We start from the raw sequence: 72,089 nt of genomic DNA, 5'->3' as shown, positions 1-72,089 counted from the left end.
TGTCTTAAATAATAAAGCTTGTCTATGGACTACAGATAAATATTAGCAACAGACAAATCAACTAACACTGGAAAAAGCAAAAATGGGGTAGCATTTTTGAGTATTCTAGAAAGCACAGAGGAACCTATGTATTTAGGTAGGCTCTATGAACAACTATATCCACAAACCAATTGTTACTGTCACAGAAGGGGGAAGGATAACTTCAAGTCATTCACTGGTCTTTTGAGTTGCAGCCATTTTGAATATAGATATAGAATATCTGTAGGGCTAGTAAACTACAGATGTACACAAACAAATGTATTGAAGGGTGCATGCCTACACTCCTAATCTTCAGATATATAAATGATATAGCATTTAGGATTTTGAACAATTTGCTGTCATCACATTTTGCAACAATGAATTATTTATAGTAAAAAGATGCCTTTTTCTCAAATCAATAAAGAAAATGAAGACAAGGGCTTATTAAATCTATAAACTTATTTATTTCTACATAAATTGATGCAAAATATAAGTGGATGTGGAGATATAAACATTTATGGAATAAGTAATGTTCTGTGTTAAATTACTTAAAAACAATTTTTCCTGCACTTTTAAAAGAAAAACATTATATTTTATTCAGTAATATCTGGACTATCTTGTTTCTATGCAGTACACTAATCATTTCAAACACTACTCTCTCTTCATTTCATTTTCTTATGGCTTTTAGTCACTTTAAAATTCTTCATTGACCAAAATGATAAGGTGTAATTTAGATATGAGCATTGGGTAGCCTGGGTGGCTCAGCGGTTTAGCACTGCCTTCAGCTCAGGGTGTGATCCTGGAGACTCGTGATCGAGTTCCAAGTCAGTTTCCCCACATGGAGCCTGCTTCTCCCTCTGTCTATGTCTGTGCCTCTGTCTCTGTGTCTCTCATGAATAAATAAATAAAATCTTAAAAAATAGATATGAACATTTATTCTACATATAAAAGTGATACATTGTGACTGAAACCTAATTATTATATTCTTTGTTTTCAAAATAGAGAAGAGAGTCCACAAATAGGTCAAAAATCCAATATGCCTTAATAAATTTTGCTGTTTACTCCAAAAGAGATACTAGAAAGAAACTTCTCAACTGTTAAGATTGAGAAATTGGTAACTGGGGAATGAAATTTCTTTTTCTTCAGTACAATGAATCATACTTTTTATAAATAAAGTTAGTATGGAATTTACATCCAGAATTTACTAAAATTAAATGACCTAAATTTAAATTGCAACATATACCATTAGGAGCTGATTACATGCAAGACTCTGTGCTGAGGGAATAGGACAGTACAAAGATGGAAAAACTAAACTCTGTTGACAAAAAGTTTATAATCAAAAGGGGAAGAAAAAGACAAATAAGTATATAATACAATCAAAGTCACATGGTGTTCTTACCTATCCTTTATTTCAAAGGCATGGATTTTTCTTATAGTTGTCTCAAGAGAAGCATTAATTTAAATATCCCTAATTTGAGGGTATTACTGGAAGAAAAAGATTTTCATAGGATGTTGGTTTTTTTTTTTTTTTCAAAGATTTGTCTCTTTGTAGTCTGTCCTAACATTCCTATATGATTTTTCTAAACTCTTAACTTTTTGACCTAGTGACAATCAATCCACTTCTGAGTGTCACTAAGCTTTGGAGAAAGTCATGATGCTGGGTATTATTACTATTACATTCTATCTTTATGAAGAAAGTTTCTCTCCTTGTGTTTGAGTATACATACCCTTCAAATTTCTTTTCATTTGAAAATGTTACAACAGTGACAGATATAGAGTTGCAGAAGTGTAACATGGGGGTAGATTCTATGACAACAGTCAAATAAAGCCAGAGGAAATTGTTCCAGATTTGAAGGCTAAAAGAACAGTATTAAAATAAATATGATCAGAGAAATAAGAAGTCATACTTCTCTTAATAAGAACTAGACAACATTTGTTTAAAATTTCCTGGCTAAACAATAAAATTTCATAAGCACATGCTACACTGCCTCTTTGTTCCTTTAATTGGAAAAATATTCTGCTGCGCTTTAAGTTGTGCTCAAATCAAATCACTCATTAAGGTCACATTTAGTAGTCTTTTTACTTATTTAGCAGATATTTCATCAATTAGGTCCTAGATGTGAGTAGGTATGATACTAGTGCTATCAACAGGCTCAAGAATAAAATAATTTGGAAAAGATCAATCAGAAACAATTAAGATAGATCCTCTGGCTATAGGGTTTGGTGCATGAAGTTGGATTTATAGCTACAGTAAGAGAAGTGCATTACTTCTCTTGCATGTGCATTACTGAGAAGCACATGACATTACACTCCATTTAAATTTTTTTTTTCTCCCCTGGACCAAGTTATCAAACACTTTATTCCAGTTCCTGCTAAGCAGGAACAAATTTTTCCAGTTCCTGTTAGGCAGCACATTTTTAATTTATTTTATTTTATTTTATTTTTTATGTATATTTTTTATTGGAGTTCGATTTGCCAACATATTGTATAATACCCAGTGCTCATCCCGTCAAGTGTCTCCCTCAGTGCCCATCACCCAGCCTTGGATTAAAGACAAAGTTCCCACTGCTATCCTTTTAAATATTAGTTGGATGACTTTTCAGTTCTAGTAATGGTGAAGAAACTTGTAAAGGACTAACCCTCATTCAGACAATGATGAAATCCGTGTTTATGCAACTTTTACCCTGAAAATACTGCCAAAAACATGAACGGTGTGACAGCTAGAAATCAATCAGAAAGCTTAATTTGAAGAGCCAAACAATGGAATTAAAGGATGCCAATTCAACTGGAAATTCAAGCATTGGAATGAATGGTACAAAGCTTAGTGCCCATTCAGTCCTGTGTTGACAGCCTGTGTCAACTATGGAAAGGTAACTTGTTCTTTTTAGGGTTAACACCATTAGAATCAAGATGGTAGGAAAACAATTTTTAGAGACTCTCCTGTAAAAAATTAACCCAAAACAAAATATTGCATTCTCTCTTCTTCTTTTTTTTAAAGATTTTATATATTTATTCATGAGAGACACAGAGAGAGAGGCAGAATCACAGGCAGAGGGAGAAGCAGGCTTCATGCAGGGACCCCGACTTGGGACTTAATCCCAGGACTCCAGGATCACGCTCTGAGCCGAAGGCAGATGCTCAACCGCTGAGCCATCCAGACATCCCAGATCACAAGTTCTTTTTTTTTTTAAGATTTTATTTATTTATTTATAGAGACACAGAGAGAGAATGAGAGGCAGAGACACAGGCAGAGGGAGAAGCAGGCTCCATGCAGAGAGCCCAACGTGAGATTCCATCCAGGGTCTCCAGGATCACGCCCTGGGCTGCAGGCGGCGCCAAACCACTGCGCCACCGGGGCTGCCCCCAGATCACAAGTTCTTGTTGATAAATTCCATCAAATATTTAAGAAGGAAGTAATAGTCCTCTTATACTAACTCTTTTAGAAGGGAAAGGAGGGGAGAATCTTTCCCAATCTCTTTTGTGGGTCTAGGATAAGTCAGTTACCAAAATCTGACTACTTGCTAATGACTGAAGAATTTATACCAGATGGGAACTCAGATCTATAGGAAAAAATAAAAATAAAAAGCATCAAGAATGGCAAATATGAAGGTAAATTTTAAAAAGATCATCTTCTTCCCACCTTGATACATTAGAAAGATAATAGTTTAAAGCAAAAACTATTGCTTTGTTTAGTTTATAACTTATACAGATATAAAACACATGATAATAATAGCACAAAAGGTGGTAGATATATGATACTTTAACTTTCAACGTCTATTTTTTATATGAACAGATATAATATTTCCTTTAAGTATAAAATAATGAGATTAAGATGCATAGTCTAATTCTTAGAGCAACTACTAAAAATAATACAAAGAGGTATAATTAAGAATCCAATAGAGGGGAGCACTTGGGTGGCTCAGTGGTTGAACATCTACCTTTGGCTCAAGTTGTGATTCTGGGGTCCTGGGATAGAGTTCTGCATCCGGCTCCCCACGGGAAGGCTGCATCTCCCTCTGCCTGTGTCTCTGCCTCTCTCTGTGTGTCTCTCATGAATCAATAAATAAAATCTTTTAAAAAAATAATCCAATAGGGGAATTAAAATGGAATAATAATTATTGAATTAACCCAAAGGAAGCTTTTAATTAGGAAGTATCAATAAGTATTCTTATATTTCATGTAATATTGATGCAGTTAGGTTGAAATCTATTATTTTCGTTATTAGATATTTTTTTTTGTTTCTGTGTTCCTTCTTTATTGTCTCTGTTTTGATTATTCCAATAACTTTTACTAGGTGAGAAAGCAAGACACAACTGTATACTGCCTTCAAGAGCCATATTTAAATATAAAGATGTTTATATGTCAAAAGTAAAAGAATGTAAAAATGTATACAGGAAAATAGTAAGCTTAAGAAAGCTGAAATTATTATAATAATATCAGACCAAATAGAATTCAAGAAAAGAGGAATTATTGGCAAAACTACAGACATTTATCTTGGTTGAATATAGTTATGTCATTCCCTCACTGAGGGAAAAAATAATTTTAAAAATAGTGATCTGAAAATACTATCAGCTAGTTTAACTCTAACATTTTATAATGTTTCATCCAACAATTGCAGAAAACTCATTCTCTTCTTGTGCATATGAAATCTAAAGCAAGACAGACCATATACTGGGCCTTAAAATAAGTCTCAATAAATTTAAAAAGATTTAAATATTACAGAGAATTTCCTGTGAGCACAATAGAACTAAATTATAAACCAGTAACAAAAAGTTATCTAGAAATAACCCCAAATGGTTCAAAATTAAATAGCCTACTTGTAAATTGCTATTGAGCCAAAGAAGTAATTATAAGGGGAATTATAAAATAAATCTACCTGCATAGTGGACACTGAAAACACCAATATAATGTCAGTGTTATCAAAAGAGAAGAAATTCAAGAATGTCAAAATAGGAAAGTCACCAAGCTGGATATTGATGTTGGATTTCCCTCCTAAAGGCCATGTTGGAGCATTTCAAAGAGTTTATTGTTACTGGCATTACAAGTATGTCAATGTGAAGAATAGAATCATTGCTGAAGTTTCTATAGTGCTGGCTACTTACATGCTTGTAAAATACTGCCTTTCTTAGAAGAAATTCAAATATGAGGAGCTATGCAGGTACAACTGAAGAGGACTCAGTGTGGAGTGTGACTCTATTCCTGATCATGACCATTTTTGACTGGCACCCCTTTTTAAAAAACTTGATGGTGTAAATCTTTACATATTTTAATTGAGAAATAATGTCCAATTAAAATGACTGGCTCATGTAAAAAGAAAAAAAATCTACCCAAGTGATAATGAAAACACAACATAGGAAAATGTGTGGGAAGCAGCTAAAGTCGTGCTTAGTAAGAAATTCCTAAGTTTTAAATAAAAAAGAAACAAGTATTCTTTCTATAAAAGCAATAGGGCCCAAAGTTGCTGATTATAATTTTTATCTTATGAACCTAAAAAAGGAGAGCAAATTAAACCCAAAGTAAAGAAAGAAAATAATAAAGATAAGAGCAAAAAGCAATGAAATAGAAAACATGAGCAATAGAAAAAAATAACAAAGAAAAAGCTGGTTATTTTTCAAGTTTAATAGAATGGATAAACTCTGATGTAGATCAATCAGTTAATCAATCAATCAATAAAAGAGCAAATACAAATAACAAGGGTCAGGAATGAAAGCAAAAGTATTGATACAAATCCTACACATATTAAAAGGATATCTAAGGGATATTATTAACAATGTTAACAAAACTGACAAATTGGATGATATGGACTAGTTCCTTAAATTGCAGCAATTTCCAAAATGGATGCAAAAAATATAGAAAATTTTAATAAGACCACACATAAAATAAATTGAATGTGTAATAAAAGTACTTTCCTACAAAGAAAATTTGCAGATCACAAGTTCTTGTTGATAAATTCTATCAAACATTTAAGAAGGAGATAACATCAATCTTATACTAACTCTTTCAGAAGGTGAAGGAAGGCAGAATCTTTCTCACTTTGTTTAATGGGGCCAGGATATTCCAGTTACCGAAATCTGACAAAAGCATTACAAGAACAGAAAATAATATCCAATGTCCTTCATGAATGTAGACCAAAAAAATTCTTTTTTTTCTTTTTTTTAGACCAAAAAAAATTCTTAACAGAATATTAGTAAATCAAATACAACAATATATTATAAAAAGATAAATCACGAATAAGTGGGGTTTATTCCAGTAAGGCAAGATTGGTTTAACACTGAAAATTAATCAGTGTAATTCACCATTTTAAGAGAATAAAATTATTTTAATAGATGCAGTTGAATTATTTAACAAATTCCACATTTCTTTATGATTCAAAAACAAGATATGCTCAAGAAAGTAGGAATAGAAAGAAATTTGCTCAATTCAATCAGGGGGATCTATAAAAACCTACAGCTAATATCATTCTCAATTGTGAGATAGTGGATGTGTTTCCCCTAAAAGTAGAAATAAGACATAATGTCTTCTACCCCCATTTCTCTTCATTATTGTACTGGATGTCCTAGCCAGTCCAGTAAATCAAGAGAAAGAAACAAAAACCATGAAAATTGGAAAGGAACAATTAAAACTCTTTTTAATTAAGGAGGACAAGATTATAGATGCAGAAAATCATAAGGAATGTACAAATTAATTACTAGGACTGAAAAGTAAATTTATCAAGGTCTCAGAATACAAGATAATTAAACAAAAATAAAAATAAAAATAACTGTGTTTCAGTGTGCAATTGTGCAGCATGCAATTGAAAACATTTTTTAAGATTTATTTATTTATTTGAGAGAGAGAGACAATGGAGGGGAAGGGACAGAAGGAGAGAGAGAATCTCAAGCAGATTCCCTCCTGATCAGGGAGCCCACTACCCAGCTTGATCTCATGACCCTGAGATCATGACCTGAGCCAAAACCAAGAGTCAGACACTTAACTGACTGAGTCATCCAGACACCCTAAAAATAAATTTTTAAGAAAAAAAAACATAAAACATAAAATACTTAGTAATAAATTGATCAAAGGATGTGCAAGACATCTACACTGAAAACTTCAAAAATACTGTTAGATAAATTGAAACATTTTGAAATAAATAGAGAGGACTTCTGGTTCTCATCTAAAATATAAAGAGTTTAGAAGTTATTACTTTTAAAACAAACAAGAAATTATCACTTCTGTCCTCATAAGAAAAATAAAGCTGAATAAATTGAGAATGAACAACTTTTCTTCAAGAAATTGAGGGATCCATCAGGTAATTGAGGTTATAGGGCAAGTTGCAACCTTGAAAATTGAAAAGAAAAGCAAACACAGAGAATCACAATTTACCAGGAGCAGAAATTGGTTGTTGAGCCAGTATTGGTAAAGACACTTAGACTATGATTGACAGATTGCTGGACACTCAGTGTGGATGAGTTTGAGTTAAAAAAAAAAATGGGTGCTCTAGTCTTAGGGATCCCTGCACATTGTTTTAAAGTTTTGTCCAGGAGCCCCACTACATTTTCAGTGTGAAGTTGAGGAAAAATTCTCTCACACTTCTGGCAGGGGTGAGGGAAAGTAACAATTCTGAAATGCACCCAGAACACCTTGTTCTTTTTAAAAATAGTCTACTCTAAAGGGAAACTGTTTCACCAGAGACTATACAAAGTGAGGTTTATGAGACCTGGAAGAAGGGAAATTTCCAACTCCAGTCACCTCTAGTCTTTCTGACTCACCTACTGTGGAAAAACAAGCTGAAAAGTACTTGTGAAAGTTACAGCCCAGGGACATAGGCATATTAAAATATTGAGACCTAATCGTAGAACTGTATTCCACTCTTTCTGTCACATCTTAGTACCACATTAATTGGACTACTGCATAATAATGGAAGATTACAGCTGAAAAAAAAAAACTATAAGTCTCAGACTCTATTGAAGGAGTTTCTAAAGAAACCCAAACACAAGAGGAGAGACAAAAACAAGGATGCTAGAAGAGATTCTAGCTTCTTACACTGACAGCAGCAGTGAACAGGAAACACAATCTAACGTCCAGCTGGATAAACATAAAACCTCATACTAAAGCCTATTTACCTCAATTCTTATTACTTAATATATCATGTGTAAACCAGCAGCAGATAATCACAAGGCATGCTGAGATGTAAAACAGTCTGAAGAGACCAAGCAGGTATCAAACCAGACTCAGATATGGCTGAGATTTTGGAATTATTAATCAGGAATTTAATATAACTATGATAATATGCTAAAAGCTTTAACAGAAAGTGAGCATGCAAGAATAGATGGATAATATAAGCACATAGAAACTCAAGGCAAGAATCAAAAGGAAATGCTAGAAATAAAAAAAAAATACCGTAACAAAGTGAAGAATGCCATTGATAGGCTCATCAGTAGACTGGAGAAAGCCAAGAAAAGAATCAGCGAACTTGAAGATATGTAAATAGAAAATTCCAGAACTGTAAAGTCAAGAGAACAAAAAAGTAAAAAAAGAAACAGACTACCCAAGAAACGTGGGATAATTATACAAGTTATAACATACATGCAGTGGGAATACCAGAAAAAGAAGCAAGCAAGCAAGCAAGAAAAAGAAGAAATATTTGAAATAATATTAGATAAGAATTTTTCAAAATTAATGACAGATAAATAGAAATATATGCCATATTCAATGATTGGAACACTCAATATTTTTAATATGTCAACTTTCCCCAACTTGATCTATAGACTCAAGAGGATCTCAGAAAAATTTCATTTTTATAAAATTAACATGTGGACTCTATGGTAATAAAAACAAAGTATAAAAGCCAAAACAATTTAAAAAATAAAATCAAAATTGATGTATCAAATCTTATTGACAGCAAGGCTACTCTAAATCTACGGTAATCAAGAAAGTGTTGCATTGGCATAAGGATAGATTATCTGATCAATGTATCTGAATGCTCCCATGTAGGTGGTCACTTGAATTTTGAAATATTTTCAAGGCAATTCCATGGGGAAATGCTTTCAACAAACTGTGCTGCAAAAGTTGAATAAACATATGAAAAAACAACCAATCTTGAGCCCTATCTCACAGCATACACACAAATTAATAAGAGAGATGAATCATAGATGTAAACATTAAAGAGAAACTACAAAGTTTCTAAAGGAAAACACTAATGCATATCTTTGCAATTTTGAGGTAGACAAGAATTTCTTAGAAAGGACACAAAATCAATAATTATAAAATAGAAATTCATAAGTTGAATTCATTAAAAAACTTGTCTTAAAAATGAAAATATCCGCCACAGACTGGGAAAAATATTCACAATCTATATAGCTGACAAACTATTTATTTGTAGAATATATAATGAATGCCTACAAATCAACAATAAAAAGAAAACAACCCAGTAAGATGCCAAAAGAGTTGAGTAAATACTTCACAAAATAAGATATTCAAAGGCTAGTAAGCACATAGAAAGGTACGTAACATCATTAGTCAACAGGGAAATACAAATTAAAACCACCTTAAGTTTAAAACCATCTGATATACCATTGCCCATCCAGCAGAATGCCTAACATTTGAAAAAAAAAAAGAAAAGAAAAAAAAAAGACTAGATTTTGGTGAAGGAGTAGAAGGAGTAGACCTCTCATATATTGCAGATGGGAGTGTAAAATATTACAACCATGATGGAGAACTGCTTGGATATTTCTTATAAATTCAAATATACAACTATTCCGTGACCTGTAATTCCACTACTACATATTTACTCAAGAGAAATGAAACCACATGTCCATAAGAAAAATATCTGTAATAATGATGATAGCAACTTAAGTCATAATAGCTTCAAACTGGAAACAACTAAAATATACATTTAAAGGAAAATGAAAAAAATATAGTAGTTTTTAGAAAATGGAATACCAGTCAACAATAAAAAAAGGAGCAACCTACATATGAATAAAATATTTTTATAAATTTATTTTTTATTGGTGTTCAATTTGCCAACATATAGAATAACACCCAGTGCTCATCCCATCAAGTGCCCCCCTCAGTGCCCATCACCCAGTCACCCCCACCCCCTGCCCACCTCCCTTTCTACCACCCCTAGTTCGTTTCCCAGAGTTAGGAGTCTCTCATGTTCTGTCTCCCTTTACATGAATAAAATATTAATGAATCTCAAATATTCAATATTTGAGAATATTAATATTCTCAAATATTAATGAATATTAATAAATCTCAAAAACGTGATGCTGGTTAAGGGAAAATGGCAGCTATGTAGGAGGATCATAGGCTTGTCTCTTCCCTGGAACACAACTAGATAACTATCAAATCATCCTAAAATTCTGAGAAATCAACCTGAAAAACCAACCAATAATGGGGTGGCTTGCCTCAGCCCCAGTATAGTGGGCCCCTCCCCAGAAGACCAGCATAAAATCATGCCAATGCCATGTCTCCTGACCAGAGAGCTCTTCAAGGCTTCAGTTCTAGAGGAACGATTACCTCATTAAAAAGTAGACCAAATACACCTAGTTAAAACTCACAACACTCTAGCCAAGAACTAAATACTGCCTACTCTAGGCAAGGACAACCTCTGCAGTTGACTGGCCTAAAGGATAGAGCAGAAAAAACACAATAGCAGGGCCCATGGAGTACATACCAGAGACACTCCATGAAGTGCCAGACATTGGACATTACATGACTTCTTCTTCCTAAGGCCATTACTTTCAGATGCAGGAGACATAACTGGCTTTTCTAACTCAAAGAAGGCAATACCTAGATGAAATGTCAAAATGGAGGAATTTATCCCAAATGAAAGAACAAGATAAGGCCATGGCCAGAGATCTAAGTGAAACAGGTATAAACAATATGTCTGACATATAATTTAAAGCAAAATAAATAAATAAATAAAGATTTCCCTGGGCTTGAGAAAAAAGTATAAAACATCAAAGAGATCCTTACTATAGAAATAAAATATTTTAAAAATAATCAACCAGAGATGAAGAATGTAATAAACAAGATTAGAAACAGGCTTGATGCAATGAACAGTAGGCTAAAAGAAGTAGAGAAGTGAATCAGTGATATGGAAGACAAAATGATGGAAATGAATGAAGTTGAATAAAAGAGAGAAAGAATTATGCAACATGAGAATACACATAGGGAACTCAGTGACTCCCTGAAATGTAATAACATTTGTAATATAGGAGTCCTAGAAGAAGACAGAAAAAGGGGCAGAAATATTTGGGGGAAATAATAGCTGAAAACTTCCCTAATTGGGGGAGGGAAACAGGCATCTAGATCCAGGAGGCATAGAGAGATCCCATGAAAATCAACAAAAGCAGGCAAACACTAAGACATATTGTAAATAAATTCGCAAAATATAATAAAAAAATCTTAAAAGCAGCAAGAAAAATGAAGTCTTTAACTTACAAGAGAAAATCCATTAGGCTAGCTGCAGCTCTTTCATTAGAAATTTAGCAATCCAGAGGAGAGTGACATGATATATTCAACGTGCTAAGTAAGTGGAAACAAACTATAGCCTAGAATACTCTATCCACCAAGGCTATCTTTCATAATAGAAGGAGAGATACAGAGTTTCCCAAACAAACAAAAACTGAAACTGTTTGTGGCCACTAAACCAGCCCTGCAAGAAATATTAAAGGGGTCTTATTGAGTGGAAAGATCAAAAGTGACAAAGAAAAGGAATGATCAGAGAAACTCTCCAGAAACAGCCACAAAACAAGTAATAAAATGGTAATGAAAACATATCTATCAATAATTACTCTGAATGTAAATGGCCTAAACACTCCAATCAAAAGGCATAGGATGTCAGAGTGACTTAAAATAAAAAAAGAAAAACCAGGCACATCAATATGCTAACCACAAAAGACTCATTTCATTTTATTTTTTGAAATTATGAAAAAAAATTTTATTTTTAATTTTCAATAATAAAAAGCTGTAACATTTTAAGTAGTTAATAAGACTCAGTTGATATCTAGTTAACCTCTTATAGCATTAATATTTTATATTTACTTTCTTGAAAATACTCAAATACATTTGCATTGTATCCTTTCGAAAATAGCCTAAAAGATAATTGCATTTAACAAGTTCTATGAAGAAACAACATTCTAATACATCCGAGGCTTTCATAATACTTGAAATACTGAGTTACAAAGAAACTCATTTTAGACCTAAAGTAACCTACAGATTGAAAGTGGGAGGATGTAGAAACATTTATTACACAAATGGATGTCAAAACAAAGTTGTAGTAGCAATACTTATATCAGACAAGCTAGACTTTAAGACAAAGTCTACAACAAAAAATGAAGAAGGGCACTATAAGGACAATCCAACAAGAAGATTTGACAATTATAACTATTTATGCATCCAATATGGTAGCATCCAAATATATAAAACAATTAATAGCAACCATAAAGGAAATTATTGATCATAATACAATAAGGTAGAGGCTATCAACACCCCACTTAAAACAATGAACAGATCATCCAAACAGAAAATCAAGAAGGAAACAATGACTGAATGACAAACTAAAACAGATGGATTTTGCAGATATATTTAGAATACTCCATCCTAAAACAGAAGACTACACATTGTTTTCTGGGGCACATGGGACATTCTTCTGGGTATATTACATACTAGGTCATAAATAAGACATCAATGAGTACAAATGATGAAGATTATATCATGCATCTTTTCTGACCATGATATGAAACTTGAAATCAACCACAAGAAAAACAGGAAAGACCACAAATACATGGAGGTTAAACAACATGCTACTAAACAATGAATGAGTCAACTGGGAAATCAAAAAAGAAATAAAGCAAACAGATGGAAACAAATGAAAATGAAAACAATAGTCCCAAACCTTTGGGATGCAGCAAAAGTGGTTATAAGAGGGAAGTATATACAAATACAAGCCTACCTCAAGAAGCAGAAAAATATGAAATAAACAACCAAAACATACATGTAAAGGAGTTAGAAGAAGAACAATAAAGGAGACCTAGAGCCAGCAGACAGAAGGAAATAATAAAGATTAGAGCAGAAATAAATGATATAGAAACTAAAAACATAATACAGTAGATTAATGAAATCAAGAGCTGGTTCTTTGAAAAAAATGAAAAAAATTATAAACATCTAGCTAGACTCATCAAAAAGAAGTGGAAAGGACCCCAAAAAATAAAATCATAGGTAAGAAAGGAGAAATAATAACCAACACCACAAAAATACAATTATAAGAGAATATTATGAAAAACTGTGCCAACAAATTGAACAAACTAGAAGAAATAGATAAATTCCTAGAAGCATATCAATAATAATACTGAAACAGAAAGAAATAGTAAACGTGAAGAGACTGATAGCCAGCACAGAAATTCAATCAGTAATCAAAAGTCTCCCAATAAACAGAAGTCCAGGGCCAGATGGCTTCACAGGTAAATTCTACCAAATACTTAAAGAAGGATTAATAACTATTCTTAAACTATTCCAAAAAAATTGAAAAGGAAGGAAGATTCCAAACTCATTCTATGAGGCTAGCATTACCCTGATATCAAAACCAGAGGAAGACTCCACTAAAAAAAAGAACTACAGGCCAATATCCTTGATGAACATGGATGCAAAAATTCTCAGTAAAATACTAGCAAACTGAATCCAAGAATACATTAAAAAATAATTCACCAAGATCAAGCAGGATTTATTCCTGGGTTGCAATTGTGGTTCAATATTTGCAAATCAATCAAGGTGATACACTACATGAATAAATGACAGTATAAGAACCATATGATCCTCTCAATGGTTCGCAAAAGGCACCGGGCAAAGTAAAACATCTATTTATGATAAAACCTCTCAAAAAATAAGTTTAATGGGAACCTGCCTTAATATAATAAAAATAATATTTGAAAAACCTATAGCTAATATCCTCAATGGGGAAAAACTGAGGTATTTTCCTCTATGGTTAGAAACAAGACAGGGATGTTCACTCACCACTGTATTTTAATATCATACCGGAAGCCCATGCCACAGAAATCAGACAACAAAAAGGAATAAAAAGCATTCAAATCAGTAAGGAAGAAGCAAAAATGTCCTCATTTGTGAGTGACATGATATTCCATAGAGAAATCCCAAAAGAACCCACCAAAAAAAAAATGCTAGAAGTAATATACAAATTCAGTAAAATTGCAGGATACAGAATCAATATACAGATATCTATCTGTTGCATTTCTATATGCTAATAATGAAGCAGCAGAAAAAGAAATTAAGGAACCAATTCTATTTACAACTGCACCAAAAATCATAAGATATTTAGGAATAAATCTAACCACAGAGGTGAAGGTCATGTACTCTGAAAACAATAAGACACTGATGAAAGAAACTGAAGATGACACAAAGCGATAGAAAGATATTTCATACTCATGGATCAGAAGAACAAGTATTGTTAAAACGTCTATACTATCCAAAGCAGTCTACACATTTCATGCAATCCCTATCAAAATATCAACAGCATTTTTCACAGAGCAAGAACAAACAATCCTAAAATTTTTATGGAGCTATAAGCCACCATGAATAGCCAAAACAACCTTGAATAAGAAAAGCAAACCTGGAGGCATCACAATTCTGGACTTCAAATTATATTACAAAGCTGTAGTCATCAAAATAGTATGGTACTAGCACATAATTACAAACAGAGATCAATGGAACAGAATAGAAAACCCAGAAATGAACCCATAATTGTATGGTCAATTAATCTGACAAAGCAGGAAAGAATAGCTAATGGGAAAAAGAGTCTCTTCAACAAATGGTGTTGGGAAAACTGGACAATGGCATGCAAAAGAATGAAATTGGACCACTTTTTGCATCATACAGAAACACAAATGCAAAATAGTTAAAGATGTAAATGTGAGACAGGTAACCATTAAAATCCTAGAGAGAATAAAGTCAGTAGCCTCTTTTTTTTTTTTTTCAATTTATATTGGAGTTCAATTTGCTAACATATAGCATAACACCCATTACTCATCCCACCAAGTGCTCCCCTCAGTGCCTGTTACCCAGTCACCCCAACTCCCTGCCCGCCTCCCTTTCCCCTACCCCTTGTTTGTTTCCCAGAGTTAGGTGTCTCTCATGTTTTGTCACCCTCAATATTTTCACTCATTTTCTTTCCCTTCCCCTTTATTTCCTTTCACTATTTTTTATATTCTCCAAATGAATGAGACCATATAATGTTTGTCCTTCTCCAACTGACTTATTTCACTCAGCATAACACCCTCCAGTTCCATCCACGTCGAGGCAAATGGTGGGTATTTGTCATGTCTAATGGCTGAGTAATACTCCATTGTATACATAGACCACATCTTCTTTATCCATTCATCTTTCGAAGGATACTGAGGCTCCTTCCACAGTTTGGCCACTGTGGACATTGCTGCTATAAACATTGCGGTGCAGATGTTCCAGCGTTTCACTGCATCTGTATCTTTGGGGTAAATCCCCAGCAGTGCAATTGATGGTTAATAAGGCAGTTCTATTTTTAACTCTTTGAGGAACCTCCACAGTTTTCCAGAGTGGCTGCACCAATTCACATTCCCACCAACAGTGCAAGAGGGTTCCCCTTTCTCCACATCCTCTCCAACATTAGTGGTTTCCTGTCTTATTAATTTTCCTCATTCTCACTGGTGTGAGGTGGTATCTCATTGTGGGTTTGATTTGTATTTCCCTGATGGCCAGTGATGCGGAGCATTTTCTCATGTCCTTCTTGGCCATGTCTATGTCTTCCTCGGTGAAATTTTTGTTCATGTCTTTTGCCCATTTCATGATTGGATTGTTTGTTTCTTTGCTGTTGAGTTTCATAAGTTCTTTATAGATCTTGGAAACTAGCCCTTTATCTGATAGGTCATTTGCAAATATCTTCTCCCATTCTGTAGGTTGTCTTAGTTTTGTTGACTGTTTCTTTTGCTGTGCAGAAGCTTTTTATCTTGATTAAGTCCCAAAATTTCATTTTTTTCTTTTGTTTCCCTTGCCTTCATGGATGTATCTTGCAAGAAGTTGCTGTGGCCAAATTCAAAAAAAGTATTGCCTATGTTCTTCTCTAGGAATGTAGCCTCTTTGACATCAGCTGTAGAAACTCCTTTGTAGACATGTCTCCTGAGGCAAGGGAAACAAAATTAATAAACTATTGAATTTACAGTAGTTTCAAAAGCTTCTAAACAGTAAAAGGAAAATAAATCAACAAGACCAAAAGGCCAACTATGGAATAGAAGAAGATATTTGCAAATGACATATCTGATAAAGGGTTAGTATCCAAAGTATATAAAGAACTTATCAAACTCAAAATCTCAAAAAACAATCCAAATAATAAATGAAAAAAAAACATGAATTGACTTTTTTTCCAAAGAAGATATACAGATGGTCAAGAAACATATGAAAAGGTGCTCAACATCACTCATTTTCAGGGAAATATAAATCAAAACCACAATGAGATATCACTTCAGACATGTCCTAATGGCTAAAATCAACAACACAACAAACAACAGGTACTTATGAGATGTGGAGAAAGGGGAACATTTTTGCACTGTTCATGGGAGTGCAAGCTGGTAAAGCCACTCTGGAAAACAGCATGGAGGTTCCTCAACAGGTTAAAAATTGAACTACCCTATGATTCAGGAGTTGTGCTTCTAGGTGTTTCCTCAAAGATTATAGCAACATCATCTACAACAGTCAAATTATGGAAACTGTCAAAGTGTCCATTGATTGATGAATGAATAAATAAGTGGTATACACACACACACACACACACACACAGGCATAAAGTGAGGCCTAAAGAAGAATGGAATTTTGCCATTCACAGCAGCCTGGATGGAGTTAGTATTATACTAAGTGAAATGATTCAGAGAAAGACAAATACCATATGACTTCACTCATATACAGAATTTATTAAACAAAACAAAGGAGCAAAGGGGAAGAGAGAGAGAGTGATAAACCAAGAAACAAGCTCTTAATTATAGAGAAAACATCAATGAATACAAGAAGGGAGGAGGGTGAGAGCAAGGGCTAAATAGGTGATGGGGATTAAGGAGTGCTCTTTTGGTGATGAGCACCAGGTTTTACATGGAAGTGTTGAATCACTGTACTGTTTACCTGAAGCCCATATTACAGTGTATGTTAAGTAGAACTTAAAATAAAAAATTATTAAAAACGGAAATGCTGCATAAAACAAAAATAAAAAGCAACAAAAGGATTATCCTAATAGAAAGCAGAAAATACAGAAGATTATGTACTATATATTGAAATTTAAATGAAATTTGGAATAGGTATTATGGATATATATTTATAGATATCAGATCAGTCATTTTCTGGGACAAGGGCTGGATGGAATATCTTTTAAAAGGGATTGAATATAAAAACACCAAAAGGAACTTTATAAAGTGATGCAAGTTTTCTATTTAAAGAATTATTTAAATTTAACTTAGTACACATATTGTTTATTGTTAGTGTTAGAAGTAGAATTTAGTGATTCATCAGTTGCATAGAACACCTAGTGCTCACTACGTCAAGTGCCTCCTTAATGCCCAGCACACAATTATCCCATCCTCTCACCCACCCTCCTCTATCAACCCTCGATTTGTTCCCTATAGTTAAGAGTCTCTGGGTTTTGTTGTTGTTGTTGTTATTTAATTTTTCTTTCCCTTCCCCTATGTTCATCTATTTGCTTTCTTAAATTGCATATATGAGTGATATTTTGATTGTGGTAACAAGTACATGGCTACATATATTTGTCAAATTTAAAATTTTCTACTTAAACTCTGGGTATTTTGCTATATATAAATTTTATCTCAATAAATAAAAGATTTAAAAAGTAGATATTAAGAAAGTTATAATTTCCCTTCTTTATAATTATTGAACAATTGCTTATAAGAAAGATAGTACTAGTAGTTTTCATAAAGAAGAATATGCATTTTGGAGGATCTGTATGTTTTGTTTCTTTTGAATTTATATTATGAAATCTAGAACTTGGATCTAAGGATTATTCTTCTTTTTAAAATATTTTATTTATTTATTCATGAGAGATAGAGAAAGACAGAGAGAGAGGCAGAAACATAGGCAGAGGGAGAAGCAGACTCCCTACAGGAAGCCTGATGCAGGACTAGTTCCCGGGACTCCAGGATCATGGAGCCACTGAGCCAAAGGCAGAGGCTCAACCACTAAGCCACCCAGGTGCCCCTCTAAAAAATATTCTTGAGAGAAGATGTTTCTGGAGGAGATATTATATAATCCATTATTCAAGTAGAGTGAAAACCAATGGTCCATAATTGTACTGTTATACCCACCAAGCCAAGGCCTGAACTTTGAATCAGGAAGTAGATTTTAACCCTTCAATCACATTTCCTGTTGGCATAATATCAATTAATTTTCTTTCTAAGCAGGGTGGATATTTCATCTCAAAATGGATGATTATTTAAAACTGATTCAAGAAAACTTGAAAAGGTAAGTCCTGGCTTCAGGAAAATGGTTGAAAAGTTTGTATAACTTGCATAATTCGGGACAGACATGATTAATCATGAACATATGTAGACATGGTTGTCTGAGGATGTTAACGATGTTATACAAAGAGTGAAGTGATGCTACACATATTGAGACTTCTCCAAGGGAGATAATATAATTCAAGCTGAAGTGGTTTTTGGTTTCTGTAGGCCAGCATAAAGAACCATACATGGATACCACAAAGATAATTTAGCAGAACCAGTGAAAGAAACTTCGAACATCCTGGTTGGAGAGAGTGATATTTATCTTTCAATGACACTAATCTATAAAGAATTTTAAGCAAATGTACATGAGCACTAAGACCCTTATTAGGGCATGCAACAAGGACAGCCATTCAGGAGCAGACAAAATGATGATGAAATGTTGTTTTTGAAATTTTATTATGTTCCAGTCTCTATTCCAAGTATTTTATACACATTAAATCACTTAATCCCTTGTAGTGGGTTCTGATTTTATCATCTGCTTTTTATAGACCAGTTGTTTGAGACTCAGAGAGCTTGAGTAACTTGAACATATCATTGAATATATGAGACACCTACCACCTACTAAATAAGCAACATTGGACAAGGCTCTCCAAAAACCATACTAATAATTTTCCCACATTCTTTAGGGAGAAGACACTAGAGACAGATACAAGAGGAGCTGCATTAGATTGTAGTTATATTGATGCTTTTTATATTAGTTTTTAATTGCTGCTAAAAAAAATTACAACAAATATTGCAGCTTAAAACAACAGCAGTTTATTATCTCACAGTTTGTATATGTCAGAAGTCCAGGTGCACTCAATTATGTTCTCTTCTTAGCTTGTCACAAGGTCAAAATCAGGGTGTCACAAAGCCTGGGATCTTATCTGCAGATTCTGGGGAATAATCTAATTCCAGAGTTCAGTTCCATAAGGTTATAGAACAGGTCCCCATTTCCCAAATGTCTATCAGTAGAAATTATTCTCAGCTCTTAGAACCTACCCACCACATTCCTTGGTTCATGTCTTCCTTCATCTTTAAAGCCAGCAACAGTGTATTGAATTCTTTTTGTGTGTTGAATCTCTCTGACTTCCTCTTTTGTCACCAGCAGGAAAAATCTCCTCTTTAGGAACTGTTATCTAATTGGGTCAGGCTCACACAGGTAATTTACAGATCCTAAGGTCAAATGACATGGAACTTTAATTATATCAGGAAATCCTCCACAACAGTGTCTAGGTTACTGTTTGATTGCTAGGGAACAGAAACATTGGCAAAGAATCTTGACATTTTGATTGCTATTTTAATGTTAGCTAACACTTCTATTGTGTCACATAATTACATTTTTTCTAATGGTAGAAACAATTATGATCTAGTTACTTAGCAAGTTATATGTTTATAATATTTGGTTGTCTGTAATCCCTGTACTATGACTTATATTTTCAAAGATTATTTACCAATTAGTTTCTTTAATTTTTTGTATATGTTTTATTGGAGTTCGATTTGCCAGCATATAGCATAACACCCAGTGCTCACCCCGTCAAGTGCCTCCCTCAGTGCCTGTCACCCAGTAATGCCATCTCCCCACCCACCTCCCCTTCCACGACCCCTTGTTCGTTTCCCAGACTTAAGAGTGTCTCATGTTTATCCACCTTCTACGATATTTCCTATTCATTTTCTCTCCTTCCCAATTTATTCCCTTTCACTATTTTTTATATTCCGCAAATGAATGAGACCATATAATGTTTGTCCTTTTCCGATTGACTTACTTCATTAAGCATAATACCCTCCAGTTCTATCCATAACGAAGCAAATGGTGGGTATTTGTCATTTCTAATGGCTGAGTAATATTCCATTATATACATATACCATATCTTCCTTAGACATTCATCTTTCTATGGACACCAAGGCTCCTTCCACAGTTTGGCTATTGTGGACATTGCTGCTATAAACATTGGGGTGCAGGTGTCCTGGCATTTCCCTGAGTCGGTATCCTTGGGGTAAATCTCCACCAGTGCAATTGATGGTTAATAGGACAGTTCCATTTTTAACTATTTGAGGAACCTTCACACAGTTTTCCAGAGTGGCTGCACCAGTTCACATTCCCACCAAAAGTGCAACAGGGTTCTCCTTTCTCCACATCCTCTCCAACATTTGTTATTTCCTGTCTAGTTAATTTTCCCCATTCTCATTGATGTGAGGTGGTATCTCATTGTGGTTTTGATTCATATTTCCCTGAAGGCAAGTGATGTGGAGCATTTTCTCATGTCCTTCTTGCCATGTCTATGTTTTCCTCTGTGGAATTTCTGTTCATGTCTTTTGTGCATTTCATGATTGGATTGTTTGTTTCTTTGCTATTGGTTTGATAAGTTCTTTATAGATCTTGGGTACTAGCCCTGTATCTGATAGGTCATTTGCAAATATCTTCTCCCCATTCTCACTGGTGTGAGGTGGTATCTCATTGTGGGTTTGATTTGTATTTCCCTGATGGCAAGTGATGCGGAGCATTTTCTCATATGCTTATGACCCATGTCTATGTCTTCATTTGTGAGATTTCTGCTCATGAATTTTGACGATTTCATGATTGGATTGTTTGTTTCTTTGCTGTTGAGTTTAATAAGTTCTTTATAGATCTTGGATGCTAGTCCTTTATCTGATACATCATTTGCAAATATCTTCTCCCATTCTGTAGATTCTCTTTTAGTTTTGTTGACTGTTACTTTTGCTGTGCAGAAGCTTTTTATCTCGATGAAATCCTAATAGTACATTTTTGCTTTTGTTTCTCTTGCCTTCATGGATGTATCTTGCAAGAAGTTACTGTGGCCGAGTTCCAAAAGGGTGTAGCCTGTGTTCTCCTCTAGGATTTTGATGGAATCTTGTCTCACATTTAGATCTTTCATCCATTTTGAGTTTATCTTTGTGTATGGTGTAAGAGAATGGTCCAGTTTCATTCGTCTGCATGTGGATGTCCAATTTTCCCAGCACCATTTATTGAAGACACTGTCTTTTTTCCAGTGGATAGTCTTTCCTGCTTTGTAAAATATTAGTTGACCATAAAGTTGAGGGTCCACATCTGGATTCTCTATTCTGTTCCATTGATCTATGTGTCTGTTTTTGTGCCTGTACTTCACTGTCTTGATGACCACAGCTTTGTAGTACAACCTGAAATCTGGCATTGTGATGCCCCTAGCTATGGTTTTCTCTTTTAATATTCCCCTGGCTATTTGGGGTCTTTTGTGATTCCACACAATTTTTAAGATGATTTGTTCCAAATCTCTGAAGAAAGTCCATGGTATGTTAACAAGGATTGCATTAAATGTGTGTATTGCCCTGGGTAGCATTGACATTTTCACAGTATTAATTCTTGCAGTCCATGAGCAAGGAATATTTTTCCATCTCTTTGTGTCTTCTTCAATTTCTTTCAGAGGTGTTCTGTAGTTTTTAGGGTATAGATCCTTTACCTCTTTGGTTAGGTTTATTCCTAGGTATCTTATGCTTTTGGGTGCTATTGTAAATGGGATTGACTCCTGAATTTCTCTTTCTTCAGTCTCATTGTTAGTGTATAGAAATGCCACTGACTTCAGGGCATTGATTTTGTATCCAGCCACACTGCCGAATTGCTGTATGAGTTCTAGCAATCTTGGGGTGGAATCTTTTGGGTTTTCTATGTATAGTATCATGTCATCTGTGAAGAGGGAAAGTTTGACTTCTTCTTTGCCAATGTGAATGCATTTTATTTCTTTTTGTTGTCTGATTGCTGAGGCTAGGACTTCTAGTACTATGTTGAACAGCAGTGGTGAGAGTGGACATCCCTGTCTTGTTCCTGATCTTAGGGGAAAGGCTCCCAGTGTTTCCCCATTGAGAATGATATTTGCTGTGGGGTTTTCGTAGATGGTTTTTAGGATGCTGAGGAACGTTCCCTCTATCCCTACACTCTGAAGATTTTTGAACAGTTATGGATGCTGTCTTTTGTCAAATGCTTTCTCTGCGTCTAATGAGAGGATCTTAAGGTTCTTGGTTTTTCTCTTGCTGATATGATGAATCACATTGATTGTTTTACGAGTGTTGAACCAGCCTTGTGTCCCGGGGATAAATCCCACTTGGTCATGGTGAATAATATTCTTAATGTATTGTTGGATCCTATTGGCTCTTATCTTGTTGAGAATTTCTGCGTCCATATTCACCAGGGATATTGGTCTATAATTCTCCTTTTTGGTGGGGTCTTTGTCTGGTTTTTGAATTAAGGTGATTCTGGCCTCATAGAACGAGTTTGGGAGTATTCCATCTCTTTCTATCTTCCTGAACAGCTTTAGTAGAATAGGTATGGTTTCTTCTTTAAAGATTTGATAACATTCCCCTGGGAAGCCATCTGGCCCTGGACTTTTGTGTCTTGGGAGGTTTTTGATGACTGCTTCAATTTCCTCCCTGGTTATTGGCCTGTTCAGGTTTTCTATTTCTTCCTGTTCCAGTTTTGGTAGTTTGTGGTTTTCCAGAAATGCATCCATTTCTTCTAGATTGCCTAATTTATTGGCATATAGCTGCTCATAATATGTTTTTAAAATCGTTTGTATTTCCTTGGTGTTGGTGGTGATCTCTCCTTTCTCATTCATGATTGTATTCATTTGAGTCTTTTCTCTCTTCTTTCTAATAAGGCTGGCTAATGGTTTATCTATCTTATTAATTCTTTCAAAGAACCAACTCTTGGTTTTGTTGATCTATTCCACTATTCTTCTGATCTCTATTTCATTAAGTTCTGCTCGAATCTGAATTAACTCTCTTCTTCTGCTGGGTGTAGATTTTATTTGCTGTTCTTTCTCCCGTTCCTTTAGGGCAAGTGTAGGTTGTGTATTTGACTTTTTTCAATTTATTTTTAGGGATGCTTGTATTGCATTGTGTTTCCCTCTCAGGACTGCTTTTGCTGTATCCCAAAGATTTTGAATGGTTGTATCTTCATTCTCATTAGTTACCATGAATCTTTTTAGTTCTTCTCTAATTTCCTTTTTGACCTTTCATCCTTTAGCAAGATGGTCTTTAACCTCCACGTGTTTGAATTTCCTCCAAATTTCTTCTTGTGATTGAGTTCTAGTTTCATAGCATTATGGTCTGAAAATATACAGGGGACAATCCCAATCTTTTGTTATTGGTTGAGACCTGATTTGTGACCCAGTATGTGGTCTGTTCTGGAGAAAGTTCCATGTGCACTTGAGAAGAATTTGTATTCATTTACATTGGATGTGAAGTTCTGTAAATATCTGTGAAATCATTTGGTCCAGTGTATCATTTAAAGCTCTTGTTTCTTTGGAAATGTTGTGCTTAGAAGAGCCGTCATTTGTAGAAAGTGCCGTTTTGAAGTCTCCAAGTAGTTGTATATTATTATCTAAGTATCTTAACTTTGGTTATTAATTGATTGATGTACTTGGCAGCTCCCACATTAGGGGCATAAATATTCATGACTGTTAAGTCCTCTTCTTGGATAGACCCTTTAAGTATGATATAGTGTCCCTCTTCATCTCTTACTACAGTCTTTGGGATAAACTTTAATTTATCTGATATGAGGATTGCTACCCTTGCTTTTTATGAGGACCATTTGAATGGTAAATGGTTCTCCAACCTTTCATTTTCAAGTTGGAGGTATCCTTAGGTATAAATGTACTCTCTTGTAGACAGCAAATAGATGGGTCTTGCTTTTTTATCCAGTCCAAAACCCTGCATCTTTTGATGGGATCGTTTAGCCCATTCACGTCCATAGTAACTATTGTAAGAAATAAATTTAGTGTCATGATAATACCTATTCAGTCCTTGTTTTTGTGGATTATTTCTTTGGGTGTCCTCTTTCTTTCACAAAGTCCCCTTAATAGTTCTTGCAGACCTGGTTTGGTGGTCACATATTCTTTCAGTTTCTGCCTATCTTGGAAGCTTTTTATCTCTCCTTCCATTCTGAATGAGAGCCTTGCTGGATAAAGTATTCTTGGCTTCAGGTTCTTCTCATTTACGACCCTGAATATATCTTGCCAGCCCTTTCTGGCCTGCCAGGTCTCTGTGGAGAGGTCTGCTGTTAATCTAATATTTCTCCCCATATATGTTAGGGATCTCTTGTCTCTTGCTGCTTTAAGGATTTTCTCTTTATCTTTGGAATTTGTAAGTTTCACTATTAAATATTGAGGTGTTGAATGGGTTTTATTGATTTTAGCGGGTGGGGTACCTCTCTGTCTCCTGGATCTGAATGCCTGTTTCCCTCCCCAAATTAGGGAAGTTCTGAGCTACGATTTGTTCAAATACACTTTCTTGTCCTATGTCCCTTTCAGCACCCTCTGGAACCCCAAATAACATAGATTATTTCTTCTGAGGCTGTCATATATTCCCCTTAACCTTTCTTTATGGTATTTTAATTGTTTTCCTGTTTTTTTCTCAGCCTCCTTCTTTGCCATCAACTTGTCTTCTATGTCACTCTTTCTTCTACCTCATTAACCTTCATCGTTAGGACCTCCAATTTGGATTGCATCTCATTTAATTGATTTGTAATTCCAGCCTGATGAGATCTAAATTCCTCAGTCATGAAGTCTCTTGAATCCTGTATCATTTTTTACAGAGCCACAGTAGTTTTATATTTGTGCTTCTGAATTGGCCTTCTGACATTGGATTGCAACCCAAATTCTGTAACTCCCTGGGAGAGATTACTGTTTCTGTTTTTTTTTTTTTTTTTTTGTGATTTCTTCTTTCTTTCTTTCTTGTTATAATTTCAAACATTTATCTAAATCTATGAAAAAATTAGTAGATAAGGGATAAGCTATTTCAGATGGTGTGTTTGAGAAAGGGGCTTTTAAAGAGGCAATCTAAGGTCTAGGAAAAGAGATTCCACTAGGACAAAAACAAGCTGGAGGCCCAGTTTTGGAGACAAAAGTAGCCTTTCAGATTCAGGTACAAGTTGCGTGGTGGAATATGAGTTTTCATCAAAGAACATTCTTTTCTTTTTTTCTTCCATATATTGAGATTTCAACTAAATACACTGCCTTTTAGATAGAGTTTAAATTTTAAAGTTGATTTTGTAGGTCTTTTTTGGGCTTATAACTGAATCCTTGTTAATGGAATGTACTCAGAAGTCATGTGGACAGTGAGTATATCACTTTCTTGGAAAGAAATTATCTTTCCTTCAACTCATCTCTTCTTCCTTTCCTGAGGATAGAATAGTTTTTGGCTTTTTTAAATTTTTTTTCATTGGAGTTCAATTTGCCAACATAACACCCAGTGGTCATCCCACCAAGTGCCCCCCTCAGTGCCCATCACCCAGTCACCCCAACCCTCCCCCCTGCCCACCTCCCCTTCCACCACCCCTTTTTCATTTCCCAGAGTTAGGTGTCTCTCATGTTTTATCACCCTCAGTGATATTTTCACTCATTTTCTCTCTTTTCCCTTTAGGTGAGTTCTTCTTTCTAGTCATTTTGCTTAGTTCAGAGTGGCTCTAAATGTGTGTACTGGAAAAAGGAAGAAAAAAAAAGAGAAAAACAAAGAAAAAACAAAGAAACAAACAAATAGAAAACAAGGCAGGGTATCCTCTGGTTCTATATACTGTAAATTCCTCAACTTCCCCTGGAGCTTTCCAGCGCTGCTTTGTCAATAACTTGCTCTTCCCCTGTCCTTCCAGCTGGTGTTCTGGGGAAAAGGCCTGCTGTGCTGATTCTCAGGTGTGTGCACCTGAGGGAGCTGCCCCACCTCCTGCCAGGTGAATGGATCAGTGGGAGCTGTTTATCCTGTGAGACTTCTGTTCCCTGGCAGCCCTGCTCCATCCTAGGCACAGGGTGACCCCAGAAGGAACAACCCTACTGGCGGTGACCAGCTCTCCAGCCCTGGAGTCAGCTCCCGCAGTAACTACCACAGCTCTCAGTCCGCACTGGCCTGGATCCTCCCAGGTGCAGTGGGTGCTGATCTGCACAGCTCGTAGGCACCTGGCAGCAGGAGCGTCCTTGCTGTCCTGGGCCCTCCACGCCCCCACTTGTTCTGAGGGGAGTGCAGGATCCTTGGCTATGTCCCCCAGCACCCTGGGATCCAGGGCCTGTGGGGCTGGAATCGTGCTCCTTGGGCTGGGCATCCCCCTCCCTCCGGAGCCACTGCCTGAGCTTCTCCCAAGAACCCACAGGGTGCGTGCTCCAGCCCTTTACTGAGCTCAGCCCGCAGTGTGTGAGGTACTCTCCTCTGGGGCGCACTTCCTCTCTCAGTGACCCCGGGGCCCTGGAGGTTCCACTGCCCCTCCTGGGATCCTGCTTGAGTTCCCTGCAAGTGAGTGCCTTTCTGTTGGGAAGATTGGTAAAGTTCTTGCTTCTCCGGGACTGGGCTTTCCTGTCCTGGAGGTTTTTGCTGCCCACCTTAGCCCGTCTCCTCATGGGGGCCCCTCTCCCACTGGATTATTTTTTTATTTTATTTATTTTTTCTGTCTTCTTCTTACCTTGTTAGAAGCGCAAACTCTTCTTTCTCTAGCTTTCCAGCTGTTCTCTCTTTAAATGTCAGGCCGAATTTGTAGGTTTTCAGGTTTATTTGAAATTTATCTAGGTAAGTTGGTGGGGACAGGTGACTTGGGGACTCTACTCTTCCACCGTCTTGCCCTGCCTGGATGATGGTTTGAATAGTTATCACACAAGTGGAAAAATGGCAAAAGAATCTTAATGGAAACCTCAATTTCCATAAATATGCTTAAAGTTTTAGTGTTCTGAAAGCAAAGCATATTATGAACTCTTGACTTGCTGAAAAGTTTTACCTGATCGCACTTAAAGAAGTGATAAAGGCAAGTTTCCCTGGAATCAAGATTTTCAAGGACATAAGTCAGATGTAAAGGATTTTTTTTTAAATTTTTATTTATTTATGATAGTCACACAAGGAGAGAGAGAGAGAGGCAGAGACATAGGCAGAGGGAGAAGCAGGCTCCATGCACCGGGAGCCTGACGTGGGATTCGATCTTGGGTCTCCAGGATCATGCCCTGGGCCAAAGGCAGGCGCCAAACCGCTGCGCCACCCAAGGATCCCAGATGTAAAGGATTTTGATTTCAGCAAAACCTATAGACAGAATAACATTTTATTGTATGGACTAAATGCTAATATATAGATATAGATTGTACTGTAAAGGTGGTTTTTATTCATAAGTTGCTGAATAAATGAACCCAAAGTCTTTATTGGTGGATAATTATTGACCTCAAGAAAGGTCTCTAGTGCTTTGCCACAAAAATCTGCATTTGTTTCTATCCCTTTCAATATATTGAGCCATTATCTGAATGAAGACATAGTGGTCTTGCTTGCAGAATGTGCTGATGCCTCAATTCTGAGGCAGATAACAGGTAAGATGAATCAAAGACTCAAAGATTTCAAGTCAAGGGTAGAAGAATACCCCTGAAATAACGAGATGAAGTTTAACAGGGATAATTATGAAATTCTCTATATTGATTTGAAAACAGAAACATTTGTAGAATTTCTACTGCACAATGCATATCAGGGAATGGCTTAGTATCATAGCATTATTAAAAAGACTGGTGGGGAGGTGTTAAGATAGTGCAGGAGTAGGGAACATAAGCTTGTTTGTTGCCTCAAATTCTGCTAGATAGTTACCAAAGCATTCTGAACACCTGAGAAATCAGAGATCTATGAAAAGAAATGCTGCAATTCTACAAGTAGAAAAACAACAACCTTTTGGAAGTAGAAGGTGCAGAGGCTTGAATCTGGGGTGATATCTTTGAGGATATGGCAGGGGAGAGGGAGACTGCTTAAGGCAGCTATGGCAAAGCATTATAAGCAGTGGAGTGTAAAATCTGAACTTTTAGAAGTCTACTACAGTGGAGTACATCCTTGGCTTAAAGGTGTTCAGGTGGCAAAATAGAGCAAAATCCCAGGTAGGACAGCCTTGTCTCAGGATCCCTGGGGTAGCAAGAAGAACAGGTGATGCCTGAGTGTGGCAGAGTTCCCAAGCACAGGAGCAGGGAAGCCAGCTGAGAACAAAGAATCTAGGTGTTGGCTTTCTGCTCTATCTTGCCATAAACTGCAAATTACTCCATAGTCATGTGATCTCTTTCCTGGGAGGAATTTAAAAGAAGGCAGAAGTGAGGGTAGACCTCCCTTAGGGAGGAACAGCATGGGCTAGTACCACAGAAGTCCATAAAATTTGTTTTGAAACTCAGTCATGTGCCTGAGATAAAGACACTCGGTCACAAACTGGGTGAACACAGAGTTCTGACAGAAACCAGAGACAAGAGTGATTGACACTTTTTCTGTGAACACTCACTGAATAGTGAGGGGCATGAACATTCAGCTCTAGTGTTATAAAGCAAGGCATTCCATCTTCACAATCCATTGATGCTGAAACCCTTCAGGGAGCAAAACAGCACCACATGGTGGAATCCAGAGCTGTTTGCACTTAACCCTGCCTCTGGGTAAAGGAGGTGCATTTCCAATACAGCAAGTACACCAGAGAATCAGCACAATAGACTCCTCCCCCAGAAGACTACTGTGAACAACTGGCTTTCACCAAGTTTACTGATCATAGAGGGCAGCAAAGTTTTAGGTCTTGGGGGAAAACACTATATAGTATTCTTTGTTTTTTTTTATTCTTTAGTCTTTCAGTATTATTTTTCAATTATTTTCCTATTTTTTCAATTCCTTTTTTATTCTTTTCAAATTTTTATATTTATATATACATTTTATATATACACATATAAGTTTTTCTTTCTTATTTTGGGACCTAGTTTCTTTTAACAAGGAGATAAAAGCATACCCAGGATCTAGTTTTTTTGTTCTGTTTTCTTTTTCGTTGGGTTGGGTTTGGTTTGGTTTGGATTTTTCTGTTTTTTTTTTCTCCTCTTTCTTTCTTCTTTTCTTTTCTGGGAAAATGGCAAGATGGAGAAATTCACCCCAAAAGAAAGAGCAGGAGGTAGTACTCACTGCCAGGGATTTAATCAATAAGGATGTAAGTTAGATGTCTGAACCAGAATGTAAAACTGCAAATATAAAGATACTAGCTGGGCTTGGAAAAAAAAGTATGGAAGACGCTAGAGAATCATTTACTATAGAAATGAAAGAATTGAATCTAGTCAGGCCATAATAAAAAATGCTACTATTGAGATACAGTTCCAATTGGAGGCTGAGGATGAATAAAGTAGAAGAGAGAATCAGTGATATAGAAGTCAAAATGATGGAAAATATAGATATATACAGAAGATAAAATGATGGAAAATAAGGTAACTGAAAAGAAGAAAGAAAACTATTAGATCATTAAGGGAGACTTAGAGAAATCCGTGATTACATAAAACAAAATAATATTTGAACAACAGGAGTCCCAGAAAATGAGGAGTGGTAGAAAGGGATAGAAGGTTTATTTGAACAAGTTAGAGCAGAGAGCTTCCATAATCTGGGGAAAGAAACAGGCATTCAGGTCCAGGAAGCATAGAGAATTCCCCTCAAAATCAATAAAAATATGTCAACACCTCAACATATTATAGTGAAGCTTGCAAATTTCAAAGTTAAAGAGACAATCCTGAAAGCATCTCAGGACAAGAAGTCCTTAACTTACAAGTGTAGACACATAAGGCTAGCAGCAAACCTGTCCACAGAAACCTGGCAGTCCAGAAAGGACTGGCAAGATGTATTCAACATGCTAAATGGAAAAAACATGCAGCCAAGAATACTTTATCCAGCATGGCTGTCATTCAGATTAAAAGAGAGATAAATAATTTCCAAGACAAACAAAACTAAAGGAATTTATGAATACTAGCCCTGCCCTGCAGCATATATTAAAGGGAATCTTTTGAGGAGAGAGAGAGCCCAAAAGTAACAAAGACTAGAAAGGAACAGAGACAATCTACAGGATCAGTGACTCTTCAGGTAATACAATGGCACTAAATTCAGTTTTCAATAATTACTCTGAAAGTAAATGGACTAAATGCTCCAATCAAAAGATATAGGGTATTAAAGTAGATTAATAACAAAACAAGACCTATCAATATGATGCTTACAAGAGACTCACACTATTAAAAGACACCTACAGATTGAAAGTGAGGGGGTAGAGAACATTTTATCATGCTAATGGGCATCAAAGGAAAGGTGGAGTAGCCATCCTTATATTTGACAAACTAGATTTTAAACCAAAGACTGTGATAAGAGATGAAGAAAGATACTGTATCATAATAAAGAGGTCTATCCAACAAGAAGACATAACAGTTGTAAATATTTATGCCCTTAACTTGGGATCAGCCAAATATATAAAACAATAACAAAATTTAAGATATCTTGATAATAATACAATAATCCTAGGGGACTTTAACACCCCACTCACAGCAATGGTCAGATCACCTAAGCAGAAGATGAAAAAGGAAACAAGAGCTTTGAATGACACACTGGACCAGAGGGACTTCACAGATATATTCAGAGCATCTCATCCTAAAGCAGCAGAATACACATTCTTCTCAAGTGCACATGGAACATTCTCAAGAATAGATCACATACTGGGTCCTAAATCAGGTCTCAACCTGTACCAAAAGATTGAGATCATACCATGCATATTTTCAGACTGCAATGCCATAAAGCAATATCAATGAGAAGAAAAAATTTGGATCACAAATACATGAAGATTAAAGATCATCCTACTAAAGAATGAATGGGTCAACCAGGAAATTGAAGAATTAAAAATTACATGGAAACAAATGAAATCACCACAGTTCAAAACTTTTGGAATGTAACAAAGGTGGTCCTAAGAGGAAAGTATATAGCAATACAGGCCTTTCTCAAGGCACAAGAAAAGTCTCAAATATACCACCTAACCTTACATCTAAGGGGCATGGAAAAAGAACAGCAAATATATCCTAAATCCAGCAGGAGAAGAAAAAAAAAATCAAGATTAGAGCAGAAATCAATGATATAGAAATAAAAAAGTAGAACAGATTAATGAAGCTAGGAGCTGGTTCTTTGAAAGAATTAATAAGATTGATAAATCCCTAGCAAGACTTATCAAAAATAGAAAGGACCCAAATAAATAAAATCATGGATGAAAGAGATCATAACCAATACCAAGGAAATACAATCAGGTATAAGAAAATATTATGAGCAATTATATGCCAACAAATAGGACTATCTGAAAGAAATGGATAAGTTCCTAGAAACAAATAAGCTACTAAAACTGAAACAGGAACAAATAGATAATTTGAACAGATCCATAAACAGCAAAGAAATTGAATCAGTAATAAAAAATCTCCCAACATACAGGAGTCCAGGGCTGCATGGCTTCTCAGGGGTATTCTACCAAAAAGAGTGTAGAACTTTTATTTCCAACTCTACAAGGATAAAAAATTTGGTATAGCTGCTAGAAAATCAATGACAATCTTGGGTTCCATTAAAAGAAGCACAGAGTATGGAAAAGGTGGTCAGACCATTTCTAAAGAACTCTGGTAACTTTTGTGTACCCCTTATTTTTACTGATAAACTGCTCCTGTCCAGAGAGGAAGGCCTGAGTAATATCATGTGACATGAGAAATGTTGGAACAAAATAAGGCTATTAATTCTAGAAAAGAGGAATTTTAAAAAGGATACAAAACCTGACTTGACTTATTTTAAGAACCGTCTTGTGGAAGAAGGATTAGACTTCCTCTGTAATTTTATTACCTAGCACAATGTAGTATATAAAAGATACTAAAAAAATGTCTTGAAATAATTCATTCTTTGAAAAATTATTTGCTGATTAATTCATATATGCCAGGTACTATTTTAGGTGCTAGAAATATAGTATTTACAAAATAGCCCATGCCTTTATGGAACTCACATTCCAGTCAAAGGAGAGAGACAATAAGTGGAACAGATGATTACATAGTACAAAGCCAACTAGTGAGGTAGTAGAGTGCAGTAGTTATAAAAGGAATCTCTGGAGCTAGATTGCTGTACTTCATACCTGCTAGTTTACTGGCTCTTTGGCCTTATATAAATTGCTGCTCTTATTGTGCCTCAGTTTTCACACTTGCAAAATAGGAATATTAATAGTTCCTTTCTCAAAGAGTGTTGTGAGGACTAAATGAATCATTCCATGTAAAATTCTATGGACAGTGCCTGGCATATAGTGAGTATCAATAAGTAGTATCCATTATTATTATAGTAATAAGACTTTTGAAGAAACATAAAAAATGGTAAGGTGACAGATGAAAGAATGTAAAAATTAACATTATTCCAGGGAGTGATGTGGGGAAGGTACCTGCAGGCAGATTGTAACTGTGAAGCGGTCTAGCTCTAAACATTTCTCTAGGCTCATTATCCACTACTGTCCTCCTTTCCTTTGTTTGTCTGGATGATCTCTGTCTTCTGAAACCAAGGTTAGATTGCACCTTAACTAGAAAACTAAATGGATCCCCTTTACTACTAGAGTTGGCTACCTCTTTCTCTATGCTAATTCTATTTTTTATTACAAAGTATTACATTCAAATGTATGAGAGGGTTTAAGACATAATAGTTAAGATCTCAGGTTTTGGAGTCAGATACAAATGAGTTTGAATTACGAATCTGTCACTTACTGGTTGTTTTACTTTGAATATCACTAAAGCTCTCTAGACTTTGGTTTCTTCATTTGTAAATTGGGAATAATACATACTCTATACGGGATTTTAAAGAATTATTATTATTATTACTTAAAGATTTTATTTATTTATTCATAAGAAACAGAGAGAAAGAGAGAGAGGCAGAGACACAGGCAGAGGAAGAAGCAGGCTTCATACAGGAAGCCCGATGTGGGACTCGATCCTGGGACTCCAGTATCATGCCCTGGGCCGAAGGCAGGCACTAAACTGCTGGGCCACCCAGGGATCCCTGGATTTTAAAGACTTAAACAGGAAAATGTTTGCCTCAGGCAGTAAAAGATTTCAGTCTCAGTTCTATCACTAAGTTGTATAAATTTGGATAAGCCATTCTCAGAGCTTCATTTTCCTAATACACAAATAAAGGCAAAAGGACCTTTTCAATAGAGTTACTATGAGAATTAGAAATAATGTATATAAAGTGCCTGGAACATAGTAGACTCTCAAAATATGCTTGTCTACTTGAATTTGATTAGCAATTAGAGCTTTAAGCAGTGAAATGTATTGCCTTCAGAAGCCATTAAGTTCCTTGTCACTGGAAGTGTTTACAGTAGGTGGCAGTATACTAGGGACATTGCAGAGGGGATTCCTGCAGTGCATAGAGGATGGATGCAGTCAGGACTTCCCAAACTTTGATCCTGGACCAGCTGCCCCATCCCCCATCAAGTCTAATTTAATAGATTTGGGATGAGAACCACTAATCTCGGTGACCACTACATTGTCTCCAACTCAAATGTTAATGGTTTTGTAAATCGGAGTTCAGTTCATAAGTCATGCACTTCATTGATTCCATCAAATGAGCCTCCCCCTACATTCTCCCTACCCAGGCTTCCACTATTCATACCCACACATATTATTAAATGGTTTTCTTAACTAAAATAACTCAAAGAAAAATTATTTTATCTTATTCATCCATCAAGTTAAACTAGAATCAAGCTATTAAGAGACATCCAAAGATTATAAGTTCTTTGTGTGTCATAGATTTAGTTGGCATTAACTCTGGAAAACAGTGTGGAGGTTCCTCAAGAATTTAAAAATAGAGCTACCCTATGACCCAGCAATTGCGCTACTCGGTATTTACCCCGAAGATACTGATGCAGTGAAATGCCGGGACACCTGCACCCCAATGTTCATAGCAGCAATGTCTACAATAACCAAACTGTGGAATGAGCCATGCTGCCCTTCAACAGATGAATGGAGAAAGAAGATGTGGTATATACATACATCTCAGTAATTATCATTAAAATACAATAAGGAAGATATTTGGGAGTCCTAGTTTTAGCTTCAGCTGTCTTCTACCAATAGTGAGAGTATGAGTGACAAATGAAAGCATCTAGAGATTCTCACACAAAGAGGTTAAATAGATTTGAGTAAGCATCACTGAGGCTTGATGGCATGGTATTCAGTGAAAAATTATAATTAAAGATAATCTGTTCAAAAATAGGTTTTAAAAGTCAAAAGTGTAAGATGTTGCAAAAATATAGAATGGAAAAATATCTATGAATTTAGAGGAAGAAGCATGGTGAGGTGAAACAACAAAATAACTAAATGGGAATCTCATACAACCTGTTTGGAAACAGGGAGGATACAGATGATACTTTCTAATCGTTTTCACAGAACTAGCACACTGGGAAGAAAAAATTAAGGGAGACTACAATTTCAAGAAATATGCCTGAAGTTTCAGTGTTCCCAAAGCAAAACATATGATAAATTTTGGCTTGTTTAATAATTGACCTCATAGGCAATTAAGGAAACAATGGAGAAAAGAGTTTCTCTGGAATTAGGATTGTCAAGAACACACATTGTTCACATACGTAGTATTTTGATTTCAGCAAAATATTTAACAAAAATGCTCTGATTATTTTATGGATAAGATGCTAAAATATGAATATGGATTGTACTATCCAAGTGATTTCTAAGAGCAAGACACTAACCAGAGTGTTATATTGATTCAAGGCAACACTTATTTCTGGAGGCAAAACAGTTACCTTTGAGTAGCTTAAATAGCCATAAGTCATATGAGTTTCAGAAATACTTAAATGGATAAGCAAATAAATAGCTTTTATTCTTAGAAAACAAAACATTAAATGACATGGTGACTATTTCAACTAAGTATGCCTATCTAAAAAATAGACTTCAACCTACTAACTCAAAGAATAGCAGCATAAAATTTAGACAATCAAAATACAGCAGCAAAGAGCAAGATATAAAGATGTCAGACATTAGAAGAATTTTAAGGATGGCACTTACCTTCACAAATTCTTATTAGTCAAACACTTTTGAAAACAAGCAATTATCCTAACTCCTCAAGGGAAGTAGGTGATCTCATCCTTTATGTGGTCACTTTCAAAATTATGAACTTCTTATTGACTGAATATAAAGATTATTCTGGCAACTGCCTACACTAGCTACCAATGGGATAGATACTAACTGTGGAGCAAGAAGAAGAGTTTTAAGAGGATTTATCAAAATAATTGCAGGAGAATACTTTCATTTAAAAAATAAATTGGCATAATTAGAATAGAATCATTAATCTTTTCAAGTGGCTCTGTATATACTCTATCTTTGTTACCTTTAACAATCTGACATTCAGTTAAAATTCAATGCTTCCCTAACAGCGTGGAAAAATTCTGATTTACTCTTCCATTTAATTCTTAGCTTAATGGGAAATGATGCAGAATTAGTTACTTTTAGCAAGAAATTATCTCTCTTAACCTTGTTCAATTTTATCCACCCTCTGCAGCTAAACAATACAGAAAAAATGAGAAGACAGGTCGACTTGTCAAATTATAACCAAGAGTGTCTTTCCTTTAAGATAAAAAAATACTAAAAATTAAAGTGTAAGGAAACAAGTGTTGGAAGTGTTATAAAAACCTAGTGGGATTTGTCAGTTGTAATAAAACTCAGTATGCTTATAATGCCTTTTGTTTGAAAACCAAATATTTCCCTTTCTAATTTTTTAAAGATTTTATGCAATCTCTAACACCCAATGTGGGGCTCAAACTTACAAATAAATGTAAGCGTCACGTGTTCTACTAACTGAACCAGTCAGGAATCCCATGGAACCCAAATATTTCTTTATCAGTGGATACTTCTTCACAAAGACCTAAAAAGAGAATATAAACAAATACTTTTCATAATCATGATTCAAAATTCTTCAAAATAGATTCTTTAAAACCCTGATAGGATATGCATTTTCATGATTGGGGCATGCATGTCCATGTTAAAAGGAAAGGAAAACAAACTCTAAGGAGCTCTAATACCAAAACATGAAACTGGAAGGAAGCATTTCTAAAAACACTTTCCCAAGTAGAAGATTTCAAAACTTCACTTTTTCCATGAATATTTTCAAAGAGAAGTCCGTACTGTTGGACAGTAACTTTCTTTTCTCAGAATAATTCCATCTTGTTTGACTTTCCTCTCTTTTTTTTTCAGATTCCCTACTATATTTCCTTCATATGTCTTTTATACGTTAAGAACCAAGCCCAACAAAAGACATGAACAGAAATCTCACAGAGGAAGACATAGACATGGCCAACAAGCACATGAGAAAATGCTCCGCATCACTTGCCATCAGGGAAATACAAATCAAACCACAATGAGATACCACCTCACACCAGTGAGAATGGGGAAAATGAACAAAGCAGGAAACAACAAATGTTCGAGAAGATGTGGAGAAAGGGGAACCCTCTTGCACTGTTGATGGGAATGTGAATTGGTGCAGCCAAACTGGAAAATTGTGTGGAGGTTCCTCAAAGAGTTAAAAATAGATCTGCCCTACGACCCAGCAATTGCACTGCTGAGGATTTACCCCAAAGATACAGATACAGTGAATCGCCAGGACACCTGCACCCCAATGTTTATAGCAGCAATGTTCACTATAGCCAAACTGTAGAAGGAGCCTCAGTGTCCTTCGAAAGATGAATGAATAAAGAAGATATGGTATATGTATACAGTGGAATATTACTCAACCATTAGAAATGACAAATACCCACCACCATTTGCTTTGACGTGGATGGAATTTTCTCATGTGCTTGATGGCCATGTCTATGTTTTCCTCTGTGAAATTTCTGTTCATGTCTTTTGCCCATTTCATGATTGGATTGTGTGTTTCTTTGCTGTTGAGTTTCATAAGTTCTTTATAGATCTTGGATACTAGCCCTTTATCTGATACGTCATTTGCAAATATCTTCTCCCAATCTGTAGGTTGTCTTTGAGTTTTGTTGACAGTTTCTTTTGTTGTGCAGAAGGTTCTTGTCTTGATGAAGTCCCAATAGTTCATTTTGCTTTTGTTTCTCTTGCCTTCATGGATGTATCTTGCAAGAAGTTGCTGTGGCCAAGTTCAAAAAGGGTGTTGCCTGTGTTCTCCTCTGGGATTTTGATGGAATCTTGTCTTACATTTAGATATTTCATCCATTTTGAGTTTATTTTTGTGTATGGTGTAAGAGAATGGTCTAGTTTCATTCTTCTGAAAGTGGATGTCCAATTTTTCCAGCAGCATTTATTGAAGAGACTGTCTTTCTTCCAGTGGATAGTCTTTCCTGCTTTGTCGAATATTAGTTGACCATTAAGTTGAGGGTCCACTTCTGGATTCTCTATTCTGTTCCATTCGTCTATGTGCCTATTTTTGTTCCAGTACCACACTGTCTTGATGACAACAGCTTTGTAGTACAATCTATAATCTGGCATTGTGATGCCCCCCAGCTATGATTTTTTTTAATATTCCCCTGGCTATTCAGGGTCTTTTCTGATTCCACACAAATCTTAAGATGATTTGTTCCAAATATCTGAAGAAAGTCCATGGTATTTTGATAGGGTTTGCACCATATGTGTAAATTGCCCTGGGTAACATTGACATTTTCACAATATTAATTCTTCCAATCCATGAGCATGGAATATTTTTCCCGGTTTTTGTGTCTTCCCCAATTTCTTTCAGAAGTGTTCTGTAGTGTTTAGGGTATAGATCCTTTCCCTCTTTGGTTAGGTTTATTCCTAGGTATCTTATGCTTTTGGGTGACATTGTAAATGGGATTGACTCCTTAATTTCTCTTTCTTCAGGCTCATTTTTAGTGTATAGAAATACCACTGACTTCTGGGCATTGATCTTGCCACACTGCCGAATTGCTGTATGAGTTCTAGCAATCTTGCGGGGGAGTCTTTTGTTTTTTTTATGGAAAGTATCATGTCATCTGCAAAGAGGAGGAGTTTGACTTCTTCTTTGCCAATTTGAATGCCTTAATTTCTTTTTGATGCCTGATTGCTGAGGCTTGGATTTCTAGTACTATGCTGAGTAGCAGTGGTACAAGTGGACATCCCTGTCTTGTTCCTGATCTTAGGGGAAAGGCTCCCAGTGTCTCCCCATTGAAAATGATATTTACTGTGGGCTTTTCATAGATGGCTTTTAAGACGCTGAAGAATGTTCCCCCTATCCCTACACTCCAAAGAGTTTTGATCAGGAATGGATGCTGTCTTTTGTCAAATGCTTTCTCTGCATCTATTGAGAGGATCATATGGTTCTTGTTTTTTCTCTTGCTGATATGATGAATCACATTGATTGTTTTACGAGTGTTGAACCAGCCTTGTGTCCCAGGGATAAATCCCACTTGGTCGTGGTGAATAATCTTCTTAATGTATTGTTGGATCCTATTTGCTGGTATCTTGTTGAGAATTTTTGCATCTGTTTTCATCAGGGATATTGCTCTATATTCCCTTTAGGGTGGAGTCTTTGTCTGCTTTTGGAATTAAGGTGATGCTGGCCTCATAGAACGAGTTTGGGAGTATTCCATCTCTTTCTATCTTCCTGAACAGCTTTAGTAGAATAGGTATGGTTTCTTCTTTAAACGTTTGATAGCATTTCCCTGGGAAGCCACCTGGCCCTGGACTTTTGTGTATGGGAGGTTTTTGATGACTGCTACAATTTCCTCCCTGGTTATCAGCCTGTTCAGATTTTCTATTTCTTCCTCTTCCAGTTTTGGTAGTTTGTGGTTTTCCAGAAATACATCCATTTCTTCTAGATTGCCTAATTTTTTGGTGTATATTGTTTTTAAAATCATTTGTATTTCCTTGGTATTGGTGGTGATCTCTCCTTTCTCATTCATGATTTCATTAATGTGAGTCTTTTCTCTCTTCTTTTTAATAAGGCTGGCTAATGGTTTATCCATCTGATTAATTCTTTCAAAGAAGCAACTCCTGGTTTTGTTGATCTGTTCCACTATTCTTCTGGTCTCTATTTCATTGAGTTCTGCTCGAATCTTAATTAACTGTGTTCTTCTGCTTTGTGTATGTTTTATTTGCTGTTCTTTCTCCAGTTCCTTTATGTACAAGGTTAGCTTTTGTATTTGAGTTCTTTCCAGTTTTTGGATGGATGCTGGTATTATGGTGCATTTCCCCCTCAGGACTGCTTTTGCTGTATCCCAAAGATTTTGAATGGTTGTATCTTCATTCTCACTAGTTTCCATGAATCTTTTTTAATTTTTCTCTAATTTCCCTGCTGACCCTTTCATCTTATAGCTGGATGGTCCTTAACCTCCACGTGTTTGAAATCCTTCCAAACTTCTTGCGATTTAGTTCCAGTTTCAAAGCATTATGGTCTGAAAATAAGCAGGGGATGATCCCAATCTTCTTTTATCAGTTGAGACCTGATTTGTGACCCAGTATGTGGTCTATTCTGGAGAAAGTTCCATGTGCACTTGAGAAGACTGTGTATTCAGTTGTGTTTGGATGTAAAGTTCAGTAAATATTTGTGAAATCTTTCTGGTCTAGTGTATCATTTAAAGTTCTTGTTTCTTTGGAGATGTTGTGCTTAGAAGATCTGTCGATTGTAGAAAGCACTGTGTTCAAGTCTTCAAGTATAAGTGTGTTATTATCTAAGTATGTCTTAACTTTGGTTATTAATTGATTGATATACTTGGCAGCTCCCACATTCGGGGCATAAATATTGATGATTGTTAGGTCCTTTTGTTGGATAGATTCTTTAAGTAGTATATAATGTCCCCCTTCATCTCTTACTACAGTTTTTGGGATAAACTTTAATTTATTTGATATATGAATGGCTACTCCTGTTTTCTTTTGAGGACCATTTGAATGGTAAGTGGTTCTCCTATCTTTTATTTTCAGGCTGTAGGTGTCCTCTTGTCTAAAATGAGTCTCTTGTAGACAGCAAATGCATGAGTCTTGCTTTTTTATACAGTCTGAAACCCTGCACCTTTTGATGGGGTCATTAAGCCCATTCACGTTCAGAGTTACTATTGAAGGATATGAATTTAGTGCCATCATGAACCTATTCAGTCCCTGTTTTGGTGGATTGTTCTCTTGAATCTCCTCTTTCTATTACAGAATCCCCCTTAGTATTTCTTGTAGAGCTGGTTTGGTGGTCACATATTCTTTTAGTTTCTGCCTATCTTGGAAGCTCTTTATCTCTCCTTCTATTCTGAATGAGAGTCTTGCTGGATAAAGTATTCTTGGCTGTATTTTCTTCTCATTTGGGACCCTAAATTTATCCTGCCAGCCTTTTCTGGCCTGCCAGGTCTCTGTGGAGAGGTCTGCCCTTAACATAATACTTCTCTCCATAAAGTTTAGGGATCGCTTGTCTCTTGTTGCTTTAATGATCTTCTCTTTATCTTTGGAATTCGTAAGTTTCACTCTTAAATGTGGTGGTGTTGAACTGTTTTTATTGATTTTAGGGGGTGGGGAATCTCTCTATCTCCAGATCTGAATGCTTGTTTCCCTTCCCAAGTTTGGGAAGTTCTCAGCTATGATTTGTTTAATATATATATATTTTTTAATTTTTTTTTTATTCAGGATAGTCACACAGAGAGAGAGAGAGAGAGAGAGGCAGAGACATAGGCAGAGGGAGAAGCAGGCTCCATGCACCGAGAGCCCGATGTGAGATTCGATCCCAGGTCTGCCAGGATCGCACCCTGAGCCAAAGGCAGGCGCTAAACCGCTGCGCCACCCAGGGATCCCCCTATGATTTGTTTAAATACACTTTCTGGTCCTCTGTCTCTTTCGGGGCCCTCTGCAACCCCAATTAAACGTAGATTTTTCCTTCTGAGGCTGTCATTTATTTCCCTTAACCTATCCTCATGATCTTTTAATTGTTTTTCTCTTTTTTCCTCAGCTTCCTTCCTTGCCATTAACTTGTTTTGTATGTCACTCACTTGTTCTTCTACTTCGTAAATCCTCATCGTTAAGACCTCTAGTTTGTATTGCATCTCATTTAATTGATTTTTAATTTCTGCATGATTAGATCTAAATTATGCAGTCATGAAGTCTCTTGAATCCTTTATGCTTTTTTTCTAGAGTCACCGGTAGCTTTATGATTGTGCTTCTGAATTGGCTTTCTGACATTGAATTGTAATCCAAATTTTGTAACTCTGTGGGAGAGAGGACTGTTTCTGATTTTTTCTTTTGTGGTGTTTTTATCCTTCTAGTCATTTTGCTCAGTGCAGAGTGGCCACAAACAAGCTGTCCTGGAAAAAGTAGAAAAATATAGAAAAATAAAAAATAAAATGCGGGGGTAAACAACAGAAAATAAAAAATAAGGGGTAGTATCCTCTGATTCTATATACTGTAAATCCCTCGACTTCCCCTGGAAGTTTTCCCCGCTGCTTGGTCAATAACTTGCTTTTTCCCTGTCCTTCCAGCTTGTCTTCTGGGGGAGGGGTCTGCTGTGCTGATTCTTAGGTGTGTGGACCTTTGGGAGCTCCCCACCCCCATGCCAGGTACAGGGCTCAGTGTTATCTGTTTATCCTGTGAAACCCTTGCTCAGTCCCAGGTACAAGGTGACACCAGGAGGAACAACAACAGTGGTGGCAGCCACCCTCCCAGCCCTGGAGTCAGTTCCCACACTAACTACTGCAGTTCCCTGTCTGCAGGGGCCTGGATGCTCCGGGGGTGGGGTCCGCTGATCTGCACAGCTCGGGGCTCCCGGTGGTGATAGGAGTGTCCTTGCTCTCCTGTGTCTTCCCGGCCTCTGCCTGTCTCGGGGGGAGCGCTGATCCTGGGCTCTGTACCTCGGCGCCCTGGGCTCCAGGGCCTGCATTGCTGGAATCTCGCTCCCAGGGCAGCGCAGCCCCCTCCACTCAGAGCCACTGCCTGAGCCACCGCCCACACTGCTCCCCGGGCCCTTCCAGAGGCGCGCTGCTGCCCTTTAGGGAGCTCGGCCCACAGAGTATGGTGCGCTCTCCCCTGGGGCACAGTTCCTTTGTTAGTGCCCCTGGGAGCCTGAGGGCATCTGTCCCTCCTGGGATCATGCCTGAGTTCCCTGCGAGTGCCTTTCCATCCAGGAAGATTGGTAAAGTTCCTGCTTCTCCAGGACTGGGCTTTCCTGTCCTGGAAGTACTTGCCACCTGGCCTTAGCCCGGCTCCTCTCGGCTTGGGGAGGGGGAGGGAGAGGGGGGCTCCCCCTTGGATGCTCTTTTATTTCTTTATTTTTTCCATCTTCCTACCTTGATAGAAGTGTGAGCTCTTCTCACTGTAGCATTCCAGCTGTTCTCTCTTTAAGTCTCAGGCTGAATTCATAGGTTTTCAGGATGATTTGAAAGTTATCTAGGTAAGTTGGTGGGGACAGGTGACTTGGGGACCCTACTCTTCTGCCATCTTGCACCTTTCTTTGCTGCTGCAACATATTTAATACTATCTCTAGTTATTTGTTAAATTCTTTACCAATAACAAGGGAAATATCACCAAACAGAATATCTAGTTTCATAGATCTATGGACATTTCATTCTCTATGTTCTCCATCAACAAAAAGTAAGATACTGGATTTCAAGGTTTTACATAAGTCTTCTACTTCCTTACAGTCTTTGATAAGGCCTTGCACTTAGTATGATTCTTTGTCAATAAAATACACATGCTTAAGAGAGCTTAGCAGATTCTAGATATATTAGGAATTTATTAACCAACATTTCCTCTAATGTACTAACTGCCATCACGTTATCCTCTTATATCCCCCAGATTCAACTGTGCTTTTGGAAATCCTTAGCATCATTTTATCATGATGCTGAACTTTTCAGAGAACATTTTGGAGTTATCTGGGTAGAGACTGAAGGTTATTGAATTGGATCTTTTCACAAATGCTTTTATATGAGGGCAGACAGTGAGTAGTTGTTTCTGATCATTAGTTATGAACTTTCATAAGCCATGTTAACTAGGCTACAAAAATGCCAGTACTCATTTGACATCAGTCTGGTTTTAGCACCCAGGCCTCCTATTAGACATTGTAGCAGGGGATTCAAGTAGATATCATTGATAATAGGTTCATGGAGCAATTTGCAAAATTTGTCCTCAGTCTATATACTTGTATATCGAACAAATTTGATTAATTATATTAAGATAGGCATTGCCTATATAACTGGAACTTTGAGCTTATTGGGTTTCTGTTCTTTCAAAATACAAGCAAAAGCTATCAAAGTTGTATCTTAGTATTATGAATCAAGGTTCTTGATATGTTCCTTAAGAGAGGAAAAGACATGTGGGACAATGTCATCTTCACATCAGGTGACCAGAAACATCATCATTTTTATTATTCTTTGCTACTGTTTGTGTGAGAAATGGAACCTCAATCATAGTGTTCCCATAGATCTTGCTGTGTGCTCTGAGCCTTTAAGTTCTGCTGCCACTTTTTGTTAGTTTGTTTCAAGTTTTTATTTAAATCCCAGTTAACATATAGTGTAATATTTGTTGTCCTGATGTCACTTAAGCTTCAATAACCAAATATATTTTATCATCACAGACTTTGGACTAGAATTTTATTCATTCTATAAGGAACTTCATGAAAGTTACTATTTTACTTCAATTGTGATCACAAAAAGAGCAGGACTTGTATCTTAATGTACTGTTAATACAAGGGCATTCTTCATCAGATTCTGTATCCTAGTCACTAATGCCTTATTATCTTGAAAATAAGTTGCTTCATAGACTACTGGGAAAAGAAATTGCCTTTCAGATTCTTTTTTTTTTTTTAATTGCACAAAAATATGGAACGCTTCACGAATTTGCGTGTCATCCTTGCGCAGGGGCCATGCTAATCTTCTCTGTATCGTTCCAATTTTAGTATATGTGCTGCCGAAGCGAGCACGCCTTTCAGATTCTTTGTCAATGTTTACTTTAATTAGCTTTAATAGTCCAGGAGTGCTTTAGTTAACCAGTAACTTTATATCACTATTAGGATTTTCTTTCCTCTTTCCCAAGATTACAACAGTCAAAATCTCAATGTTTTTATCTTCTTGCTTCTCTGTATAGATATCTTGGCAGATGTAACAATATTGACTCTTTCATATGCTCCGTGCTGTTGGGTTTTGCCACACTGACTACCAGATGAAAAATGAATCCTTACTACTGGTTCACTGTGATCTCTGCACACGCATATCAGCCATCATTGTGAGAAAGAACTAAGCTGGTAAGTTTCTGTGCCCAAAGTCTGCAAAAATAGTTCTTGGCTCCTTCATCAAACATTAGCACTGATGGCAAGCCATTATGCTGGTGTCTTGATGTTTGGATCCTTAGATGGCAAAGAGATCTTGATCTGTAGACCACCTGCAGCCCTGCTAATCTGGCTCTTTCTTGAATTTTCTGGCTTTCTGGACAGTTCCAGAAAAATCTCTGGCAAGGTTTATCACCCCTCACTCCAGAAACTTCTATACATAAACTCAACTACAGAAGCTAACCTCACATCTAAAGGAACTGGAGAAAGAACAGCAAATAAAACCTACACCAAGCAGAAGAAGAGAGTTAATTATTAACTCTTTTTTTTCCCTCTTCCTTAAAAAACAGCCACTTCAAAAGATTTTCTTTAATATCATAAAATATTTTCATGGACAAGTGAGCTAGCAAACACACATACACCAATGTGCCTTCTGACAAGATCCCCCCTGACCTCCCCCCCCCCACATCAAGGTGGACATGATATTGGAGAAATGAATACAGCAGATGATACAGAGAGAGAAAAATATCGATAAAAAGTATGGAATATAACATTGTGCTTGGTTATTTTCCTATGTCACAACAAAACAAAACTTTTCGGTGCAGTTAATTTTTCCTCTTTTCCATTTAAGTCTGGTGGAGAAAAAAATACTTTTTCTATAATAAAATATGTGGTTTTTTTTTTTACTTTTTTTAACATAACCTTTTTTTTCTTTTTTGCAGAAAATAATTTTGTAAACTGTCACTTGGTGGGCGGGAAGGCTCGATGCCACGTGGGGTCCCAGCTGGCGCCCGGCTGGAGGCTGGGCAAGGAGACCTAACCCTTGAGAGGCGGGAGAGGGGGACAGCGGGGGCACAGGGCAGGGGTGCACAGCGGGCAATGAGGGCACCAGCCGGGGACGGGTTAGAGGTTGCTCTTGCTGTACAGCGTGGTGGAGAAGGACATGAAGTCCAGAGCACCTGGCTCGGCGTCGGGGCCCGTGTAGGGGGCCATCCGTGTGATGCAGTACTCAGCCTGGTCGGGTGGCAGCTCTTGGAGCAGCTCGTCCACGGTGATGTAGTTCTCGTCCCCAGCCAGGATCTTGAACGAGGCCATGACTTGGTCGGCTGTGTCTGAGTCGGCCTTCTCCCGAGACATAAAGTTGATGAAGGCCTAGAACATCACTACCCCCAGGCAGTTGGAATCCACGATGCTCATGATGCGGGCAAATTCTGCCTCTCCCTGGGGGTCATTGCCAATATCATAACCCAAGCTGATGAGGCAGGCTTTGAACTCCTCGGGACCCAACGTGCAGGAGTGATCCCGGTCAAAGTGGTTGAAGGAGGCCCAACCACTGGGTGGGATGAAAGCATTCATTCATCTGCTCCTGGCTGATGCCCTTGGCATCTTGGGTCAGGATCTGATTCTCCACTTTGTTGATGATCCTGGCAATGTGATGAGGAGCTGCTCCAAGCCCACACGGATATGCTCCAAGGTGTAGTTGGTGAGCTTGTTGTCAAAGATAAGTGCCTCCTGGATGAGCTGGTGATCACCTCTCGAGCTGGTCGATCTTGGGCTTGTAGTTGACGATGCTCTTCTCGTACTGTCGCAGGTGGCTGAGCTTTGACCACTAACTTGAAGTTAGTTCGAGCAGAACTCAATAAAATAGAGACAAGAAGAACTGCAGAACAGATCAACAAAACCAGGAGTTGGTTTTTTGAAAGACATAATAGATAAACAATTAGCCAGTCATTAAAAAGAAAAAAGACTCAAATTAATAAAATCATGAATGAAAGAGGAGACATCACAACTAATACCAAGGCAATACAAATGATTTTAAAAACCTATTATGAGCAGCTGTACACCAATAAATTAGGAAATCTAGAAGGAATGGATGCATTTCTGGAAAGCCACAAATTACCAAAGCTGGAACAGGAAGAAATAGAAAACCTGAATAGCCAAATAACCAGCGAGGAAATTGAAGCAATCATCAAAAACCTCCCAAGACACAAAAGTCCAGGGCCAGATGGCTTCCCAGGGGAATTCTACCAAACGTTTAAAGGAGAAATAATATCAATGCAACTAAAGCTGTTCTGAAGGACAAAAAGGGTCAGAATACTTCCAATCTCATTTTATGTGGCCAGAATCATCATTCCAAAACCAAAGACCGCACCAAAAAGGAGAACTATAGACCAATATTCCTGATGAACACAGATGCAAAAATTCTCAACAAGATACTAGCCAATAGGATCCAACAATACATTAGGAAGATTATTCACCATGACCAAGGATTTATCCCCAGGATGCAAGGTTGGTTCAACACTTGTAAAGCAATCAACGTGATAGATCATATCGGCAAGAGAAAAAACAAGAACCACAGGATCCTCTCAATAGATGCAGAGAAAGCATTTGACAAAATACAGCATCCATTCCTGATCAAAACTCTTCAGAGTATAGGGATAGAGGGAACATTCCTCAGCATCTTAAAAGCCATCTACAAAAAGCCCACAGCAAATATCATTCTCCATGGGGAAAAACTGAGAGCCTTTCCCCTAAGATCAGGAACACGACAGGGATGTCCACTCTCACCACTGCTATTCAATATAGTACTAGAAGTCCGAGCCTTGGCAATCAGACAACAAAAAGAAATTAAGGCATTCAAATTGACAAAAAAGGCAAACTCTCCCTCTTTGCAGATGACATGATACTGTACATTAGAAAACCCAAAAGACTCCACCCCAAGATTGCTAGAACTCATACAGCAATTCGGCAGTGTGGCAGCATACAAAATCAATGCCCAGAAATCAGTGGCATTTCTATACACTAACAATGAGACTGAAGAAAGAGAAATTAAGGAATCAATCCCATTTACAATTGTACCCAAAAGCAGAAGATACCTAGGAATAAACCTAACCAAAGAGGTAAAGAATCTATAATCTAAAAACTACAGAATACTTCTGAAAGAAATTGAGGAAGACACAAAGAGATGGAAAAACTTTCCATGTTCATGGACTGGAAGATTTAATATTGTGAAAATGTCTATGCTACCAAGGGCAATTTACACGTTCAATGCAATCCTTATTAAATTCCCTGGTCTTTCCTCAGTGAGTTGGAACAAATCATCTTTAAGATTTGTGTGGAATTAAAAAAGACCCCAAATATCCAGGGGAATACTGAAAAATAAAACCAAAGCTTGGGGAATCAGAATGCCAATTTCAAGTTGTATTACAAAGCTGTGATCATCAAGACAGTGTGGTACTGGCACAAAAGGGGACACATAGATCAGTGAAACAGAATAGAGAACCCAGAAATGGGCCCTCAACTCTATGATCAACTAATATTCAACAAAGCAGGTAAGAATATCCACTGGAAAAAGACAGTCTCTTCAATAAATGGTGCTAGGAAAATTGGACATCCACATGCAGAAGAATGAAAACGGACCATTCTCTTACACCATACACAAAGATAAATTCAAAATGGATGAAAGATCTAAATGTGAGACAAGAATCCATCAAAATCCTAGAGGACAACAGAGGCAACACCCTTTTTGAAATTGGCCACAGCAACTTCTTGCAAGATTCATCTATGAAGGCAAGGGAAACAAAAGCCAAAATGAACTATTGGGACACAATAAAGATAAAACCCTTCTTAATAGCAAGAGACACAGTCAACAAAACTAAAAGACAACCTACAGAATGGGAGAAGACATTTGAAAATAACATATCAGATAAGGGGCTAGTATCCAAGATCTATAAAGAACTTATTAAACTCAACAGCAAAGAAACAACCAATCCAATCATGAAATGGGCAAGAGATATGAGAAGAAATGTCACCAAAGAAGGCATACACATGGCCTCAAGCACTTGAGAAAATGCTCCACATCAGTGGCGATCAGGGAAATACAAATCAAAACCACAATGAGATACCACCTCATAGCAGTGAGAATGGTGAAAATTAACACACGGAAAATAACAAATGTTGGAGAGGATGTCGAGAAAGGCGAACCCTCTTGTCCTGTTGGTGGGAATGTGAACTGGACATTCCAGAGAATGTCTATATGGAGACTATAGAGAACTGTGTGGAGGTTCCTCAAAGAGTTAATAATAGGACTGCCCTACGACCCAGCAATTGCACTGCTGGGGATTTACCCCAAAGATACAGATGCAGTGAAAAACCAAGACACCTGTACCCCAATGTTTATAGCAGCAATGTGCACAATAGCCAAACTGTGGAAGGAGCCTCAGTGTCCATCGAAAGATGAATGGATATATATATATATATATATATATATATATATATATATATTCTATATATATATATATATAGAATAATAGTCATTAGAAACGACGATACCTACCATTTGTTTTGACATGGATCGAACTGGGGAGTGTTAAGCTGAGTGAAGTAAGTCAGTCAGAGGACAATCATTATATGGTTTCACTAATATGGGGAATATAAAAAATAATGAAAGAGATTAAAGGGGAAAGGAGAGAAACTGAGTGGGAAAACTCAGTTTGACAAAACATGAAGGACTTCTAACTCTGAGAAATGAACAAGATGTAGTGGAAGGGGAGGTGGGCAGGGGAATGGTGTGATTGGCTGATGGGCACTGAGGGGGGCACTTGACGGGATGAGCACTGGGTGTTTTAGTATATGCTGGGAAATCGAACTCCAATAAAAAACATACATTAAAAAATAAATAAAATACATAAAAATATTTAAATAAAAGAATATTCTGAGACAAAATTGGAAAATACATTGGTTGTGAAAAAGGAATATGTGTAAAAGAGGAATTTATTAAGTTCAAAATAAACAAACATTTGGTTTCCTAAAAAAAAAAAAAAATGGTTTCCTATCTAAAGAATAGCTTTATTTCTGAAACTCTTGCCAGTCTCTTTTAGAAACAAAATATCACCAGCATACATTTTGGTAGTTTAAGAGACTACAGGGGCTCCAAGGGTGTTTGCCATAAATCACTAAATTAGTTTTAACCAGATTTGGACAAGTATTTTGCAAAATATATGGCTTTTCAAATAAATTTTCTTTGTTCAAGGAAACAATTTATGCCCTCTTAAATCCAAAGTGTCACCATCAGAAACATCTTAATATTCATTGAGAGCCCGTTGGGTCCCTAGCACTGACCAAGTTCTAAAGTAAGTACCTTCACATTATTGATGGATTATAATCTCACAGCTGAGACATTCACTTTTAAGTTTAAAAAAATTGTGTCTCTTTGCTATCATGAAATATAGCAGAATTTTGGTTTTATAGTAATATGTGTTAAGTAAATAGAATGAAATGACCCCTGGGCACATATCTGCTGCTGCAAACTAAGAAACTGCCTTATAGGATACCTGCTTGAATGAACCCCTAATCCTTGCAGCCAGAGAAAGATCCTTATGATCATTAAGTTGGATTGACCAACACTTCCTTGAGATAATGACAGGGGTTTCTACAGAGTACCTACAGCCACAATGTATTTAGAAGTGAATACTTTTATACAGGTATATTATTTCCAACACCTGACATTGTCTTTGAATAACAGACATACATAGTTAATTTTCAAAAGAGGAAGATGTAATCCAGTGGTTAAATAATTCCCACATCCAACTGCAGAATATTTATCTGTGTTATCTCTTTTACCGGATACTTCAGGGATAGATTATTTCTGAAGAGCTTCAGAGTCAGATGGTTATATAAGACACACCCCAATGTTTGGGGATCAATTTAACTGTGTTTTAAAAGTCCAAATGCAAAATATGACTCCTAGCAAGTCTTAATACTTCTGCCAGTAAAAGTTGCTGAACCTCTCAAGCAGCAATGTGTTATTTTGATCTCTTTCCACTGCCCCTCAGTTATTCTCTGGTCTCTTGTTACTAAAAGATAATCACTTCCGGAATAAATTAAGTCACTTAGAGATTGTTTTTAAATTTGTTATGACAAGAAGTGCACTCAAAATTATGACAATAAATTAAAACAGCCTTGATTTACAAGTCAGATGAGTTGGAGTATAGATTGAATAGATATAAAGAACACCATCATTTCTGACCTGAGATTGACTCCCTTGTTCTCAGTTGTTAATCTCCATCATGAGTCTTTCTGGATTCTGGGTAGCATAATTACCTGACCAGATCTTTTGAATACTCAGTTACTTGCTTTCAAAAACACATTATGGGGCAGCCCGGGTGGCTCAGCGGTTTAGCGCCGCCTTCAGCCCAGGGTGTGATCCTGGAGACCCGGGATCGAGTCCCACATCGGACTCCCTGCATGGAGCCTGCTTCTCCCTCTGCCTGTGTCTCTGCCTCTCTCTCTCTCTGTGTCTCTCATGAATAAATAAATAAAATCTTAAAAAACAAAAACAAAAACAAATTATGTCATCCTTCAACTCTCTTGGCATTCCTTTCTTTTATGAAAGAATTTTATTACAATGGTTTTGTGCCTTCTTTGCATGATTTGAAGAAAAAAATGATCATCTGGTAGAATACTCTTCAATAACAACCAAACCTGTTACTATAGACTGAATATTTATGTCCCCCCAAAATTTATATGTTTAAATCCAATTCCCAATGTGATGGTATTAAGATGGGGGTCTTTGGGAGGTGATTAGGTCCTGAGGTTCGAATACTCATGAATGGGATTAGTGTCCTTAATAAGAGACCCCAGATATCTCCCTTGCCCTTTCCACCTTGTGGGGACACAACAAAAAGATAGCAATCTACGAATCAGGAAGTGGGTCTTCATCATACTTCAAATCTGCTGGCAGCTTAATCTTAAACTTCCAGCCTCCAGAACCGTGTCACAGAAGTTTCTATCATGCATTATTCTGTTATAACAATGTGAGATATTCTGTTACAGCATCTTGAAGAGACGAAGACACATGTTGATTTGAAATTCTGTCTTCTGTGATGCAAATAATTCATTTCTGTGCTATTACTGCATTTTTCACATGAAAACCTTATCTATTTTTCACATGTAAAATTATCTGAAGAGTTTAGTTTACTTCACTCCAGAGCCCTACACTTGTTACTTTGTTCACAATGCAGGGAGCTGCACAGACAATGAACACTTGGGTGAGTGTTGGGAGAGTGCTTAGTAGGTGACTCACAATTGTAGTCTGAAGTATTGTTTAAATGGTAGTAGTATCTAATTACTAATGGAGTCACCTTAGTAATTAGAAGACACTCTTAGAAACCTGTGATCTTTTAGTATCTGAAACTTGAAAAAAAAAGTGATGATTTTAACTCCTCCATGATTAGGAGTTTGTTTTCCCAAACAGGACACTATTAGAATATTGGATGTAGAATAAAAATTGGTTAACAGAACATGAGAGACTCCTAACTCTGGGAACTGAACTAGGGGTGGTAGAAAGGGAGGTGGGTGGGGGGTAGGGGGTGACTGGGTGACAGGCACTGAGGGAGCACTTGATGGGATGAACACTGGGTGTTATTCTATATGTTGGCAAATTGAACACCAATAAAAATAAATTTATTTAAAAATGGGTTAAAGATGAGGGAGCTAGGAAGAATGAAAAAAGTGTGACATTCTTGAATGAAGTATGTGATAAAGCCGGATATTCCAGATTTAAGCCAGTAGAGTGTCAGATAAATCAAGCAAAATAAAACTTGGCAACATTCTTAAAAATATCTTTGCAACATTTCAGAATAGAAAGAAACATCTCTAAGTACAAGTATAGTATTCTTTCATAGTTACACAGATATGCTGATATTATCTTTATTTTTTACTTACCTAAATTTTTTATTGTGGTAAGAAACTTAAACTGAGATCTACCTTTTTAACAAATTTTTAAATGCACAGTATAGTATTGCTATCTATAGGTATAGTGTTGTATAGCACATCTCTAGGACTAATTCATCTTGCCTAACTGGAATTCTATATGGTTGATTAGCAGCTCACCATTTTCCCCTCCCTTCAGTCTTTGACAACCACTACTTGACTCTCTATTTCTATGAGTTTGGCTCCTTTATAGATATCTCATCTAAGTAGAATCATTCAGTATTTGTCCTTCTGTGATTGGCTTATTTTGTGTGGCATAGGGTCTTTTAGATTTATCATATCTGTCATATGGGATAGGATTTCCTTCTTTTTTAAGACTTAATATAACACTGTGACTTACCATATTAATTGTTACATGGGTTTTTCAAATTTATATAGTTACTAAAATATTGAACATGGAGAAAAACAATAAATCTAATTGAGAGGTGTAAGATCTGATCCAACCAGCCAGCCCAGTCAATCAGCTATTGAAAAAATATGCATTCAGCATCTGCTATATGTTAAACACCATCAAAAGTACAAGGGTATATAAATTATTGATCCCACACTCAAGAAATTCACAGTCAAATATAGACAACAAAATATGGACATTAATAGAAAATAATGAGACCACTCATTAATTTATACTAATTCGTGACCCGCATCTATCTAGAAAGGAATTGAGAGGACTTATAATATGACAAAGAGAATAGTAAACTAGAAAAAGATATAAACCAAGGGGAGAAGGACAACGTATGTATATTAATTATAAAAATAAATAAAATTGTGGTAATTGAAGTACAATGGTGGCTCTGAGCTTCCAGAAAACCAGAACAAAACAAGATAAAAGTTATGAAAAGTAGGACCTATATCAAATCCATATCAATACTCAGTAAAGACAGTTTCCAATAATGCTAGTTTCTATCAGGCAATTCATTGGATGGTGCAATGAAAAATTAATACTTTTAAGATAGATGCAGAATATTTCATAATTTTGGGGAGCCTGTGTGGCTAGTCATTTGAATGCCTGACTCTTAATTTTGGCTAAGGTTATAATCTCATGGTTGTGGAATCAAGCTGTGTGTGGGGCTCCATGTTTAGTGTAGAGTCTCCTTGAGATTCTCTCTCTCTCTCTCTGTCTCTGCCCTTCCCCCTCATGCTCTTTCCATCTTTCTCTATCTCAAAATAAATGAAATCTTTAAAAAAAGAATATTTCATAATTGTTAATAAAAGATGAAAGGGCAAAATACAAGGGTAATCTTGTGAAGGGAATTTTAGATGGGAGTAGATTAAAGTAGTTGAAGCACAGTTTTCTGCAGTCTCAATAATAAAAGTATAGAACTTATAGCAATAATTCCAAGATACTGGCCTGTAGACTGGTGATTATCATGCTTCTGTTTTTACTAATGCATGGAAAATGGGGAAATAAATAAAATATTGAGTTTTAAACAATGCTTACTTTGTTTAATTTAATGGTCTTTTATTCTGAGATTATTTCTTCCTTCATTACATGTTACTGGATATTCTATTTTTTAAAAGTAAGGTGGAAAATTTAAAATGAAAAAGATAACCTGAGATTGTACTTAACATAGAAGATAGTGTTTTGAAGAGAAATCTAATTTAAAAAAATCTAACTCCAGTATCCCAGGCTTCATTAGCTTGTAACTAAAACAAAATCCTTGCCATAGCCAAACTGTTATATCATGAACTCATTTAATCAATTCCATACCCCAAAATATCCTCGAGTTTTAGTATATTGTCTCACATGTGTTTCATAATGCATTCTTTCAGATTTTCTCTTTTGTGCTCCATGTTTTGAAACTATAGGGCTATCTCATTAGCTAGTAACTATTTTAAATTTGATACTCTCTTAAGTTATTGCACACATAGTCCTACCCACCAGCCTCTGAGGAGGAAGACAGCTCTCTCCTTAAATAAGAATTACCTCCTCATAGGGTCGTTGAAGGCAATCATTGAAAAAAAATGCACATAAAGCACTTAGAAGGGGGCAGGCACATGGTAAGCACTCAATAAATGGTACTGACAGTTATATTTATCTTTGGTCTTTACTAGCATGGCCCTTATGATAGATGGTATCATTCCCAATTATTCACTCTCTCCGTAAGAGGGTTATATATTCTCATCTGTGGCCATGTGACTTGCAGTGTTTCCATGCAGAGTATATACCTCATTGATTTGCAGCTTGACCTTGTGACTTTTTTAGTCAATAAGGTATGAATGAAATATGTGCTATATCTGAGCTGAAGCTTTCAGAGACTTAAATAGAAATCGCTATTTCAGTTTAGATCCCATAATGAAAAAATACAAATTGCAGAGCCAGAGCTAACCCACAGTTACTGACTGGGAATTAAAACAAACAAACAAAAATTATTGGTTGTTAAAGCAATAAAATTTATTTTTACCTTAGTATAGCCTCAAACAAGCTGATACATATCTTCATATGTATTTTCAGTTACTGTAAATACAGAATCTTTAGTTACTATAAATACACAAGTTACTTTCTCATATCTTCTTCAATTATTGTACATATACCAGCTCCTGATTGTTCATCCTATTTTTTACTCTTGCTTTGTAATTCCTTCTTGCTTTCAGTTCCATTAAACTATGACAGCTAAACTATTATTTGTTTAACTTAAATTTTCCTAAGTGTGGAACACATACTACTGGTATGACACAGGCACATATGTGATTTATAATGAGAAAATTAAACTCTTTTCTATTCTCATTTCGTTTTTCCAATTACTTTAATGAAAATTCTCAGTTTGGGGCAAGTTTGTTGCTAGCAACTCTCAAACAGTTGCTAATGTCCCTTCAGAAAAATACAAAAAAGTGATCTTTGAACTAGGTGACTAGAACTAGCAACATTATGTAGTTGGAATATAATAATATTATTTAATCCATATTGTATTAATTATATGGTCACTTATATTAATAACAAGTGATAATGGTCTACCACTTGTAATATAGCTCCCTTTTAAAATAAATTCATTTATTTAAATAAAGAAATGAGCTTATTTCAATAAAATGTCAAGTGCTGAGGTTTGGATTTCTGTTCTATCTAAGGGCCTTGCTTTTAGCCTTTAGTATTGGGAATGTATCAGGCCTGGCTCTTAGATTTATACATTTAACTCCTGCTCCAGTATAAGCTTCTGGGCCTGATACTTTAAAATGTAACTCCAGCTTCTGAAAGCCAGGTAGGTGGTGACCAAATTGGAGGACTCTTGGCTCATCACATCCAACAAATACAACTAGATGGCCATAAAGTCATTCTAAATATCCAAGAAATAGATCTGAAAACTGAGAGAACAAATTTCACAACAAAGGGAGAGAAGAGACAACATCAAAGAAAGTAGGAAGTGTGGAGATGTGGTTTAGGGGAGAAACAGATATTGGCTGCTATGGAGGAGAAGGAGTCATAGTCACAGGGAAGGAAAAATGAGAGAGAAGCACACAGGGGAATACACAAGAAGGTCCCTGAAGACATTGCCATGAAAATCAAGAGGTGCTGAATTTCATGAGTTCTTGCAGTAAGTGGGGCCTATGGACCAGAATATTAAAAGTCAGCAAGTTTGGCTGGGCTAGAGCCTGGAGAACACTGTGCTGCTCTTGAGTGGGAGGCAGGCAAACAACCTGAGGGCATACAATTTGGAAACACCAATCTGAAGAACACTTTGGGCACAGAGTGGGGAGATTTGCTCTTCTCAGAGCATGTCCCCGAGGGGAAGCATTCACATAGACACCTCTCTGAAGACAAAGAAGCTGGCTGGAACCATCTCCTCCCTCATTACACAGCATAAACATAGAGCCAAAGGTGGGAAGCAGCACAGTGCAACACTGGTTACCTTACTTGCCTTTACCAAGCCTCACATGTCTGTCTGTACACCAGTGGGACTGCCCTTCTGAGTCATGTTCACCTAAGACTCAGGGTGACAGGTCCCTCCTACAAAAGACCAACACAAATCCTTGCCCATATCACATCTCCTGATCAGATAGTGTTGCAAGGCCTCAGTCCTGGTGGAGATGGTGACAGGTCTCATTTCACAAGCAGACCAAACCACACTTAGTTAAAACTCACTACATTCAGACCAGGGGCCAAACACTGCATACAACAGGCAAGGAGAAACTGCAGAATACTGGCCTGAAAGAGCAGCCAGAGCACAGCAGCAGAGCTCATGCAACAAAGACTGCAGTCATTCCCTGAAGTGCCATGCCCTGGGTACTACATTAACTCTTCTTGATAAGGCTATTACTTTCAGGAACAGAGGACATAGCTGGCTTTTCTAACACAGAGAAGAAGGCAGAGGCTCAGATAAAATGTCAAGAAGGAGGAATTTATTCCAAATGGAAGAACAAGATCAAGCCACAGACAGAGATCTAAGCAAAAAAGATATAAGTAGTGTGTCTGATGGAGAATTGAAAGCAACAATTTAAAGATACTCACTGGGATTGAAAAAAGTCTGGAAGACATCAGTGAGACTCTTAAAACAGAGATAAAAGAGTTAAAAAAGAATAAATAAGAGATGAAGAATGCAATAAAGATATTGGAAAAGGTGTAATGTGATGAACAGAAGGCTGGAAGAAGCAAAGCAATTAATGACCTAGAATGCAAAGAAACAGGAAGCTATGGTGTTGAAAAAAGAGAGAAAGAAGAATTATGCAAAGTTAAACGACTTAGGGAACTCAGTGACTCCATGAAATGTAATAATATTTGTATTATAGGACTCCCAGAATAAGACCAAAAAAAGGCACAATTTTTTTTTCAAGCAATAATATCAGATGGCTTCCCTAACCCGATGAGAGAAACAGACATCCAGATCAAGGAGGCACAGAGAAATCTCACCAAAACAAACAAACAAACAAACAAAAAAAAAAACAGGCCCCATGATAAGATATATTATAATTAAATTTGCAAAATATGGTGATGTAAAAATCTTAAAAGCAGCAAGACAAAGGAGACTTTAACTAATAAGAGAAAACCTATAAGGTTTATAGCAGAGTTTACAACAGAAACTTAACAAGCCAAAATAGAGTGGCATGATATAGTCAAAGTGCTGAATGAGAAAAATCTGCCTCCAAGAATACTTTATCCAGTAAAGTTATAATTCAAGAAAGAAGGAGAGATAAAGAGTTTTTGAGACAAAAAACCAAAAACTAAAGGAGTTCATGACCACTAAACCAATAATGCAAGAAATATTAAAGGGGATTCTGAGTGGAAAGGAGAGACCAAGTGTGACACTATAAAGGCAGGAAACACAAAAGTAGTAAAAAAGAATATTTCTGTAAAAAACTAAGTCAAGGAACTCATATAAAGGGACATAAAAGGGATGCTTGGGTGGCTCAGTGGTTGAATATCTACCTTTGGCTCAGGGAATGATCCTGGAGTCCCAGGATCGAGTCCTGCATCAGGCTCCCTGCATGGGGACTGCTTCTCCCTCTGCCTATATCTCTGCCTCTCTCTGTGTGTGTTTTATCTCATGAATAAATAAATAAAATATTTTTAAAAGGGACATAATATATAATAATAACATATATCTAAGACTTGGAGAAGAAAGGAGAAAATAATGGGTTCAAAGTTAAATGAACACCAATTTAATATAATATAGACTGATATTTGCAGAAGAGTTTACATATAAACCTAATGGTAACCACATATCTAAAACCAACAATAACGTGCAAAGAAGGAGGAAGAAATCTAAATGTATCATTGAAGAAAATCAGCAAACCATGAAAAAAAAAAAGGACAAGAGAAAATCTGCAGAAACTACCAAAAAGCAAATAATAAAATGTCAATAAATACATACCTATCAATAATATTTCAATATAAATGGACTAAATCCTACAATCAAAAGACATAGAGTATCAGAATAGATAAACACACACACACACACACACACAAAACCCTAACAAGATTCAAATATATGCTTCAACCAAAGACTCATTTTGTTTTGTTTTAAGATTTTATTTATTCATGAGAGGCACAGAGAGAGGCAGGGATACAGGCAGAGGGAGAAGCAGCCTCCATGCAGGGAGCCTGATGTGGGACTTGATCCTGGGACTCCAGAATCACGCCCTGGTCCAAAGGCAGGCACTTAACCACTGAGCCACCCAGGGATCCCCATAAAGACTAATTTTGGACATAAAGGTACCTGCAGAATGAAAGTGAGATGATGGAGAAATGCTTAGTCACACAATGGATGTCAAAATAAAACCAGAGTAGCAATATTTATAATGGGCAAACTAGATTTTAAAACAAAGACTGTTATAAGACAGAAAAAGGGTACTATATAATAATAAAAGGGGTAATCAAACAATATCTAACAATTGTATATATTTATGCACCCACCATGGGATCACCTAAATAAATAAAAATAGCTAATATCAACATGCAGGACCTAATCAATGATAGTACAATAATAGTAGGGGACTTTACTACTCTACTTACAACAATAGACAGAGCATTTCAACAGAAAATCAACCAGCAAACCATGGCTTTGAGTGACACACTGGAACGACAGATTTAACAAATATATTCAGAACATTCCATTCTTTTTAAGTGCATATGGGACATTCTCCCAAATAGATCACATATTAGGTCACATATCAGGCCTCAAAAAATACAAAAAGACTGAAGTTATGAAATGCACCTTTTCTCAACACAATGCTATGAAGCTAGAAGTCAATAACAAGAAAGAGTCTGGAAAGACCAAAAATATATGGAAGATAAATAATATGCTAGTAAACAATGAATGGGTTAAACAGGAATTAAAGAAAATATTTACAATACAGGAAAACCAATGAAAATGAAAACACAATGGTCCAAAACCTTTGGGATGTAACAAAAGCAGTCCTAAGAAGGAAGTATATAACAGTACAGGCCTACATCAAGAATCAAGAAAAATTCCACATAAACAACATAATCTTACACCTAAAGGGGCAAAATAGAAAAACAAATGAAGCCTAAAGCCAGAAGAAAGAGGAAAATAATACAGATTAGAGTACAACTAAATGATATAGAAAATAAAAACATAAACCTAAATAAAAAGAAACAACAACAACAAACATATCAATGAAAATAGGAGCCGGTTCTTTAAAAAAAAATAATAAAATTGATAAACACTTAGCCAGACTTATCCAAAAGAAAAGAGAAAGGGCCCAAATAAAGAAAACCATAAATGAAAGAGGAGAAATAAAAGCCAACACCACAGATATTAAAAGTTATAAGAGGGATCCCTGGGTGGCGCAGCGGTTTGGCGCCTGCCTTTGGCCCAGGGCGCGATCCTGGAGACTCGGGATCGAATCCCACGTCGGGCTCCCGGTGCGTGGAGCCCGCTTCTCCCTCTGCCTGTGTCTCTGCCTCTCTCTCTCTCTCTCTCTGTGACTATCATGAATAAATAAATAAAATCTTTAAAAAAAATAATAAAAAAAAAAAATAAAAGTTATAAGAGAATAATATGAAAAAAATATGCCACCAAATTGGAAAACCTGGAAGAAATAGATGCATTCCTAGAAACATATAAACTACAAAAACTGAGACAGGGATAAATAGAAAACTTGAAAAGAACAATAACCAGCAAAGAAATAGATTCAGTAATTAGAAAATTCCCTACAAATAAAAGTTCAGGACCAGATGGCTTCACAGGCAAATTCTACTAGAAATTTTTAAAAAGTTAATATCTATTCTCCTGAAACTATTCCAAAAGATAGACAGGGAAAAAAACTACCAAATTCCTTCTGGGAAGCCAACATTGTCCTTGTACCAAAACCAGATAAAGACATTACAAAAAAGAGAGCTACAAACTTGTATCTCTGATGAACATATGTGCAAAAATCATCAACAAAATACTAGCAAAATGAATCCAACAATAAATTTTTAAAAATCATTCACCATTACCAAGTGGGATTATTTGAGGGTTGCCATGGTTTTATAATATTCACAAATCAATCAGTATGATGCATCACATTAATTAAAAAATATAAGAACCATATGATCATTATAGTAGAGCAGAAAAATCATCTGACAACGTATGACATCCATTAATGATAATAACCCTCAATAAAGTAAGTTTGGAGTGAACATGCCTTAACATAACAAAGGACATCTATGAAAAACCCATAGTTAATATTCTCAATGGCAAAAAACTGACAGTTTTGACTCTATAGTTAGGAACAAAAGAGGAAATTTACTCTCATCACATTTATTCAACATAATACTGGAATTCCTAGTCAGAACAATTAGACAATGAAAGAAAAGACACCCAAATCTGCAGGGAAGAAGTAAAATTTTCACTATTTGCAGCTGATGTGGTATTATATATAGACAACCTGAAAGACTCCACACACAAAAAAAAATCCCAAACTCCTTGAACTGATACATACATTCAGTCACAAATACAAAATCAACACAGAAATCTGTCACATTACTATATATCAATAATGAAGCAGCAGAAAGAGAAGTCAAGGAATCCATTTACAATTGCATCAATAACAAGATACTTATAAATAAAACTAACAAAAGAGGTGAAAGATTTGTACTCCAAAAATGACAAACCACTGATAAATTGAAGTTGAGAGTTTCTTTTAACAGCAGAACAAAACACACACAGAATCTAGTTTTTTGTTTTGTTTTATTTTTCTTTGTTTTTGTCTTTTTTTTTCTGTTGTGGTTGTTATTTTTTTTTTTCTTATTCTTTATTCTTTTATTTCTATACAAAATGATGAGATGGAGAAACTCATTCCAAAAGAAAGAACAGGTGGTAATACTCACTGCCAGGGATTTAATCAATACAGATATAAATAAGATGTCTGAACCAGAATTTAAAACAATTATAAAGACATTAGTTGGGCTTGAAAAAAGCATAGAAGACAATGGAGAATCCCTTACTGTAGAAATAAGAGAACTAAAATCTAGTCAAGCTGAATTTAAAAATATTATTACTTCCCAAGTGTAGGTTATAAAATGAGGATGAATGGAATAGAAGAGAGAATCAGTGATATAGAAAATAAAATAAGGGAAAATAAGGAAGCTGGAAAGAAGAGAGAAAGAAAACTATTAGATCATGAAGGGAGACTTAGAAAAATCAGTGATTCCATAAAGCAAAATAATATCTGAATAACAGGGGTCCCAGAAGATGAGTAGTTGCAGAAAGGGGCAAAATGTTTATTTGAAAAAATCATAGCTGAAAACTTCTATAATCTGGGTAAGGAAACAAGCATTCAAATCCAGGAGGCACAGAGAATCCCCCTCAAAATCAATAAAAAGAGGCCAATGCTTCGACATATTACTGTGAAGTTTCAAAGTTAAAGAAAAAATCATGAGAGCAGGTCAAGACAAGAGGTCTTCAATCTACAAGGATAGATACATAAAACTGGCAGCAGCCCTGTCCACAGATACCTGGCAGGCCAGAAAGGACTGGAATGATATATTCAATATACTAAATGAGAAAAATATGCAGCCAAAAATACTTTATCCAGCAAGGCTGTTATTCTGAATAGAAGGAGAGATAAAGAGTTTCCAAGATGAACAAAAACTAAAGAAATTTGGGAACACTAAATTTACCCTACAAGAAATATTAAAGGGGATCCTTTGAGGAGAGAGAGACCCCAAAAGTAACAAAGACTAGGAAGGAACAGAGACAATCTACAGGATCAGTGACTCTACAGGTAATACAATGGCACTAAATGCAAAGCTTTTGATAATTACTCTGAATGTAAATGAACTAAATGTTCCAATCAAAAGATATAGGGTATTAGAATGGATGAAAAACAAAACAAGACCTATCAATATGCTTCTTACAAGAGACACATTTGAGATCAAAAGACTCCTCCAGATTGAAAGTGAGGGGGTAGAGAACCTTTTATTATGCTAATGGACATCAAAATAAAGCTAGAGTTGCCATTCTTATATCAAACTAGATTTTAAAGTAACACTGTAATAAGAGATGAAGAAAGACACTATATCATAATAAAGGGGTCTATCCAACAAGAAGATATTTATGCCCTAATATGTATGCCCTAACTTGGGTGCAGCCAATATATAAAGCGATTAATAACAGTGTCTCATTATTTTTTTTAAGATTTTATTTATTTATTCATGACAGACACACACACACACATGGAGAAAGAGAGAGGCAGAGACACAGGCAGAGGGAGAAGCAGGCTCCATGCAAGGAGCCTGATGTGGGACTCGATCCCAGGTCTCCAGGATCAGGCCCTGGGCAGAAGGTAGCGCTAAACTGCTGAGCCACCCAAGCTGCCCAGATTGTCTCATTCTAAAGCAGCAGAATACACATTCTTTTCTAGTACACATGGAATATTCTCTAGAATAAATGACATATTGGGTCCCAAATCAGGTCTCAACTGGTACAGAAAGATGGAAATCATACCATGCCTATATTCTGACCACAACATCATGAAACTTGAAGTCGACCATAAGAAAGACTTTGAAAAGACCACAAATACATGGAGGTTAAACAACATCCTTCTAAGAAATGAATGGCTTAAGCAGGAAATTAAAAAAGAAATTTAAAAAAATATGGAACCAAATGGAAATGAAAACAACAGTCCAGAATTTTGGGATGCAGAAAAGGCAGTTTTAAGAGGGAAGTATATAGCAATAAAGGCCTACCTCAAGAAGCAAAATGTCTTAGATAACCTTATGCTGAAAGGCACTACAAGAAGACCAGCAAAAAAGAAAAGTCTAAAGCCAGCAGAAGAAGGGAACTCATAAACATTAGACCAGAAATAAGTCATAACAAACAAACAAAAAAGCAGTAGAACACATCAATAAAACTAAGAGCTGGTTCTTTGAAAGGATAAAATCGATAAATCACTAGCCAGTTTCAACAGGAGGAAAAGAGAAATGATCCAAATAAATAAAATCACAAGTGAGAGAGAAGAAATCACTACTAATGCTGCAGAAATACAAGGAATTATGAGAATATTGTGAAAAATTATATGCCAGCAAATTGAGCAATCTGGAAGAAATGGATAAATTCCTAGAAACATACAAACCACCAAAACTGAAACAAGAAGAAATAGAAAATTTGAACAGACCCATAATGAGCAAAAAATCAAATCATTAATAAAAAATCTAACAAACAAGAATCCAGGCCCACATGGCTTCCCAGATGAATTCTACCAAACATTTAAAGAAGAAATAATACCTATTTTTCTTAACTGTTCCAAAAAAGTAGAAGTGGAAGGAAAACTTCCAAACTCATTCTATGAGTCCAGAATTACCTTTTTTTTTTTTTCAGAATTACCTTGATCTCAAAATCAGACATAGATCCCACTAGAAAGGAGAATTACAGACTGATATCCCTGATGAACATAAATGCAAACATTCTTATCAGGATACTAGCTAATAGGACCCAACAGTACATTAAAAGGAATATTTATCACAATCAACTGGGATTTATTCCTAGTCTGTAAGGGTGGCTCAATATCCACAAACAAATCAGTGTGATAAACCATATTAATAAAAGAAAGGACAAGAACCCACATGATCCTCTCAATAGATGCAGAAGAGCATTTGATAAGATACAGCATCCTTTTTGGATAAAAACTCTCTGCTGTGTATGGAAAAAAAGGAACATACCTTGATATCATAAAAGCCATATACCAAAGACCCACAGTGATATCCTCAAAGAGGAAAAACAGAGCTTTTCCTGTAAGATCAGGAACATGACAGTGATGTCCACTCTAACCACTGTTGTTTAACATAGTACTGGAAGTCCTAGCCTCAGCTATCAGAGAACAAAAAGAGGTAAAAGTGAACAAAAAGAGGTAAAAGTATCCAAAAAAGGCAACAAGGAAGTCAAACTGTCACTCTTCACAGACGGTATGATATTCTATGTAGAAAGCTCAAAAGAGACAACAAAAAAAAAAATGTTAGAACTGATACAGTAATTCAGCAAAGTGGTAGGATATAAAATCGATGGACAGAAGTCAGTTGCATTTCTGTATAATAACAATGAAACAGTTGAAAGAAAATTCAAGGAATCAATCTCATTTGTAATTGTACCAAAAATCATAAGATACCTAGGAATAAATCTAATCAAAGAGGTAAAGGATCTATATTCTGAAAACTATATAACACTTATGAAAGAAATTGAGGAAGACACAAAGAAATGGAAAAACATTCTATGCTCATGGATTGAAGAAAAATATTGTTAAAACATCTATGCTACCCAAAGCAATCTATGCATTCAATGAAATCTTATCAAAATACCATCATCATTTTTTACAGAGCTGGAACGAGCAATCCAAAAATTTGTATGGAATCCAAAAAAGATCCCAAATAGCGAAAATAATGTTGAAAATGGAAACCAAAGCTGGAGACATCAAATCTGGTCTTCAAGCTGTATTGCAAAACTGTAATCATCAGGACATTATTTTATTGGCACAAAGACAGATACATAGATCAATGGAACAGCATAGAGAACCCAGAAGTGGATCCTCAACTCGATGGTCAACTCATCTTCAACAAAGCAGGTAAGAATATCCACTGGAAATAAAACAGTCTCTTTAATAAATGGTGTTGGGAAAACTGGACAGCCACATGCAGAAAAATGGAATTGGACCATTTCCTTACACCATATACAAACATAAACTCAAAATGGATGAAAGACCTAAATGGGAGACAGGAATCTATCAAAATCCTAGAGGAGAATGCAGACAGCAAATTCTTTTACCTCAATTGCAATAACTTCTTGCTAGACACATATCCAAAGCTAAAGGGAAAATAATGGGGATTTTAAAAGGGAAAAAACCTGCAGAGTAAAGGAAACAATCAACAAAACTAAAAGGCAGCCTACAGAATAGAAGATATTTGCAAATGACTTATCAGATAAATGACTGGTATCCAAAATCTATAAAGAACTTATTAAACTCAACACCAAAAAATACCCCCAAAATCAAGTCAAGAAGTGGGTAGAGGACAGGAAGAGACATTTCTTCAAAGAAGATACAAAAATGGGCAACAGACACATGAAAACATGCTCCACATCACGATATCATGAAAATACAAATCAAGACTACAATGAAATACCACCTCACACCAGTCAGAATGGCTAAAATGAACAACTCAGGAAACAACAGATATTGGCAGATGTTGGTGAGGATGAGAGAAAAAGAAACACAAGAGTGTTTGGTGGGAATGGGTACAATCAATTTGGTAAACAGTATGGAGGTCTCTCAAAGGTTAAAAATAAAACTACCCTAAGACTTAGCCATTACACTAATAGATATTTATCCAAAGGATACAAACATATTAATTTGAAGGAGTACATGTACCCCAATATTTATAGTAGCAATGTCCATAATAGCAAAAATATGGAAAAGCCCAGGTGTCCATCAACAGATGAATGGATAAAGAAGATGTGACATGCATATACAGCAGAATATTGCTCAGCCATCAAAGAGAATGAAATCTTGCTATTTGCAACAACATGGAAAGAACTAGAGAGTATTATGCTAAGTATAACAAGTCGTTCAGAGAATGACAAATAACATATGATTTCACTCACATGCGGATTTTAAGAAACAAAGCAGATGAACATAGGGGAAGGGAAAAAAATAAAATAAGATGAAAACAGCGAGGCAAATCATAAGAGTCTTAACTGTAGGAAACAAATTGAGGGTTGCTGGAGGGGAGGTAGGTGGGGGAATGAGGTAATTGGGTGATGAGCATTGAGGGTACTTGTAGTGAACACTGGGTGTTATATGCCACTGATGAACCACTGAATTTTACTTCAGAAACTAATAATATAGTACATGTTATGTAAATTGAAATAAAATGAATAGTAAACCTGAATAAAAAAGAATGAAACAGGACTACTTTTGTACACCATAAACAAAAATAAATGCAAAATGGGTGAATACCTAAATGTGAGACAGGAATCCACCAAACAAAATCCTGGAGGAGAACTCAATCAGTAACCCCTTTCACAACAGCCATAGCAACTTCTTTCTAGATATGTCTCCTGAGGCAAGGGAAACAAATGCAAAAATAAACTATTGGGACTTCATCAAGATAAAAACCTTCTGCATGTGAAGGAATCAGCAAGACCCAATGTCAACCTATAGAATGTCAGAAGATATTTGCAAGTGACACATCTGGTAAAAGGTTAATATCCAAAAATGTATAGATTTGTAAAACTCAACACCTGAAAAACAATGTAATTTTAAAAATGGGCAGAAGACATAACTAGACATTTTTCCAAAGAAGATATAGAGGTGGCCAATAGACACATGAAAAGATGGTCCACATCACTGCTTATCAGGGAAATACAAATTAAAACTATAATGAGATATCACCTCACACCTGTCAAAATGGCTAAAATCAACAAGAAACAACAGGATTTGATAAAGATATGGAGAAAGGGGAACCCTCTTGCACTGTTGGTGGAAATGTAAAGTGGTGCAGCCTCTGGAAAACAGTATGGAGGCTCCTCAGCAAGTTAAAAATAGAACTACCCTATAATTCACCAATTGTGGTACTAGGTATTTACCTAAAGAATACAAAAATAATAACTCAAATACATTTACCCCAATGTTTATAGCAGCATTATCTACAATAGCTAAACTGGCAACAGCCTAAGTGTCCATCAATTGATGGATGGATGAAGAAGATGTGGTATGTATATATATATGGAATGTAACATTAACCCACCATAAAAAAGAATGAAATCTTGCCATTTGCAATGATGTGGATGAAACTAGAGAATATTATGCTATGTGAAATAAGTCAGAGAAGGACACATACCATATGATTTCACTCATATGTGGAATTTAAGGAACATAACAGATGAACATGAGGAAGGGAAAGAAAAATAAAATAAGATGAAAACAGAAAGGGTGGCAAACCACGAGTCTTTTAACTATAGGAAACAAACCAAGGGTTGTTTCCAAGGGAGGGGAGGTGGGGGGGGGAGATGGTTTAAATAGGGAATGGAGATTAAGGAGTGCACTTATTATGAGCATAGGATATTATATGGAGATGTTGAATAACTATATTGCATACCTGAAACTAATATTGCACTGTATGTTAACTAACTGGAATTTAAATAAATCTTAAAATAGAAAAGTACATATACTATGTATCTCTAGGTTCTAATTTTTAAATGACAAATCCTTTCTATCTTATATTTACCTTCCCATAGACTTAAATAATTTCAAACAATACATACTGCTCTAATTTTATTGGCAATTTTAGTATATACATGGCAACTAAACACCACTAGTAGAATTTTTATTCTGACCCTTTCTCAACTTCAAATAGAGTCCACTACTCTAAGGTTTGTCTTGAATCCCAAGTATAAAAGGGACCTATTGCTTCCAGTAATAGCATTTTCTTTCCCCTTATGAATACCCTAATAATCTTAAGGCTTTGGGGAACCAAATGCTGCACATAGGTAACTTGACTTAGCTATTTATAGTGACCCATGTTTTTTTTTCCTTAGAGAAAGTGTCATCTATAGTGTCTTATTAATGTTTATCAGAAAGATAAACTATTTTTCTTAAATTATGTATTTTAAAAATTTAATATAAATGTCTTTGTAGCAGTATGTTGCTCAGTTTCCCAAGGCAAATAACTTTGAGATTAATCTATTTTATTTCCTTCCTTACAAAGTAATAAATGTTTGTTCTGAAGTAGCTAATGTGCTGAGCCACTGTTAAAAGCTGGCACAGCCTCAGGGATAGGCATGATGAGACAAACTGGACCAAGGGCTACTGACAAGCTTAGGATCATGCAGCCACTAGTAAGATCTAGCATGTTGGAAAATGAGGTTGCACTGAGGTATTTTTCTTTTTGTTGCTATTAATAGTATCATTATAGTTGACTCAACTTGAGGAGACCGTTCCACAGACATCTTAATAAAGAACAAAAGAGCATTTTTAATATTACTGGATTTTCCAGTTTCTAGCAACAACCTTTTGCCCTATGCTTGTGTGAGACAGACACCAAAGATGTATATGTGAGATGTGCTGGATCTCTGTTGGATACTCTAGGTTTTCTCTTCCAGATTAACCTCTAATCAATTAACTACACACTTTATGCTTGTGATTTCCTAGTTTGTCATTTATGTGTTTTTTCCAAAGTAATTACTCATTAATAATAATAATAATAATAATAATAATAATAATAATGTTATAATTTATTGAGTTTCTACTATGCTCCAAACATTTTTCCATATTAATTCAGCCAACAATTATTAAGATCTTACTATGTTCTCTATGAACCTTCATGGACACTGGGGTCACATAAATGAATGAGATAAGCAGAATACATGGCATCTTGGAAATAGCAACTTCTAGGGGAAATGAAAAGTACACAGGCAATGATAATAAATAAGATACATTTATAGATAATTTAAATTAGTATGCGGGAAAATGCAGTGTAAATTAGAGATTCTTAATTTATAGAAAGTTGTCAGGGAAGGCCTCTCTGATAAGATGACATTTGAGCAAAGACTTTAAGTGAGGGGTACTCTATTAACTAAACCCCATTGAATTTCTCTCCCATTTAACTTCCTACCATTTTTCTTTTCTTTCTTTTCTTTTTAAATTTAAATTCTATTAGTGAATATATAATACATACTTACTTTCAGATGTGGTGTTCAATAATTTATCGGTTGCCTTTTCCCTTATAGCATCACAGGAACTTGTTTCAGATACACTGACAACCTTGTTCCTTCAAAGCAACCTTTCTATCTCCTCTGCCTGGGGTGTTCTACTTGTTTACACAGCTCCTTCTCTCACCTCATTTAGAAGTAAAATCAATAGGAATATAAATAAGCGGTTGAGTGTGGGAATTCAAGAAGTGATAGAAATAAAGAGTGAAAAATGCTATTAAAGTAATCAAAGAAGATGAAAACTAAGAATCCATCAGACTCATCAGTGAAGAAATACATTATAAGTGAAAAGCAGGTTTAGTTTAGTGGTAGGTATGGAAGACAAATTACTATGTGTTGACAGGTGAATGGGAGGACAACAATGAGAAAAAAATGTAAATTTAGGCAATTTCTTTACATTTGGATATAAAGTGGTGACATGGGATAGAGTAATATCTAGATTAGAACTTTATCTCAGTATAGGGGACCTAAGATGGTAGCAGAGTAGAAGGATCCTAGGCTCATTTTGTCCAATGAACACAATTAGATAACTATCAAATCATCCTAAATACTCCCCAAATTGGCCTGAAGACTGACAGAACAAACTCCACAACTAAAGGGAGAGAAGAGGGCACATTAAAAAAAAGTGCATAAATGTGATTTAGGGTAGAAACAGATTATGACTGCTAAGCAAGGGGAGAAGCCAAAGTGGTGGAAAGAGGGGAGAGAGAGGATGGCACATAGGTCAATTCACAGGAGAACATTTCCACAAGCCATTGGCTTGGAAAACAGGGGCTGAATTTCATGAGTTCTTGCAACCAGTGGGTTAAAGCCTGGTGTTTTAAAGGTCAGAGGATTTAGCTGCAATAAAGTCCTAAGGGCATTTCCCTGGTCATGGAGAGAAGGCAGGCAAACAATATGGGAGCAGAAGGCATGGAAACAGTAATCTGATAAACACTTAGGGCACACAATGGGAAGAATGCTTGCTTTTCTGGAGTACTAACCTGAGAGGCAACTTCACAGAAATGCCTCCCTGAGAACGAAGGAGAAGGCTGGTACCATTTTCCTTCCCTTTCCCTCAGCATCAACACAGAGCTACCTGAAGGAAGCAGCTCATTGTGGACACTGGTTGCCTAACTTGCTTACACCAAGCCCCACATCCTTGGGATCTGGCAGGAGTCAAGCCTGTGTAAGCCTCATTGCAGTGGGCCCCACCCCAGAACAAACCCCTGCCAAACCACGTTTCCCAATCAGAGTTCTATGGGGCCTCAGTTCTGATGGAGTTGGTGTCACATCTCATTTCACAAGCAGACCAAAGTACACCTAGTTAAAGCTTGCCACATTCAGGCTAGGGACCAAATACTGCACGTAGCAGGCAAGGAGACCTCTGTAGATGACTGGCCTGAAGTATGGAGCAGCCAAAACACAAGAGCAGAGTTCAGGCAGCACACACCAAAGACACTTTCTGAAGTTCCAGGCCCTGAGCACTAGATGACCTCCTTCTCATAAGGCCATTATTTTCAGGAGCAGGAGACATAAATGACTTTTCTAACAGAGACAATGCAGAAACTTAGACAAAATGCCAACATGGAGTAATTCATCCCAAATTAAAGAACAAGATAAGGCCATGACCAGAGATCTAAACAAAACAGATATAGGCAACATGTCTGATGGAGAATTTCAATCGACAATCATATGGATATTCACTGAGCTTGAGAAAAGAATGGAAAACATAAATGAGAGTGACCTAGAAGACAAAATAATGGAAAATAATGAAGCTGAACAGAAGAGAGAAAGAAGAATTATGCAACATGAGACTAGACATAGGGAGCTCATTGGCTCCATCAAATGCAATAATAATCATATTATAGGACTTCCAGAAGAAATAGAAAAAGAGGGAGAAAATTCATTACAAGAAATAAAAGCAGAAAACTTCCCTAATCTGGGAAGAGAATAGACATCCACATCCAGTAGGCATAGAGAACTCTCGTGAAAATAAAAATTTAAAAAAAACACAGGTCAACACCAAGACATATTGCAATTAAATTTGAAAAATATAGTGATAAAGAAAAAAATTTAAAAGCAGCAATACAAGGGCACCAGGTAGTGCAGTCAGTTAAGTGTCTGACTCTTGGTTTTGGCTCAGGTCATGATCTCGATGTCATGAGATGGAGTCCCATGTCAGGCTCCATGTTCAGTGTGGAGTCTGCTTGAGACTCTCTATCCTTTTCCCTCTGCCTCTCCTGCTCATGTGCTTTCTCTTTCTAAAATAAATAAATAAATCTTTAAGAAAATCAGTAAAGCAAAATAAGTCCTTAATTTACAAGGGAAAACCCATAAGGCTAGCTGAAGTTTTCTCAACAGAGGCATAGAAAGACAGAAAAGAGTGGCACAATATATTCAATATGCTGAATGGGAACAATTTATAGCTACGAATACTCTATTCAGTAACACTATCATTCAGAATAGAAGGAGAGATAAGGAGTTTCCCAGACAAACAAAAACTAAAGGAGTTTGTGACCACTAAACCAGCCATTCAAAAAATATGAAAGGAAACATTTTGAGTGCAAAGAGAGACCAAAAGAGACAAAAACAAGAATGGAACAAATAAAAATCTCTGGAGACAATGACAAAAAAGTAATACAATGTCACTAAATACATATATATCAATAATTACTTTGAATGTAAATAGATTAAATACTCCAGTCAGAAGAGAGGGTGATAGATTGGATTAAAAAAAAGATGATCCATCTATAAGCTGTCTACAAGTGATTCATTTTAGACCTAAGAACACCCACATATTAAGTGTGGGGAATGGGTGGCACCTGGGTGGTTCAGTAAGTTAAGTATCTGACTTTGGCTCAGGTCATGATCCTGGGGTCCTGGGATTGGCCCCATGTCAGGCTCCCTGCTCTTCAGAGAGTCTGCTTGTCCTTCTCCCTCTGCCTCTTCCCCCACTTGTGGTCTCTCTCTCTCTCTCTCTCTCTCGCCTGCTCTCTCTCTCTCTCTCAAATAAACAAATAAAAATCTTTTTTTAAAAAGTGAGTGATGGAGACTAACTTATCACATTAATGGATGTCAAAAGAAAATCAGAGTCATAATACTTAGACAAACTAGACTTTTTTGCACTTTTATTGTTTTCATACTGCTTTAGTATCATGATAGTGCT

At 36.3% G+C, this 72,089-nt stretch overlaps 1 non-coding gene across 1 annotated transcript; it reads right to left on the bottom strand.

The window, feature by feature from the left end:
- Nucleotides 1-44,082: 44,082 nt before the first annotated feature.
- LOC140628989 (U6 spliceosomal RNA) lies at nucleotides 44,083-44,189 on the bottom strand. The gene has a single exon (XR_012026878.1). It is a non-coding gene; the product is annotated as a U6 spliceosomal RNA (small nuclear RNA).
- Nucleotides 44,190-72,089: the final 27,900 nt, after the last annotated feature.

This window comes from Canis lupus, chromosome X (assembly GCF_048164855.1).
Source record: "Canis lupus baileyi chromosome X, mCanLup2.hap1, whole genome shotgun sequence".
Lineage (NCBI taxonomy): Eukaryota > Metazoa > Chordata > Mammalia > Carnivora > Canidae > Canis > Canis lupus.
This window is presented reverse-complemented; position numbering and strand designations above follow the sequence as displayed.